Source organism: Monodelphis domestica, chromosome 5 (genome assembly GCF_027887165.1).
Source record: "Monodelphis domestica isolate mMonDom1 chromosome 5, mMonDom1.pri, whole genome shotgun sequence".
Taxonomy (NCBI): domain Eukaryota; kingdom Metazoa; phylum Chordata; class Mammalia; order Didelphimorphia; family Didelphidae; genus Monodelphis; species Monodelphis domestica.
In genome coordinates this window covers 300,434,448-300,506,536 of record NC_077231.1, presented here as the reverse complement: position 1 = coordinate 300,506,536, position 72,089 = coordinate 300,434,448, and the positions used below count along the sequence as shown (strand labels likewise).

Genomic DNA, 72,089 nt, shown 5'->3' with positions numbered 1-72,089 from the left:
AAGCAGGATTCAGACTCAGATCTCCCTGACTCCAAGATCAGCACTCTGTTCACCATGCCAAGTTCACAAATACCAACTCCTTAGTCAGTGATTGAAAGGTCCCCACAAACTGGCTCCACCTTCCTCTCCAAATGTTTTCTATTGCTCCCCTCCTGCCCTTTGCATTCTAGCCAAATTGTTCTAATGGATGTTCCCCTGAACCAGACATTGCATCTCCCATTTCCAAGCCTTTCCCCAGATGTCACCCTTGCTTAGTCTATTGTCCTTTTATCTTTCTCCTCTTGATCCTCTGGTTTCCTTCAAGGTTAAGCTCAGGCATCAGCTCCTAAAAGAGTTCTCTCCCCTGTTGTTAGTATACTTTCCCTCCTGAAATGATTTTGTGAGCAGTTAGTGCATGGAGAGCCACCCTGGTGTCAGAAAGACACATCTGAGTCCAAATCCAGCCTCAGATTCTAGTTAGTTCTGTGACCCTAGGAAAGTCACTTAACCCTTTTGGCCTCGGTTTCCTCATTTGCAAAATAAGCTGGAGAAGGAAATGGCCAACCACTCCAGGCTCTTTGCCAAGAAAACCCCACACAAGGTTCTTGCAAAATGGGACACTGAGCAACCAGGACAGCTTTGTATTGGCTTCTCTGTGTCTATAGTCTATCCCCAAGCAGAATGGAAACTCCCTGGAGGCAGGGGTTACTTCATTCTGGTCTCTATGACCCTACTATATAGCACAGCGCCTGGCACAAGGTCAGTGCTCAAATGCTTCATGAGATGAATCAAGGATGCAGGAGGGACTGTCTTAAAAATGACTTGAGGGTCTGAGATGGGCAAATTTGCATGTACTGGAATGTCTTTGGAGTATTTCAAGTTAGCTGTGTTTTGGCAGGTTTCAACCTGGTTTTGACTTGTTAAAATAAATCCACTTATATTTGTTTAGCCATTGGGTGTAATTGCAAATTCCTTGTAAGGGCTGACAGAAGGCATTTCAGTCTCCATGCTGAGTTTTGCCAAACAGAGCCTGTGATGATTAAGGGAGGCAAGGGTGCCAAGGACCCAGGGAGTCTTTCTGAGGTCCCTTTTCTAAATCTGACTCAGGCAGAAAGTCTTCCCTTCTGTTTTCTCCTTGCCACTGCTGTTAGGGGGTGAGCTGGACGGGCTTTATTTGGGGGGGCAGATTCACGTTTTGAGAAGCACTTAGCCCAGTAAGGTCTACCCAGATACTTAATAAAGATTTTTAATGGTGATAACCATGACGCACCCTGGACACAGTCATAATCCACTAACCCTCCCCCTATAACTGCCCAGGGAGGATCATGGGAAACAGATGTTCTATTTTTATACATTATGAGATTTCAAGTTCTTTTCTTCTAGATCCCCTTAGAAGCCAGAATAAGGCAGTGGAATGCAGGTAGATCAGGGTCTCTAGGAGAACTTGAATTCAAATCTTGATTCTGCTACTTGGAACCATCTGTCTTTGGTCAAATGACTTCCCTTTTCTTGGTCCTGGTTTCATCAATTTTAAAATTAAAGTGAAAGGGATTAGGTTAGATGACCTCTAAGGTCTCTTGCAACTCCACATATTTTCTCTATTTCCATAAAGAAATGGGTCCATAAATTATTTGCAGACTAAACCACTAGCATTTGAATTTGGAGAATTTGGTATTCCATATGATTCAACAAGACTTTCTTAAATGCCTACTAAGTACCAAGGCATTCTGCTAGGGTCTGGAGATTCAAAGATGAAAAACAAATGTCCCTATCCTCAAGAAGCTTCCAGTCTATTGACTGACATGTGCATAAATAAGATTCAAGGTATAATGCAACAAGCGCAAGAAATTGGACAAGCAAAATTCGAGAACATATTAGTAAAAAGATGGTTAATGAATGTCTAGAAAAGGAAGCAATAATTCAATTGAATTCAGTTTACCCTAATAGCTAGATGGCATGATAGATAGAGTACCAAACTTGGAGTTAGAATAATTATCTTCCTGAGTTCAAATCCAGCCTCAGACACTTAATAGCTAGGTAACCCTGGACAAGTCACTTAACCCTGTTTGCCCCAATTTCCTCATCTTTAAAATGAGCTGGAGAAGGAAATAATGGCAAACCACTCCAGGATCTTTACCAAGAAAATCCCAAACAAGGTCACGAAGAATAAGACCTAACTGAAAATGACTAAACAACAAACCTCAACAAATATTTATGAAACAGCTACTATATGAAAGGCCCTCTATCAAGCACTGGGGATACAGACAAAATTAAATAGTCCTTTCCCTCAAGGAGCTTCCTTTGACTAATCATGTTTTGTTTTCCTTTTTAAACCCATACCTTCTGCCTTGGAATCAATACTGTGTATTGATTCCAAGGCAGAAGAGTGGTAAGGGCTGGGCAATGGGGTTGAAGTGACTTGCCCAGGGTCACAGCTGGGAAGTGTCTAAGGTCAGATTTGAACCCAGGACCTCCCATCTCTAGGGCTGACTCTCAATCCACTGAGCTACCCACCTGCCCCCTCACTAATCATGATGATGGCTATTTCATACTAAGTAGTGGAGCAGGAATGCTTCACAAAATGAAATTTTGATGGAAGATGAGTCAGCTTAATTAGATTAATGCGTAACTTAGAAAATATGTCGAAACTAGGACCCATTCCTGTTCAGATAAGTGCAAATTAATTATTAAAAAAAAGCTTAATCAATTCTGTTATATTTTCTTTCTTTGGAGGTTTCAGGCACTAATTTTAATCTGCCTCAATATTAGATTTGAGCCCACCTTAGTGTTAACATAATCTCTAGTGATGCTCTTTCCCTCCTTGAATTTCTAGAGTTTTAAGGAGATTGGTATTTGATGGGTATTCTAGATTGAAGGCATCACCAGCTTTCTTGGCTCCCAGATTTGTATCCTCACCATTATCCTTCTCTAATATCACATCTCCAATCAGTTGCCAAATCTTTCCATTTCTATCTTCCCATCACCTATGACATTTGACCCCTTATCTCCACTCATAATGGAGCTCACAGAGAACAGAGACTATTTTCTTTCTCTACTGTATCCCCAGCACTTAGCATACTGGTTCATATATAATAAGAGCCTAATAAATGCCATACATTCATTGTTCTCAAGGAGTGTACATTCTAATGGGAGAGAAAAATGCAAATAATTCACTTCCTCGTTTCAAGCACAAGGTAGGGAGGAAAGTGGTTTGTGAACTATAAATGGGAGGTGTTGCTGTAATTTTTGTTACTTTAACGGGTGTGTGATCTCACTGATGTGGGTGCTACACAAACACACTTATATATGCATGCCATTTCCTATTCTTTTCCATGCCTTTCCATAGATTCTCCTTAAAAAGATTCACTCAAAGAACAAAGGGTCTTCCTCTGGTTACTTTAATATTTTAGGAATATCAGAACCTCCTTTGGGCTGTTTCCTTGCTGCCCTTCGTTCTCTCTATACCACTGCTCCAACTCTTTTCTAGTTGTGCATGACTTCCATTGCTCCAACTCCTTTCCAGTTGTGTATGACTTCCATTGCTCCAACTCTTTCCAGTTGTGCATGACTTCCATTGCTCCAATTCTTTCCACTTGTGCATGGCTTCCATTGCTCCAACTCCTTTCCAGTTGTGTATGACTTCCATTGCTCCAACTCCTTTCCAGTTGTGTATGACTTCCATTGCTCCAACTCCTTTCCAGTTGTGTATGACTTCCATTGCTCCAACTCCTTTCCAGTTGTGCATGACTCCCATTGCTCCAACTCCTTTCCAGTTGTGTATGACTTCCATTGTTCCAACTCCTTTCCAGTTGTGTATGACTTCCATTGCTCCAACTCTTTCCAGTTGTGCATGACTTCCATTGCTCCAACTCCTTTCCAGTTGTGTATGACTTCCATTGCTCCAACTCCTTTCCAGTTGTGTATGACTTCCATTGCTCCAACTCCTTTCCAGTTGTGTATGACTTCCATTGCTCCAACTCCTTTCCAGTTGTGCATGACTCCCATTGCTCCAACTCCTTTCCAGTTGTGTATGACTTCCATTGTTCCAACTCCTTTCCAGTTGTGTATGACTTCCATTGCTCCAAGTCTTTCCAGTTGTGCATGACTTTCATCGCTCCAACTCTTTTCACTTGTGCATGACTTCCATGTTTTTTAAACCTCTTCCTCATGGGCAAGACATAGTTGATCATGTGTTGCAGCCTCTTTACATCCACAATGTTTCTCCCCATTGCCTTTTGGGTCATCTACAATTCTTCTTCTGAGATTGCAGTACAATCATTATCGTCAATCAGCATTATAGGCAGAACTCTAACTAGGACAGAGCACCAGGGTGTGGAAACTTAGAGGGTACTAACAGCATTCATAGTCCAGTAGCATAGAAATGACTGAACTTAGCACCTAGTTTGCTAGAAAAATTATAGGAGAATAACACCAGATGGTACCCACTCTACCTCAATTCCTGCATTCCCATACAGAAGCCTTGGGGAAAGTCGCACTCTAGAGGGTCATATTCCTTAAGTCTCTGCCTGCCATTCCACTCAAACCAATTTATATTATAACGTTAATTTTACACCATTATTTCTGTTGTTTCTCCTGATTGCCTTGTATGAAGCTTGTATCAGACATAAAAAGGATGTAAGCACCAGCTATAATTATAGGTATATCCATCTTCAAGAAAAAATTAATATAAGAAAATCATTATGTAAAAACCAGAACCATTAAGGATTATCAATTGTATTTTCTAAAAGTGCCTATAGGGGAACAGTTGGGTAGCTCAGTGGACTGAGAACCCAGCCCAGAGATGGGAGGTCCTGGGTTCAAATCTGACCTTCCCACTCTTCTGCCTTAGAGCCAATATCTAGTATTGACTCCACGATAGAAGGTAAGGGTTTAAAAAAAAAATTGGCCATAACATGAAGTGTGGGTGAGCCTAGGTCTAGGATATCCAATTCTGGTGATATGTGTATTCCGGCTTAGCATTCTATGAAAAGGGCCCCACAAGAACATACATGTCACTGAAAATAAGCTATCCCCCATGCCTAGAATTCTCTCCTTCATCTCTTCACTTCCCTGACTTCCTCCATTTTTCAACTAAAATCTTACCTTCTGCAAGAGGTCTTTTCTTATCCTCACTAATTTATCTTGTGTAGACCTTGTTTATGTGCAGTTAGGTGGGGCAGTGGAAAGAGCACTGGATCTGAAATCAGGGAGACCTGAGTTCAAATGCGGCCTCAGACACTTACAAACTTTGTTACCCTGAGTAAATCACTTAACTTTGTTTCAGTTCCTCATCTGTAAATATTTATTCCTAATGTTCTATCACTTTTATTTCTAAATAATACTCTGACCTTATTGTTTGATTTTTTTTAAACCCTTACCTTCAGTCTTGACATCAATTCTGTGTATTGGTTCCAAGGCTGAAGTGTGGTCAGGGCTAGGAAATGGGGGTTAAGTGACTTGCCCAGGGTCACACAGCTGGGAAGTGTCTGAGGCCAGATTTGAACCCAGGGCTTCCTATCTCTGGGCCTGACTCTCAATCCATTGAGCTACCTAGCTGCCCCTATTGTTTGATTTCTAATAGAGCTTGATAATGTTGTATTTTTCAAGTCTTTTTTCCCTCATTCTTTTGTCCTGACAATCCTAGGAAGGCCCCTCACATCTCCTGCCCCAAAATAACTTCCAAAATTGGGATAGTTAAGAAAGACAATATAATATAAGCTGTCTAGTAAATGAGAATTAGTTTAGGACAAATATGTCTGGGGGCAATATGGCAACATCCTCGATTCCCCCATTAAGATGAAAGGGGGAAAGCCAATGTTGGCCAGACTTAACTTGATTCTTTCATCTAAAACATCAAGGATATTGGAATCCTATGACCAGGCATGTAACTTGCTCCATCATCATGAGGGAATCAGGGAGAGGCAGGAAAATTAGTCCACCTTTTCATTAGCTATTCATCAATTAGAGATGTGTTAGGTTGTCTAGTATCTCGACTGGAATAATGAACTTCCAGAATTGTATTTAATGACCCAAGTTCCTGAATGAATTTGTCTTAGGTCAGTAAGAGAGATCGTGGACCAATTAATTTATTGGTTACTGCTAGCCTAATCAAGAAATTGGATTTTTTTTATCTAGAAAGTGATCTCTTGGCATTTTAGCTTATCATAATAGTATACTTTATTCAGGCATTCTTCAATTGATGGGCATTCTATTCTCCAATTTCCAGTTCTTTATCACCATGAAAAGAGTTGCTATAAATACGGTTGTGCACGTAGTTCTTCCCTTTTTCTTTCCTTTGATTTCCTTTGGGGATGGGCTGATTAGGCACACCAGTTATTCCTGTTCCTTAAGCCCAGTACCCCATAGACTAAACTTCTATCCACCCCACACCCTTCAACTCTTTCTCTAGTGGAGATACCTTAAGTCACACAATATCTTGCCCACATTAGTTAGTCAGTAAATGGGCTGCTTTGATTTCAGGGCTGGGGGCAGATGGATGAGCCCTATTTTCTTAGCCCTGGCTTGGTGGACCAGTGGAAGTCAAAGGACATCTGATTTGGGGTTGGTGTGAGAAAGAAGGTTCGAATAGCTGAAATTGTCTGAAGGTAAAATGGGCTCCCTTGGGAGATGGTGAGTTTCCCCTCCCTGCAGGATTTGGCATTTCTGTTCAGATCCAGTTGGCTTTACCAAATTTGGAAGTGACTCTGGTCTAGGAGATTCTGTAATTCTGGCCTGAGACTACAAATGACCCCTTATCAATGGGGCCATCAAAACCAGCAAGAGGCAGCACTAGTAGAGTCTACTGCAGAGTATGTGGAAAGCAGCTACTTCTAAGGACTTTCCTCCATCCTTCCCCCCTCCCAGGACCTCACACCATTATGGCCCCTGAACCTCCGCCTCTGCCTCCAAGGATCATTACCTCAGGGTCACCTTGTCTAACGCTCTCCTATTTCAGAGAAGTAAAGTGACCTGCTGAAGGTCAGCTAATAACGGACTCTCCTGGAAATGGATTCAGTCTCTGATTCCCAATGCAATGCCCTTTCTACTACTCTTCTTACTGTAACCGCCTAGCTTTGGTGAGGAAGGAGATAGAAAGAGTAGGTGGCAGGCAGCTGGTATTTCCTTTTCAGTTGCTTAATCACATTCTTCCCCCTACTTACAGATGGAAAACTAGAGAGAATGAGCAATTTTCCCAGGCTCATATCAGATTCCAGGTTTAAGAGTCCACCTGACTGAGCTCTAATGGGAACAGGGCGAGATGTAGTTCTTAAGTCCAAGGAACTCTTGCGTCCATGTCTTCCTCCCAAGCTAATATTTCTGGTGATAAGCACTTAATGAGGCTCTAGGAATCAGAGGCAGGGCTAACCTTCCCCTGCTGAATTTGCAAGTCCCAGGGATCCAAGGCCAACATCTTCCACCCTCACCTCCCTTCCTTTCCTTCCAGCAGAAGAATAAAGTATCCTCACCAGGTGAAACCTCTTTGGGTCAGAGGCACAAATAGGGAAAGAGGAATGACTCAGGAGTCAGAACTTGGTGACAATTACTAGCTGAGTGACTCTTAGCACCCCCTTAGACCTTAGTTTTCTCATCTATAAAAATGAGGGACTTGGACTAAATCACCTCTAAGATGCCCTTCCCTTTGAATCTAGAACTCACATGTCAGTTTCCTGGGACAAATGAGGGGCCAGACCCCCTTACTCTTGGTGTGACAGAGACTATGAGCACTGAGTACTCTTGGCACACTAAGAGATCTGATTGTGTGAAAGGTCTTCAGCAGTTATTTAGTCCAATCCACTCATTTGACAGATGAGGAAACTGAGGCTGAGGGGGCTGAAGTGACTCGGTGAAGGTTATACAGCTACTATTCATCTTCCCCCTTTCCCAATCTCCCCCCAGTTCTTGTCACCTTCCCCCAACAATCACCCTGCTCAGTTTGTGCTTTTTGTGCCTACCATAGCATCCCTTTCTGCCTTCTTTGAGAATCTCTTCCACACGCTTGCACCAGCAGCGTTTTTCCCCACCAGTGGAGCTCTACAATGGAACTTTAAGGTTTACAGACTCTTTCACTTGTGCTTTTCTCAGTGGATCCTCAACAACCCTGTTAGGTAGACGTTGTTACGATTATGTCCATCCCCCAGCCATCAATCACGACAACAAGGACCCCAACGGAACTCATTATCTTTTTCCCCAAACCCAAACTTCCCTATCATTGCCAAGAGCACCACCAACTTCTTGTCCTGTGGGTGCACCATGTCAGTGTCATCTTTGACTTCTCACTCTTGTCCCCCATCCAATGGGGAGTTTGTCTTCGCAGCATTTCTCCTGTATGTCCCCTTTCGGGAATCACCATGATTTGGGCCTGAATCTGAGATGGTACAGAAGGCTGCATGGGCTATAGTGGTAAGAACTCACAATGTTGGACCTCAAGCCCCCACCTCTTTTTTAAAGCAAAATCTTGTGACAACAGGAGGGGGAGGAAACTGGTCCCTTTTTTCTTTCTTTAGAAAGTGCTTACTGGGGCAGCACTAGAGATGGGAGGTCCTGGGTTCAAATCTGGCCTGATACTTCCTAGCTGTGTGATTCTGGGCATGTCACTTAACTTCAATTGATAGCTCTTACTGCTTTTCTGCCTTGGAACCAATACATAGTATTGATTTAAAAATAGAAGGTAAGGGTGTGTTGTTTGTTTATTTGTTTTTTTTAAGTGCTTACCTTCCCAGAAATATTTTGAGATTAGTACACATTTCCTTGCCCTTCTCCATTGATTTTTCCATTGCCTTCAATGAGGAAGGGGTTAAAAGGACTCTCATTTTTTTTTCTTTCTAGATTGTGGAGATTACTGGCAGCCTCCCAGATCCAAGGACTTACTGGGAAGAATAAAAAAAAAAACCAAGTAGAAATTATTTCCCAATGACGCAAGATTTCTCAAGTTCATTTTTGCTTGGAGTCAATTACTATTAAGTTAAAGCTCAAGGAAGTTGCTGAGGTTCCAGAAAAGACAAGGGTTACTCTTCCCTTAGGGAGTTTATTTTTCCTCCTCACAGAGAGAACAGGTACATACTGTATCATCAGTACATGTTGGGGGAAGGGAGAGGGAAGGAAATCTGGCAGCTTCCTATTTTAACCAATCCTCTTGCTATTAGGCAGTATCTAAAGAAATATAAATGTTGTGTGCAACCTTTAAATTTCAGAACCACAGGCAAAGCCCAATTCACCTAGCCCTAGTTCCAGCTCTGCTAAGGCAGTTAGGCTACTCACCCAAAGTGTCACTAGACCAAGGATAGAAGAAGCCAATTCTTCTGACTCTCAACCCAGGATTCTTTTCTCTTATCAACATAGAAAAAAGGGGCTACATTCTTCAGCTTATTTTAAAATGCCTCATTGAACACCTCTGGGCTACCTGGGGATGGTGTATACTTTCCTTCCCTGGAGACCTTTAAGCAAAGTCTGAATAATCCCTTCTCTGGGATGTTTAAGAGGATTCTTGCCTTCCCACTGGAAGAACCTGTGGCTTTTCTCTAATGGACTTTCCTCCTCATATCTTGGTAGACCTCAAGGTGAATAACTGTCTTAACAATGTAGTACAGCAGGGAGGACCATCACCTCAGAGGCAGGAAGACACAAAGATTTGACACACCTGAGTCTAGAACTAAGGTAAATGCAGAACCCGAAATGGAAAGGGACCTTCGATAGCTGCACGATAGTCAACTGAATTGGGGGATATAAATGTGGGCTGAAGGCTGGCAAGAGAATGATGAACTTTTCTAAAATGGCTTCCCTTTGGCTAAGAGAAAGAAAGAGTGGTCAGACTTAGAATCAGGGTCAAGGAAGTAGACTCTTATCACTTATGATTGCACGAAGTTCATTAATATGTCTCTCACTCACCACCAGATTCCTGTTTTGTTTTGTTGTGGGTTGTTGTTTTTTTTAGGACACGGCTGAGTGCCCTCATCTAGAACTTCTTTGTATATGGTGGTTTACCACTATGGTTACCTTCTCCATTCCTCTGCGAGATCCTCAAAGGCAGAATTTGTTTTTGCCTCCCTTTGGATTCCAAGAGCCTAGTATGGCACCTGGCATATCCTAGGAGCTGAATGTTTGTTGACTGACCTTGACTATCTTGGTTCCCTTGTCCCTGCCCAGTCAGAAAATCAGGGACTTCTTCTCAATGTTCCTTTAGGTTTAGGTCTTCAGTTACTGCCTGTGACAACAGATCCCAGCAAGGAACACTAAACATGCAACTGGGATAGAAATAAACAGCAAGTCAGTGATGGTAACCATAACACAAATGCCCAAATGAATAGTTTCATTCCTTTTCCTCTAAAATTGGGTATCAGTCTCCTCCAAGTTCATGGTCCAGCTGTTGTGGCTGTCTGATTGTTTCTCACTCATATCTGATTCTTTGTGACCCCATTTTGGGGTTTTCTTGGCAGAGACACTGGATTGGTTTGTCATTTCTTTCTCCAGCTCATTTTACAGATAAGGAAACTGAAGCAAGCAAGGTTAAGTGGCTTGCTTAGAGTCCCACAGCTATAAGTATCTGAGGCTGTATTTGAACTCATGAAGATGAGTCTCCCATGGTCTAGGTGCAGCCGGTATGAGGCACAGGAGCTTCATACATGCAGACCTTGTATCTGTCTGTTAGTCCCTTGCTGAAACTAGAATAAGAGACTTGAAACCTTTCATCCAGACACCTCTGCTTGAAAGCTATTCCTTCTGTGTTGGCTTAACTAGCTCCGAGTTTCCACGGTCTCCATAGTGTCCACATTTCTCTCTCCCACCTTGGCAGAAAGAGAATTTCTTCCTTTCCTATTCATGTCAGTGAGGGAAAGACCAACACAAAACCTTTTAAGCCCCTGACAAGAAACCTTCTTCATAATTATTTGATTATTCCTACCTTCCCCATCTTCTCTCTCTCTCTGTCTCTCTCTCTCTCTCTGTCTCTCTCTGTCTCTCTCTCTGTCTCTCTCTGTCTCTCTGTCTCTCTGTCTCTCTCTCTCTCTCTCTCTCTCTCTGTCTGTCTTTCTCTCTCTGTGTCTCTCTCTGTCTCTCTGTCTCTGTCTCTCTCTGTCTCTCTCTTTCCCCCATCTTGTTGCCCCAGGGATACCACAACTAGATTTCTGCTCCATCTGAAAGGATTCTTCTACATAGTATGTATTTATGTAAATAAATATGACACAATCATATTCATAGCTTTCTTTGTAGTGGCAAAGACCTGGAAATTAAGGGGGTGCCCATTGGTTGGAGAATGACTGAACAAATTATGGAACAGGAACAAAATTAATATTATTGCGCTGTAAGCAATAAAGAAAGGGACAGTTCCAAATGAACCTGGGAAGACTTATATGAACTGATGCCTGAGTTCTCTGAACCAGAAGAGCAATTTATACAATAACAACCACACTGCAAAGACAAACTATGAAAGATTTAAGCACATTGAGCAAGGTGTCAACATGGAATCTAGAAACCCCAAACTTGAAGCCTAGAAAGATCAAATGAAACCCAAGTTTTAGGACTAGCTTGTAGATTGGAGACCCCAAAACTTGTCCTTGTTCCCTATTCCTATGAGAATCCACCCTGAAGGGAATCTCAGGCTAGCAGTTTCAGACTGAGTAATGGACCCTGGGGTAAATGACAAGCCCCCTCAAGTGGGGCTAAGTAGATGCTAAGGACCCTCTTGGTCTTGGGTAGTCTTCCCCATAGTATCAGAGACCCTTTCCTGAGGAGATCCACACCTGGATGGAGACCATCCTTTAGTATCCATTGTAGGCAACCCCTTCCCTTAGACCCCAGCCTCTAGCTGTGATTCCTTTCCCAAGCTTGATTGTATCCTGTCAGTATAGTTGTAACACTCCCATTTTCTTTGTAGCTATGGTGATGTCAATCATGTTCCCCTGCCCCTGGATCTCCCCAGATGGTATAGAGGTTCCCCGAATTCTTTTGCTCCTTGGAGTTGTCATCTAGCCTGGTGACCCTCCCAGGGATGATATCCCCAGAGTCCCAGGGTGTAGACCCTGTAAAAGTTGTGGCGCCACACTCTGAATAAAGAGCCAAATATTAGACTTATCCCTTTCCTGATTAAACACTTGGTTTTTTTAATTACTTTGGCAGTCCTGTGTTATTTCCAAGTTAACAAAGGCAATAGCCAGCCATAATTTAAGAGCACCAGTGAAGAAGCAGACTAGCCACCTCTGGACTCAGGGTGCAGAATAAAGCAGATGTTTATTAGAAAAGAACAGTGTAGAAATTTGTTTTGCTGTACCATACATGTTTGCAACATGGATTGGTTTTCTTTTTTCCCTCAGGATGAGGGGAGGTGGGAAAGAAAAGAAGATTTGTATTGATTGAAAAGAACTTCATTTAATTGTTTATGAAAGAAGTGGACTGTTATTAAGCCCTACACCATCAATACCCAAACCTTTCTCTCAAATGGGTCTTCATTCACTTCAATTAACCGAACGAACAGAACGTTCTTTGTGGATAGCTGAGCAAAACCAATGGTTTTGAGAAAAGAACATTCTCTTTTTTGAAGTATGACCTATCCAAGGACAAAAGAAGACTTAGGAGCATTCAACAAATCCACAAAAGAGAAAGTAAATAGAAATTTGTTGATGGGGAAGTGAATAAATGAGATAGGTATCAATGGGTTTCTCCATGAATCATAGATGATATGTGTCTACTTCCTTGACCCTTTTCTTATTCTGACTTCTCTCATAATTCAAGTCATTTTAGAAAGGTTCATTGTTCTCTCTCTACCTGTTTTCTCTCTTCAGCCTACATTTATAACCATCCAGTTGGATTCCCAGTTATTAAGGTAGGTAAGACTCTCCCACTATGGTGAGGCTCTCTAATTAAGTTCTGGATTGAAGGCTTATCTGGTGAGTCCTACCTATGTTCCATCCTCTGGCTTAGGACTTAGGCAAGAATCACTTGGGATAAATGACTGCTGAGGGGTTGGGGAAAGAATGTATGAAATGAGGTCAGGCCAGGCCATATTCAATGATTCAGATGGCAATAGGTGGTACAGCTGTTTGGGATAAAAGCAAACACTTTTCCTTCCCTGCCCTCAGGAAATTACTTTCTCTAAAATCAACACAAAGTCCCAGCTGGAGAATGAAGTAATTTGATTATCTTTTATAACCCACAAAACCTAGAGCTATGACTCCCAGGCAGTCCTAGAGTTTGAGTGAAGCTCACGTGATGGGTCACAGGACAAATGTCCACTCATCATTTTGTTCTCTGGAGCTTGGGACACATTAACCCATAGAAACACAAGAAAAGGTGTTTGTTTCCAAAATGAACTCCCTTTGTACTATTCTTACCACTGGAAATATTACAAATTCATGGCAATTCCTCCACCTTTCCCCTCATCCCTTCTTCTGGCCTAGTGTAGGGGCATGTCCCTCCTTGTTTGCTCAACACTGACCCCTCCAAATCCTTCAGATATTCAGGTTCAAGGATAAGGGGGAAAAGAGAGTTCTGGGGAATTCAGAGAATAAGAGAAGGAGATGTAGGATCTTAAACCTTGAGCTAAAAGGAACCTTAGAAGTCATCCAATCCAATTGCCTTCTTCTAGGGATGGAATATTCCTGGGGTAGAGATGAAGCTTAGATGTTGGGATGGAGAAAGGAAGATGAGTACTCTAATGATGTGGAAGGTAGAAGCACAGAAGTTTGAGAGCTCCTACAGCAACCATTCTGACTTAGCTAGTGCTCCCCATCATCTCCCCATCTGAAATTACTTTGTATTTATGTTTAAAATATTTGTGTTTATTTCTTTGTATTCCTGTTGTTATCTCCCTCTATCTCCCCCCCCCACCCTTCATCCCTCAATAAAATATAAGGTCCTTGAGGTCAGGGGCCTTTTCATTCTTGTTTTTGTAAACTAATTCTGTTGTACAATGTCTGTCACATAATAGTGTTTAATAAATGCTTGTTGAATGAATGAATCAACAAATACTTGAAAGAATGGTTGAGTGAATGACTGTCTGATGTTGGAGCATGAAGTTCTTGAGAAGAAATAACTAGAAGTGTTGGGTTGGAGCAAGAATAGAAGAGGTAGGTTCCAAAATTATCTCTGCCATTTTGATATTGAGTCATTTCAGTTATGTCTGACTCTTCCAGACTCTATTGTTTTCCTGGCAAAGATCTTGGAGTGGTTTCCTATCTCCTTCTCCGGTTCACTTTACAGATGAGGAAACTTAGGCCAACAGGACTAAGTGACTTGCCCAAGATCACACATCTAGTAAATGTCTGAGGCTGGACTTGAACTCAGGTCTTCCTGACTCCAGCACTCTATCAACTGTGCTTCCTAGAAGACCACTTATCATATAACCTTGGGTAAGTCTTTTCCTCTCTCTGGGCCTCAGTTTTCTCCTTTGTAAAACGAAGGAGTTGGTTTTGGTGAACTCTAAGACTCTAACCAGCTCTAACTCCCATGACTTATGGAACTGAAGTCAAAGTGGGTCTCTAGAAGCTGTGGCTGGACAGGCTGTGAGGACCGCAAGGACATTGTCTTTTTCAGGCTACAGTATCAGCATGTTTTGAATGAGCTCCTGAAGCAACAGTGGCCATGCCTCCATCTGAAAGGGATGAGGATGAGGGAGAGGAGAGTGTGTGTCTTGAGGAAGAGAGGTTGTAGTGGAAGAGCTGGCTCATACAATGAAATCTGCTTCAGATAGAATCCCCAAGAAGCAGAGGTGGTTTTCTCCTCACAAGTGACTTTCAAGCTATAGTCACAGCCTTTAGATTACAACACCTTAACCTAATAATGGTCCGAGAAGTCCAGGTCTCTCCTTTGACACACCTGTGCCTTCTAAACACAGTAGCATTGTGCACATCCAGACTTAATAAGGGAAGAGGCATGCCCAGATTGATTTGGGGAATGGAGGACATGATCCCTTGCACTGAGGATACCCTCCAGGGATGAAATCATAAAACCGAACAAAACAAAAATAGGAGGAAAATGGACAAAAAGCAAAGAGGGACATTAAGGGAATGAAGCGATGGAAAAATCACAACTTGTAATGCCTAAAATTTTTATAAGATCTTTGGATCTGGAAGAGACCTCAGAGCCCATCTAGTCCAATATATTTAATTTACACATGTGGAGCCTAAAACTAGGAGGGACAAAGCAGCCCAAATCACACAGCACAGGTAGGAAGTAGAAAAACTTGGATTCACACCCATGTCTAAAGCCAATGCTTTCCCCACCATACACAGCATGTCCCTAAGAGCTAATAGCAATCTCGTATGCCATTTCATAATGGCTTGTCCTAACATTTTGAAAATAAAACACACCGCTGGATAAATGCCTCGTTGTCCTGGATAGTACACTAATCTGAATCATCACCTTTTCTATATTAAAGCTGCAGCTGTTGGTTTTGTCATTTCACAGGTTGGATGGGACATCAATGTCTCCTCGTGGCCACAGTGACGACAGCTTGTCATTGAATCACCTAATCTCTCTCCTACCAACAATGACTTTGGGACCCAAAAGACAGAGTGTGGTGACCAGCCAGAGCCCTGGGACAACTCTCAGCAAAATCATGAAGCAGATGAGAAGTCTCAGCTACTCGATTCCATGACCTTTTCCCTTTTTGCATTCTTCTTTCATCTCCTGGCAATTCCCATCTAAGCCTGCTCTCAGATCGTAGTTCTACAGAATCCTTCATTCCCATAAAGGGTAAGTGGTGGAAAAAACTTCCCAGGACAATTTGCAGTTTTACATCTATCTATCTATCTATCTATCTATCTATCTATCTATCTATCTATCTATCTATCTATAACCAATATTAAAGGTTAAAACTCAAGAGATAACCTAGCAACTACTTTGCAACTTAGTCGTAGAGAATTGCCGGAGCACTAACAGAGTAAAGGTCTTACCCAGCATCACACAGCTAATATGTATCAGAGACTGGACGTGGACCCAATTTTTCTTCACTTTATACCCAACCACAATGTCAAGCAGCTTCTGATAATTGGACAGTACTTTAGGGTTTGTAAATCAGTTTATGTAAATTATTTTATGTGTGCCTCACTACAACCCTATGGGACTGGCATTATTATGACTACTTTACAAATGAGGGCACTGAGGCTTGGAGAGTTTTCAATGATTGGCCCATAGTAATAGTTAATAAGTGTCAAAACTAGGATTTGAATTCAAATGACTACTTTGATTCCAAGTACTCGACTTTAAGATTTGACTCCAAGACAATGAAACCCAAGTGGTGGAATTCCCAGAATTAGACAATAGATTGAAAAAAGATATTTTGGGGCATGGAGTCCATCAGTAGTCCTGAAATCACACCGGTAGGTAGTTGCATTCTCAGCAAATGGATAAGATCCTCTCCTCTCTGGAAGTCATGACTTCATCTGAAAATCATTAATGAGACATTGATAAAAAAGAGTTGGAGAGGGCAAAAAGTCCTGGGTATATTTTTATAAAAGCAATTACTGTGTGATTCATCCAGGTATAATGACATTTCCTGAGCAAGCATTATTTGCTTCATCTTTTCCCACTAATGTTAGTAATATCCCCATTTCTACTATGCTACAGAAAGACTCCATGTCCCCTCCTAGAATCGAACTAGCCTGGGATGAGCAAAGCTTGGCGCCAAGCTACCATTAGAAAGGGATGATGACCTTCCTCTTGGAAGAAATAAAAGACACACTTCCTCTCTGGAACTACCATTGCCAGGTATCCTTGTTAGGATGTGAATATAGCCACCCAACCTAGTCACTCCTCTCCTGGGTCTACCTTTCCTTCTAAGTCTCAATGGGATAAAAGCCATATTTCCACCTTTCTCCTGTTTTTTGTTGTACCCATCATCAGATTGTCACCACTGGGGGCTCCCCTCTTTCTCAAACCACATATGAAAAAACAATTCTAATTATAGTTCTATCCCCTCCAACTTGGGAATAGATTCTCCAGCTTTTTTTAAACCTGAGAAGAGACTCTGAATTGAGTCACAGGATGTTTTATTCTTCCATAGCTATAACATTCTTCAACGCATGCTGAGAATCAAAATTCTGGCATTGGGAAGTGTTGGGAGCTCTAACGTGGAAAGCCAATGCTGATTCAAACCTGTGCTCTTTCTCGAAGAGGCTACAAGACAAAAAGTTTGATTTTATTTCAAAGCTTATTAGCATTTTTTTTCTCATGGAGTGATTTTTTTTTTAAACCTTGCTAATTAGTCTCGGAGAAGATGAGATACAAGCTGAATTTTTCCATGCATGTCTAATCTTGAGGAGTTGCTACAAAGCACACAGGTGCTGGGGTGTTATACCCATTCCATGTTCTGTACTCAGCCATGTGGTTTGGATAGGCATGAGTCCTGAGGAGCCTGGCCTTTGATAAAGGGGAGCTAGATATTTCACAATCCTTGGTGAGTCAAACTTTAACTCCAATTCATCATAGATAATTTTACTTTTAGCTTCAATTTCAGCTTATAGCTAAGAGGTCTTCTCAAAAGGCGTGTAAATAAATCTTCACTCTTCTATATAAATCAAGTATGGGATATGTAATTTATTCCTGAACACAAAAGAAATGCTAAACATAAAATACTCATAACATGCATTAACAGAATAATTTAAATAGGATTCAATAATTAAACTTATAACTTCTGTTACAATCTGCTAGGCGACTAATAACAGTTTGCAGGATTACTAATTAGGCGCTTTACATCTCACTTGGGCCCTTCACTATCCAAACAACTCCCAGTATATGTACGTGATTAAAATGGAGACTTGGGCCAAACCTCTCATCAGTAGCCATCCTCTCCAAGCATTCAGGAGCCGTGTTCAGAGATTCCTCCTCTGCTATCATTCAGCTCCAATCAAATGGAAACTCCAGCCCCTTTGAATTCCTGAGGTCACTTTCAAACTTAGACATGTCCATCTTGGGATGGGCCACTCTTTTACTTGAGGTCAGAGAAGAATAAACACAAAAGAAGTAAGTAGCTAGCCAAAGTGCATGCCTAAGCTTACCTGGGCAAGACATTTTCTATAGGTGTTACTTGCTTAAACCATATGAAAGCTAAGAGTGGGGTAGAATGGGGGAAACCAACTCTTTTTTCCATTCCTCTCTCAAGAGGTAGTTAAAAATAGTCCTATTATGATCTGCAATCAGAAAAAGAGAGTCAAGAGAATGGTTGATCCCTTGAATAAGCTACTGAGTTATCATCTATCCTAACTTCACAGTCAATAAGGGGCCTCTTGGTCATGTAAAATTATGAACTCTTTAGTCCACATTTGGCCAAAGCTTCCACATGATCATCCAGGAGCAGAAACGGAAACTGAGCATATGCTTGCTATAAGATGACCCATAGGAGCCAGTCCAACTTCTTTCCCCATAGATGAATCCCCTGTGGTCTTAGAGGACTTCCTACCAAGTTCAGTGATGATAGATGTAGAGCTGGAATGGTCCTGAGAGTTCATTTACACCTCTCCCACCTTTTGGGGGGTTCTGATCTATTATTTCATTGGTGCCGAGATTACCTGGTTGCAAAAACTCCCTCTCTTAATACAGATCAACAGCTTTACTGCAGAATTATAGTCTTGGGACATTGCCTGGGAAACAGAAATCAGTAATACATAGTCAGGTACACTTGTCAGGAGCAGAACTTGAACCTGGAACATCCCACCATCTAGGTTAGCTCTCTAGACCTGATAACTCTTTCTCTCACTTGACAGATGGAAAACACAAGGTAAAAAAACATACCTATAGAGTAGAGTCTATTTCATTCTCTGTATTTGTATATCCAATGACTATCACAGTATCGGTCTCACTGTAGGGGTTTAATATATGCTTATTGAATGAATGAATGAATGATCATTAGCAGTAGAACTGGGATCCAGACTCAAGTCCTCTGACTCCAAATCCTATGCTTTCCTCTACTTCACCCAATAGCTTCTGCAAAGTATAGGACATAATAATTTTATTTCTTTTTTTCAGAGCTTTGTCCCAAACTCTGTCTTGGTTTGTGACAGATGGAATGTCTTGTTCAAGAAATAACAATAAGTTCAGTGTCACTGGATCAAAGATGACTTGGGGAGGTGGGGGAGATATAAGCTGTAAAAAGACAGAAAAGGTTGGGGCGGTTAGGAAGGTTAAGAAGGGCTTCGAATACCAACCAGAGGACTTTGCAGAGGATAGGGCTGCTGAGAAAGTGTGTCTGTGCCTGCTGTATAGGAGAGTGAGCCCCCAGAGTTTCATTTGCAGAGAAAAAGCAATGTAGTAAACCTCTGATGCATCTATGATGAACTGATACATCTATGTACCATTTTGCCTCCAATTTTATTAATAGATTATTTTTACAGATAAATGCAATTATGAATTAGTTACTCAACAACACACTTAATGAAATTCGTGAAGGAAGCTACTTAACCACCCTCGATGATTACATTGTGTGCACTGCATCTTTGAATAAGATTCAATTTCTAATTCACACCCTTGAATAATGTTCAGAAATATTCCTCTTATTTCCTCAGCCAGGAAAAATTAATTCATCCCATTTGTTTACCATTTCTCTGCATCAGCCTCAAGTCAATCTACCTGTCCTTATTACCAACCAGAAGCCCCTTGGGGAAATATTCCAAAATAAACCCCTTTACTATTCTTGCTTACTCTTTATAAAAATATTATACTATTATTTTTGGCAACTGAGCATTGCAATTCCTTCTGCCATTTCAAGCAATGACCTGTTGGCAATGGCTCCTTCTGTACTTGGCATCTTACCAGAAGGGTCCAATGCTTTGGTCAAAAAAATTTCCATCCATGAAATCAGAAAATAGCCAATGATTACTGCTCCCCAAAACAGAGGTACCTATGGGGGAGAGAAGGTGAAAGGATAGGTGATGGTTTCATCTTCAGTAGAAACAAGGAAGTTAGGAGGAGGGATGAGGTTAAGGGGAAAATACTGAATTCTAATTGGGACCTGTTGAGTTTGAGATATCCATTGGCCATCCATAGGGAGATTCCCTTTAGGCAGTTTGTGATGTGAAACTGGAATTCCAGAGGAGGCGTTGCCTGTAAATGTGGAAATCAACCAGATAGAGATAAAGAACCTTTAGGAGATGATGAGTTCATTGAGATAAAAGAGAAGAGAGCTAAAAAGAAGTTTATATATTTGGTCAGAACATGGGTGATCACACAGCAAAAGCTACTGAGATCAAGTAATCAGATGGTTAAAAAGAGAAACAAAAGAGAGCAAGATCATCAAAACCAGGGAGAGGATGTGGTCAACAGTGGCATGTGCTGCTTAAACACCAAGGACAAGAACCCCGAATAGGCTATTGTCGTGTCCAAAGGACAACAGAATTTCAAAATTATCCAATGAATATTGCTTATTATATTCAAGTCACGGTACTAGGTCCTAAAAATATCAAAGACAAAAATGAAACAAAAGGACAAGAAGGCAATTCTACTCCTTTACTGCTATCTTCTTTATCAAAGAGAATGATTCACAAACTGTAAAAAAAAATATGACAAAGTTAAAGAGAATTTTGTGTAGAAACAGGAAGAGAACATCTAGAGAGAGAGAACAATATATAAGTATAGATACAGATGTAGCTAGGCAAGGCATGAGTATGTGGAGGGGGAGAGACAGAGAGAGACAGAGGGAGAGAAAGAGACAGAGGGGGGAGAGAGACAGAGACAGAGACAGAGAGAGACAGAGACAGAGAGACAGAGACAGAGAGACAGAGACAGAGAGACAGAGACAGAGACAGAGAGACAGAGACAGAGAGAGAGAGAGAGAGAGAGAGAGAGAGAGAGAGAGAGAGAGAGAGAGAGATCCTATATATATAGATATAAAGCTTTTTCCTCCTAAATGGGCTTCATTGAAAAACATTATTATTTATTGATTTTCTTCAGCTGTTTAAAACTAAATCTTTTTAAACTAAATGTCAAGCTTCTCAGATCAATGCTTGACCTCAATCAAATGCTCTTTTTGCCCCCTTTTCATTGTGAATTTAATGATCGACAAACACAAACACAAACCTTTCAATATACAAAGAATCAAGAAAAAAGTATTATATCTGACATACTATTAGAGATGGTTCATTTTCTAAAGTGTGTCAAATTCAGGTAATCACATAGAGCATATTAGTCACATATGTTTACATATGACACATTAATGTTTAAGATAATATTTAATAATTTAATGTATTAAGTTTAATCATAAGAGCATTTTAATGTACACAAATCATTTCACAAATATTTTCTCATTTGATCCTTACAACCATCCTGGGAGCTGGTGTTGCTGTTCAGTAATTTCAGTCTTGTCAGCCTCTTTGTGAGCCTATTTGGAGTTTTCATGGCAAAGATACTGGAGTGATTTGCTATTTCCTCCTTCAGCTTATTTTACAGATGAGGAAACTAAAGCAAACTGGGTTAAGTGACTTGCCCAGGGTCACACAACTAGCATCAGAGGTCAATTTGAACTCATGTCTGCTTCTATCCATCCACAGTTTTATGCCTCCATTAACTGGATGAACAGGAAACTTACCATGAAAAGGCCTTTTTCTCCAATTAGTATTGCCAAAGACTGGAAGCGCTAGATATACAGGGGATAGAGCATCAGACTTGGAGTTCCAAAGACCTAAGGTCAATAACTGTCCTAGATACTTATGTGATCCTGGATAAGTGTCAACATGAAATCTGGAAACCCCAAACTTGTGGCCTAGTGGAATCTGGTGAACCCCAGATTTCAGAACTAGCTTGTAGGTTGGAGACCCCAAAGTTTGTACTTGTTCCCTGTTCCCATGGGAATCCACCCTGAAGGGCATCCCAGGCTAACAGTTTCAGACTGAGTGGCAGATGCTCAGGTGAATTGACAATCCTAGTTAGGTGGGACTAAGTATATGCTAAGGACCCCCTTTGTTTTAGGGAGTCTCCCTATTGTATCAGAGATCCTTTCCCAAGAAGATCCACACCTGGGCAGGAACCCATTGGAAGCTGCCCCTTCTCTTACGCACCAGCCTCTAGCTATGATTCCTTTCCCAAGCTTGATTGTATCCTGTCAGAGTAGTTTGAACACTCCCATTTTTCTTGTAGCTATAGTGATGTCAATCATCTTTCCCTGCCCCTGGTTTTCCCCCAAAGGGTATAGAGGTTCCCCCAAATTCTTTTGTTCCTTGGAGTCATCCAAGGATGACTCGTTGTGGCACTCCCAGGGATACATCCCCAGAGTCCAGGGTTTATACCCTGAAAAAGTTGTGGCTTCAGACTCTTGAGTAAAGAATTAAATACTATCCTGATTAAAGACCTGTTTTTTCTGGCTATTTAATAGTTCTGTGTTATTCCCAAGTTAACAAATGGCGAGCCAGCTAGGATTTGAACCTAGAATCTTCTGATCTTAGTCTTAGATGCATTATCTGTTGTGCCATTGGCAAACAAGAAATTGTGTAATTATCTGTCTGGGGTATTTTTGAGGAGATTCCTACAGAGGCTGGGAATTGGTCGTCATTCTTTATTCTTCCATCAACTAAATTTTCTCTTAAGGGTCAAAAGAAAAGTTTACTCACTTTTTCCTATCAGTTCCTGCCCTCTCCACCCTCCTCTTCCCCACCCTCCCCTTCACAGCTCTGTGTACTTCTGGATTCTATGTGGGTGAGAAGGTCCTAAATACCATGGGAAAGGCCATCTGTGAGATGCTTCGCCTGAATGGCTGCAGGGTTGAACATAAAAAGACCTGTTTCTCTAATGAATATTGCAAAAGTCAAGAAATATTTAAGCTAGGTAGGCCAAATGCAAAGCCCTCAGTATTTCCCCTATGAGTCTCTTTATTCAGAAGCATTATTGACCAGAGAGTAGGTTTCCTTGTTTTCATGTTTGTACTGATATGTGACCTCAAGAAATGCTTCCTGGAAAAATCCCGACTTTTTGAATTTATGGATGGGCAGGTAGTTCATAAGTCAAAGAGGACTTGTCCTAGTCACTCCAGCCAGGGAATTCTGGGACTTGTTTTTGTTTTAACCCTGGACTGAAAAGCCTACTCAGGTTTGGGGAGTTTGGGGTTTTTTCTTTTTTTTTTTTTTGCCTCTGGAAAACTCCTTTGGGACCATCTGCCATGTCTTTGCCCTGATCAAAAGCTAAACTTTTAATTCAATTTGAATTGGATGAATTTGAGGGACCTCAACACTGAGGATGATAGTCTTCTTCTATTAATAAAAGCCTCCTTGTTGGGCTCAGCCGGTGCAGCTTCTCTTTACTCTGAAATTGGCTGAACCTCTGGGGTCTTCTGTGCTAGACCCATGCCCAGTTCTGGAAACTGAGTCATTCTCTAGTTCTCAGTTAATTCATGTATAAAATGAGGACCTTGGACTTACTATCTTTTTTTTTAATTTAATTTTATTGGTTAATTTAGAATATTTTTCCCTGGTTACATGATTTATATTCTTTCTCTCCCCTCTTCCCACTCCCCTCCCATAGCCAACATGCAATTCCACTGGGTTTTACATGTATCATTGATCAAGACCTATTTCCATATTATTAATAATTGCACCAGGGTGATCATTTAGAGTCTATATCCCTAGTCATATCCCCATCGACCCTTGTGATCAAGCAGTTGTTTTTCTTCTGTGTTTCCGCTCCCACAGTTCTTCCTCTGGATGTGGAGAGCATCTTTCTCCTAAGTCCCTCAGAATTGTCCTGGATCATTGCATTGCTGCTAGTAGAGAAGTTGGACTTACTATCTGACCCATAAGGCCCCTTTAAGTTCTACATGTATGATACTAACACTTAATATTTCTGAGCCTCAATTTTCCCATATATAAAATGAGACATTTGGACTAGATGACTTTTAAGTCCCCTCATTCTAAATCTATGATCCAATTATTTAGCTAGCATCTTATCCAAGATCAGAGTATTGGGAGATTGTGTCCTCTCTATTTTTTTTCCAACTTAATAGTTTGTTTGTTTGTCCTTATTAGATGCCTCATAGGAGTTACAAATAGGAAAGACTTTAGGGTCCCCTCACCCCCTGGCCCACCTTGCTCATTTTATAGATGAGGAAACTGAGTCACAAAACTTTAAGGCAATGAAGGTGTTAGAGTATCTCAAAATGGATAAGGCCTTCCCCACTGTTGGCCCCTAGCACCAATTTTATTTAATAATGAAATTATTTATATATGTTACATATATAAACATAATTTAATAAACTTTGACAAATTATTTACTATGTGCCAAGCTCTAGTTATACTAAGACAAAAAAAAAAGTCCTGCCTTTAAGAAGCTTATGATTTACTGGGGAGTAATCAGGCTACCATTTCCATGACCAACCATGGCCACCAGTCACTCACTGACGTCAGAGAACCAGTTATAGGAGGGTTCAAATTTTGGTCCTGATCCAGAGGTGAATCAGGAGAAGAGAGGAAGGGCCCTGGGCCCTAATTTCTTTAAAGTAACTAGGCCTCTCCTGGGCAAATTAATCAATTTAAAAACCTTTCACTGGCCAGCCACCATGTATGAAATGAAACAGAGCTCAAAGTTCACAGGATGAATGAATGGGACAAAAGTACAAGATGGTTGATAAGGCTGTGATGCCCAAGGCTCTGAGGACAGAGCCACGCAAGGTCCACGGGGCATTGTGAGTGGTGGAAACAATTATGTGGTAAGGAAAATAGTGATACCCACAGCTAGAAAAGACCTCAGAAACCATGAAGTCCAACCTCATCAAGGAGAAGGGAAGAGCATTGGCTAGAAGGTTTCAGCTGAGTTGCTCAAAGTCAGAGTCAATTAGAAAAGTAAATAATATACTGAGCTTTAAGTGAGGAAGACCTTGGCTAGTCATCCCCAGCTAAGTCCTTCTCTCTGAACCTCAATTTTCTCCTCTGTAAAATGGGAATTATAGTTTCAGGGCTGGAAGGGACCCTAAAGATCATGGAGTCCCACCCTCACATTTTAGAAAAAGAGAGATGACAAGAGAAATAACTTGTCTCACCCAAGGACCTAGTCAGTGCTAAACTGAGGTTCTCTGATTCCAAATCCAACACTCTTTACATGTAGGACCCACCTCGTAGAGTTATTAGGAGGCTCAAAAATGAGATAATGTATATAAAATGTTTTATAAGCCTTACTTAAGTACCAGGGATAATTATCCTTATTATGAAGGAGTATAGTGGAAAGGGGGCCAGCTTTGGAGCCATGAAGTCCAGCCTCTGACACATATTAGTTGTGTAAATCTGGAGAAATTATTTAACTTCTCAGTGCTCCACTGGCAGAGTTGTTGATTTGCATCAATGGAGGGAATTTACACACTGGGAGTTTCCTGCTTTAAAAAAATCACAGGTCCAGCCCACGTGCATGTATTTTGGTTGCAGGTATGTATGTGTATATTATATATATTTTTGGTTATATGTTATATGTATATTATAAATGTATATATACACATATACATATATATAAATCAACAGTGATATAGAGTAGACAATATACATGTATATGGAGAGACAGAGGCAGAGAAGAAAATTGTGATTAACTTCTGACTCCTGACCTCTCCCTGTGTGTGATACGACCCTGCTTCCTTATCCCTCAGGAACTTATAATCAAATTAGACTACAGGAAAAAGAGAAAGAAGTCAACTATTAGGTTAAGAGGGAGTCCATTTGCTCAAGGTTAGTAGATGGAACTAGTTAAGCTGAATCAGGGAGACATTTTTTTTTAAACCCTCACCTTCCGTCTTGGAGTCAATACTGTGTATTAGTGCTAAGGCAGAAGAGTGGTGAGGGCTAGGCAATGGGGTTTAAGTGACTTGCCCAGGGTCATACACTAGGAAGTATCTGAGGTTAGACTTGAACCCAGGACCTCTCAATCCACTGAGTCTCAGAGAGACATTTTGGAAAGAAAGAGCTGAATTGAAGTAGATTGTCAAGTGGGAAGAAGACAGATGAAGTCCATTTAGAAAGGTTTTAAGAAGAAAGGGATGACAAGAAATTGGGAGCCACAAGCCAAATAGTATTCCCTTTTTTAATGGGATTACTAAGCTAAGAAATCATAGGAATGTTGTTAACACAAATAATGCATTTGATAAAAGCTTTCACGTGCTTACAGAAAATATAGAAAGAGCTGGGGCTAGAAGTGGGTACAATCAGAAGACTTCAGAACTGGTAGAATGGCTGAAACCAGACAGTAGTCAGTAATGGGGCTCCCAAGGAGTTCCCCAGAGATCTGTGCTTGACCCTGTGCTAGTTAACATTTTATCAGTAACTTGGATAAAGGCAAAGAAGGCATCCTTCCCAAATTTGGAGATGATACAAGGCTAGGAGGGTTAGCTAACACTGAATGACAAAGTCTAGGTTCAAAAAGACACACACGTCTCACCATTCTAGGAAATTGAGCTGAATTGAATCAAATGAAATTTAATGGGGATAAATGTCGAGTCTTGAACTCAGGTTCAAAAGATTGACTTCACAAGGAGAAGAAGAGGGAGATTTGGTAAAACTGAAGTTTGTCTGAATAAAAGATCTTGGGATTTCAGGGAACTGCAAATTCAACATAAACCAACAGTGACATAGAGGAGACAAACCAATGAATGTAATTTGGGGGTTCATTAAAAGAGGTCGGGTGTCTAGGAATGAGAACTGATTATTCTTCTAAACTCTACCCTGGCCACAAACCCCATTTGAAACGTGGTGTTCAGTGGTGGGTTTTGTTTTGTTTTTTTTAAGAAGGAAGTTGGTAAGTTGGAGAGCTTCCAGGGGAGCAGCCACCATAGTGAAATATTTCCTGAAACATGAAGATCAGTTGAAGAAACTGAGGCAGCTCACTTTGAAGAAGAGAAGGCTCATGGGGGCAGGAGAACTACCTTCAAGGGCTCAAAAGGTTATCAGGGGGAAGAAAGTTTTGACTAGTTTAGCTTGGCCTCAGAAGGCAAAGCTGAAGGAAATGGGCTGAAGGGGCTTTGATGTCCCTATCCCAAAGCAGAATGGACTGCCTCATGGGACAAAGGTTCCCCATCTCTAGCTGTCTTCAAGCAAAGGTTGGATTTCCCCTTGTGAGATCTGTTATGGTGGGGATTCTTCTCCAGGTTGGGTTGAACCAGAAAACATCTGGGGGCCCTTTCAATTTCGTCTGATACTCCCAGAACCACAGAAAGAGCATAGAAAAGGACAATAGTGACCACTGAATCCAACCCATTCATGAAAGAAAATCCTTACTGGTATACTGGACAAAAGGTCATCCAGTCTCTCATTGGAGATCCCCAAGCCAGAGAAACTCATCATCTCTCAAAGGAGCCCATTCTACTTTAAAGAAAAAAAAATCCTTATCCTCCATCTTAGAATCAATACTGTATACTGGTTTCAAGACAGAAGAGCAGTCAGGACTAGGCAATGGGGGTTAAGTGACTTGCCCAGGGTCACACAGCTAGGAAGTGTCTGAGGCCACATTGGTACCCAGGACCTCCGATCTCTGGACCTGGCTCTCAGTCCACTAAGCCATTTAGCTGCCCCCAGACTTCTCTAATTATTGGACATCTCTAATTATTACATTTTCTGGATATCAACCCTAAATTTCCTTTCTGCAACTTGCACCATTTGCTCCTGGTTCTTCCCTGTGGGGCTGTATCTAACAAATAGACTTCCTCTTCCAGGCGATAAGCTTATTTGAATATTTGAAAACAGCTTTTATGCTCTCATGATTCTTTTCTTCTTCCGGCTAAGTTGCCCCAGTCCTTTCAGCTGATCTTTATATGATGACTTTACTAACCTGTTTCATGTCTTTGGACACTTTGCAGCTTATCGGTGTCCTTCCTAAACTCTCCTGCCTACGACTGAACAGGACGCTCCAGGGAAGACCTAACAAGGACGGAGGACGAGTGCTGAGACTTTCCCAATAAGTCATCTAATGGCCCTTCCCCTTTACTTACAAAAGAGAGGTACGCTGGAGGTCTTCAATCCTAGGATGAAGCCTCCAAGGCCAAGAGACCCTGACTCAGAACTTCAAAGCATTTTCTACTGATCACAGAATTCATCTCAACCATCTCCTATAAGGGAAATATAGCCGCCACTCTTCAGGGAAGCAGTCCGATGGGAGGGTTCAAAGGAAAGAAAATTCTTCAGGCCCCCCTAAACCAGTCAGGCCTGGGGGGTGGCCGAATAGTCTCTCCTCCATCTTGGTCAGAGGGGAGTCCTGACGCCCGGAGGACCACCTTAGTAATGGCCTTTCTCCTCACACACAAAGGCGAGGGCAATATTTGCTCATGGAGACTCGGGCTCCTGAACTCCTGTGTACATTGTCATTAATTTTTATCAGCCTTCGCGGCCATGGACAATGGATAAATCATCGCCCTTTGTTTTGGGCCGACCATAAGGAAATTCGGTTGGGAGCCCCATCTCAGAGCAATTAGGCTAAGAAAACAGGAAATGAGGGAGAGTTGGTGGGACTCCTGATCCCATTACAGCTACGGCTGGGTTTGCCGAAGAAAGCCAGAGGAGGTTAATGTCTAACTGAGGCCCGATTTATTATCGGAGCGCCCAAACCCTTTCCAAGCCTGGGAGGCGGACTAATGAATTTATTAGGGAGACGAATGCTTATTATCTACTATTCCAAGCTGTTTGCTATGGGATAGCCTGAGTTTTATGCCCTGGAACAGGCTGGAACGTCCTCAGGTACAATGGCAGCTGTTTCCCAAGCCAGGAGGGAGGCAGGCAGGCTGAAGACCTTCTCCTGGGCAAGGGTGGAAGGGTCTCAGTCCTCCGCATCTTCTTTCTGTGGCTTCTCAACAGGAGTGGAGCTTCAGCCCATTCTTCCCACCCCTTCTAAGATCATAGTCTCATAGATTTAAAGCTGGAAGAAGCCTCCAAGGACATCTAGCCCAACTCACCCTTTTCTAGATGAGGCCCAGAAAGGGGAAGTTATTTCCCCAAGATCACACAGGTAGGAATCATAAATGATGGATCTAGAAAGGACATTTGAGGCCATCTCAGCTGCTTCACTTTACAGATGAGAAAATTGAAGCCAAGAGAGATGAAGGGACTTGCCCAAGGTCATACAGGTCCTAAATAACCAAGATCATTTCTACTGACCTTGCTCAGACCTTTCCTTAAGTCGGGGCCATCCATCTAATTTGAGTGCTTATCTTTGAGCAATCTCTTTCTCCTTTTTCCTCTTTATAAACCCATAGACAAACACTGGATACTAGGCTTTGAGTCTCACTCAAAGGGGAGAAGCTACATGGGACAGACCATGCTCATAGTCAAGAAAGACCACCTTTGATATTTGCTCTGTCACTTAGCAAGGCATTGGGTGAAGAGGGGTGCAGCTGGGTATCTCAGTGGGTTTCTGAGCCTGGCTCTCAATCCCCTGAACCACCCAGGTAACCCCAAATATATATATATATATATATATGTATATATATATATATATATATATATATATTTAGTGAGTTATTTGTTTTTATTCAAATTTTTATTTAATTGGTTTAGAATATTTTTCCATGGTTACAATATTCATGTTCTTTCCCTCCCTCTCAGCCCCCTCACACAATTCCACTGGGTTTTACATGTATCATTGATCAAGACCTATTTCCATATTATTAATAATTGCACCAGGGTGATCGTTTAGAATCTACATCCCCAATCATGTCCCCATCGCACCATGTGATCAAGCAGTTGTTTTTCTTCTGTGTTTCTACTCCCACAGTTCTTTCTCTGGGTGTGGATAGCTTCTTTCTCATAGGTCCCTCAGAATTATCCTGGATTATTACATTGCTGCTAGTAGTCCATTAAACGAATAGTATCTTCTTAACACCAAAAAACAAAGAGAAAAAACCCAGCCCAAGTCATTAACACACACACACACACACACACACACACACACACACACACACACACACAATCTAAAAACATGTGTAAAAATCTAGAAAAGACCCTCCCCCACCTCAGAGAAGTTGAGAAAAATACTCTTGACAGATTGGAAAACCATGTCTGTCCATTTAGGGAAAAAAGAGATAGTCTTGGATTATTGTGTATCATAGCCTCTGAGACTTCTTCACATGAGAAAAAAATGAGAAACCGCTTGTTTAGGACACTGGGTGTGAAGGGGGTTGGTTATTTGAAGGCCCTTTCTATGCTCAGGAAATCATTCTGGAAGCAATCTGATTTGGTTGGAAATCGAGGAAAGCACAAGGCGGTCCAGATGGGTTTAATATCCTTAGGTTCCATTTTGGGGCTATTTCTCTCAGATGCTAACCTAGCCTTTTTGCCAGTCAGATATCGGCAAATGCAATCTAGGGGCTGAGATTGGGCAATGTGTCTAGACAGTGCCAAGACAAACAGAAAATGGACAAATTGGTCCAACCAGTTATTTGACTTCACCTTAGACAAAACACCTGGTTAGCTGATTTTTTTTTCATTTTTCATCCAGCTGTGGCTCCATCTGGTTACAGGCCACGGGTTAGTCAAACTCAATAATAATAAATTTGTGACTTTTGTAAACAGAATAGAGTAGTAATAAGCATCAGAGACCCAGAATTAAATTATCAATTTAGAGTATACTTTCTCTTGGACAGGGTTCCTGTGCCATTAACCTTTTTGGATGAAATATTGTCCTGAAGTTAAAGAACTCAGAGTCTCTTAAGTAGACTCCAAACTCCCGAGCTATGTGATTTTGTTAGGGGTAAACAGAAATATGAAGCATGCTATTCCTCAAGGCACTGACCACTGAATATGTCAGACTCCAGTATTTGTGCATAACCTAAAGTGTTTAGGGAGGGTGTTTAGGGAGGACTAACACCTCTGAAGTGAAGGCTTGCTAAGCCCTTTCCAAGGCTGCTCATCTACCTTTGGTGTCCACCTGCCACCCAACTCTCACCCGTGGCTCCAAGAAGTGGCCTCACTCAATGAATGGGATTAACCAGATTAAGGATAACCAAAAGGTCTCAAAGGTGAGTTAGGGGCATGTTTACCTCCAGCATGTTAAGACATCCTCCAGTGGAAGGGGTGAATGAGAACAATTTGTTCCAATGGCCATGAAGTCAGCTGAAGTAGATACTATGGAGTGCTTAAGGCTTGGTCAACCATCAAAGGTGCCAAAGTCATCTATTGCATCCCAGGCCATTGCCAATTGTCATGACATTTCACATGCCACTGGACTTTGATGACTCTGGAAGAGATAATGAGGCCAACAATTTTCTGTAACTCTGCCTAGCTTAAATCCAATTCATGCACAAGTCAAGACATCATCTGGTGATGTCATGGGTCCTCTTCAAAAAGAAAAGATGAACAATAACAACAGCAACTTGAAAAGTAATCTGTTTTCAAACAAGTCCTTCAAATGATTAATATCTGGAGGAATTTATTTTAATAGGTCTAGACATCTTAATAATGTTTGGGAATTTAAATTCCTTCTCAGTGATTATTCTGAGACCACAGTTTGTTCACTCACTCAGGTAATCTTCTTTATGCTTAGTGTTGAATCACAAGCATAGAATTTTAAGAATTAGTAGTGATTTTATCCATGATCTAGCACCACTCATTCAGGTTACAGATGAGGAAAGGAAGACCTAGGATGGTTCAAGCCCAATATCTCCTACATAGTAAATTACAGAATCAGAACATAGATCTCGACTCTTCCTTCAAAGCTCTCTTCACTAGACCACATGTGTGCTTGGTTTTCCCCAGGCTTATTTTGTTTCCTACCTTCCATCTTCCAGACATTGGTTCTGTTGGTTCAGTTATGTGGTAAGAGAGATAAAAGCTCTTAATTTTTTACTTAATTTTTTTTGAAAAATTTATTTAGTCAATATAGAAAACTGACTTCTGTTCAAGCATATTGAGGGTCTTGGGAGAAGAAGGCATGAAAGAATATTAGACTGAGTCAAATCCTACTTCAACTACATGATACTTCTGTGGCTTTGGAGAATCATTTAACTTTTCTAGACCTCAGTTCCCTCATCTCTCTGAGTCAACTTATTATCTATTCTAGGAGATTGTCTTGGCAGAGACATAGGAACTCTAAAAGTAGAATGAGCCACACAGTTGTTAGGAGAGGTCATGCTATCTGTTGCTGCCCTTTTTTTTTATTAGGAGAAGTAAGATATCCAAAAATGGCTGTTCTATAAAAATTTAGGGCATCTATAAAACTTATTTTTTCATCTGTTCAGGGAAAGAAGACATCCATACGTGGAAAGATCATTAACACCAAGCTGGAAACAACAGATGGGATGAGAATGACAAGTGATAGATATAATATCAGGAATAGACTACTTTCAGAAAGAGACTCTGTGGAGGATATGGGACCTGAACTGGATCCTGAAGGATGAGAAGGATTTCAGGAGACAGAGACAGGTGAGGAGAGCATTTCTGGCAGGGAAAAAAACTATTGAAGGGGGAGAAAGGTTGAGGTGTTGTTCAGGGAACCAATTTGATCAGAGTGGAAGGTCTGGAAGGAGGCGGCATAGATCATAAAACTTATAAAGGTAGCTAGGTAGTACAATGGATAGAGTCAAGATCTGATTTCAGACTGTTTACTGCCTTAGAGTGTGTGTGTGTGGGGGGGGAAGATAGTGAGGAAATCTGAAACACAAAATGTCAGAAAACAATTGTCAAAATTAGTTTCTATGTGTAATTGAAAGAAATGAAATTTAATTTTTGAAAATGTGATTTCATCCAGAAGAAAACATATGATTTCTCACTTGTTTATATGGGTATATGATTTGGGGTTTTGGCTTTAAAAGATTACTTTGTTACAAAAATGAATAGTGAAATTGCTAGTCAACTCCAGGAGTGGGGAAATGTGAATCTTAAAATTTCTCAGACTCTACCTTGGAACATTTGGTTAAGACTATTCCCCATTTTAAACAATGGAGGTACTTAGTCAGGAATGTATGTGAGCACTTTACATTACTCCACCCATACTTAGGCATATTTTAAGGGAAGATAAAGTTGTAAACTCCTGATAGAACAATGAGAAAAAGTCCCCAACCCATACTTATGGTGAGGCAAAAGCTCTTAAGCTAAGGTCTATTTTTAGATCTAATACAGAAGGTGCTAAGTACCTATGAAAGTCAAACTAATCACTAAAAGGTCAAGCAACTTACAAGGAGCAAGCTTAGCAAAGAGGTGAGAAGTACTCAGAAGATATAATCTACCCAGAGAAGATGAGAACTAAAAACCAAGAATGGGCTGTCCTAGGAAAAGCGTCTACTGTGATTGGTAGACGTAAAAATTTTGGGGAGGTGACACAAGAGAAATTTCTCTTTAAAAGGAGCTGTCTGAACCAGTTCAAGAGAATTCAATTTTTTTCAGCTTTGGTAGCTGAATTGGAGGTCAGGAGTCAGAGAAGGCTGCTGGGTCTCTGAACACTAGAGTTTTGCTTGGAAAGATCTTGTGGTAAGTGATTAAAGACTGATTAGTCTCCCTTAAAGCTCAGGCCTAGGCCACTTTTCCTACTATTTCCTCTTACTCTATCTCTTTCCCTTTCCTTAATTCCTTCATTTATATTAATCAAAATCTCCATAAAACCCAGCTGACTTAGGTATTTCATATTTGGGAATTTTTCCCATGGCGACCACTTATTTTTTATATAAAATCAAGCCGCTAAAAATTATCTTTACAGTTTGGGCAATTCACAGTCTTGAAAACCATATTTTCATGGTCACAGAAGGAAGAGGGAGGGAGAAAACATGAATCATGTAACTATGGAAAAAATAAAATTAAAAATAAAATTATTTTTTCAAAAAATGTGATTTCAAGCTTTGTCTCATTCACTATCTGTGTGACCCATGGCAAGTCACTTAACTACCATCTGTATCAGTTTCCTCAACTGCAAAATGAGGATAATTATTACACCAACTTAAAGGGTTATTATGTGAATGAAAAAAAGATATTTGTAAAAATGCTTGGAACTGTATCTGGCACATAGGAAGAGCTTAATAAATGTTTGTTCTCTTCTCCTCTCCTTCCTCTTCTCACTGAAAAGACAAGTTGGGACTGCATTCTGGATGGCTTTGAATGCTGAGCTACAAATCATAGTGTTGCTACAAAGATACCATTAAAGGTTAAAGAAAAGTTTATACTAAAACAAGGTTTGTTTTGGAAAAATATGGGAGTAGTTACAGTAAGGTAATGTCAAGCTTGACTTGTAGAGAAGTATAACAAAATGAATAGTAAAATGGATAATGGGTTTAGAGCTCCAGTTCCTTCCTCTTGCAGAGGAGAAAACTGAGGTCCAATGAAATTAAGTTATTTGCTTAAGGTGGTAAGTGGCAAGTCTAGGATTTGAAACTAGGATCCCCCAGCTTAAGTTCGGCACTTTTAACATGAAACTATAACCCTGAATTGTTCATACTGCAATAGGATAGGGCATAGTACAAACATGGAAGTGCTGGTCAGGCCACATTCTGTGAAAGTGAAACCTTGAGAACATGAAGAGCTTGACATGCAGTGAGGGTCTGAGATTTGAACTCAGATCTTCTTGACTCAGTGCTTTTCTTTCTTTCTCTCTTTCTCTTTTCCTTCCTTCCTTCCTTCCTTCCTTCCTTCCTTCCTTCCTTCCTTCCTTCCTTCCTTCCTTCCTTCCTTCCTTCCTTCCTTTCTTTCTTTCTTTCTTCCTTCCTTCCTTTCTTTCTTCCTCCCTTCCTTCCTTCCTTTCTTTCTTCCTCCCTTCCTTCCTTCCTTCCTTCCTTTCTTTCTTCCTTTCTTTCTTTCTTTCTTTCTTCCTTCCTTTCTTTCTTTCTTTCTTTCTTTCTTTCTTTCTTTCTTTCTTTCTTTCTTTCTTTCTTTCTTTCTTTCTTTCTTTCTTTCTTTCTTTCTTTCTTTCTTTCTTTCTTTCTTTCTTTCTTTCTTTCTTTCTTTCTTTCTTTCTTTCTTTCTTTCTTTCTTTCTTTCTTTCTTTCTTTCTTTCTCTCTCTCTCTCTCTCTCTTTCTTTCTTTCTCTTTCTTTCTTTCTTTCTTTCTTTCTTTCTTTCTTTCTTTCTTTCTTTCTTTCTTTCTTTCTTTCTTTCTTTCTTTCTTTCCTTTCTTTCCTTTATCTTCTGCTTTAGAACTGATACCAAATATAAGTTCCAACACAGAAGAGTTTATGTGATTTGCCTAGGGTCACACAGCTAGGAACTGTCTGAGGTCAGATTTGAACCCAGACCTCCCATCTCCAGGCCTGGCTCTATCCTCTGATGTACCTGATTGCCCCTCAGTGCTTTTCTTGAAATGTCAAGGAGTCATGGCAAATTCCAAGGAGGGAGACTGGTTATTTCTTGCCTCTAAGAGTATACTTGACTTCTGCTCTTTGAACTCAGTTCTATTTATAAAGAATCTAACTATTTAAAGTCCCTGCTGTATTTTGAAGAAGAGAAAGAACTCTGAAGAAATACAGTTTGCCATATATGTCAAAGCTATACTCAGTGCTAGCCAACATACTAAAATGAAGGGACAGCTAAGAAATGGATTAATCGGGTTCTAGTCACAATTAAATTGCCAAATTTAATTGTATGTTTGCTCTACGATGCTATCGCTTCACTGTAGACAAATGGGGACTAACAATGAGATACAACAACAAGAGTTTGGGAAATATAGGAATCCTAGGTCTTGAGTTCAAATCCTGGTTTACTGAGAGTACCTCAACAACCTTTTATCCTCACTAGAGTTTGATTTCCTCATCTGCAAAAGAACAGATTTTGACTAGCCATGTAAGGTCTCTTTCAGCTTGATATGTGTGATTTCCCTGAGTTCTAATACAGCTTCAACCATTTTCTAGCTGTGCAACTCTGGCCAAGTCAATTTCACCTCTGTTTGCCTCTATTTCTTCATCTGTTAAATAGGGATAACGAAAAGACTTACCTCTTACAGTTATCATGTGCTAAAATGAGGTGAGCTTTGCAAAGTGCTTTGCAAACCTAAAAACACTATATAATTGCTAACTAGTATTTTTAATGTATTATTTACTTATTTAAAATTTTTTTAATTTTTTTATTTATTTTTATAAAACCCTTACCTTCTGTCTTGGAGTCAATACTGTGTATTGGCTCCAAGTTAGAAGAGTGGTAAGGGCTAGGCAATGGGGGTCAAGTGACTTGCCCAGGGTCACACAGCTGGGAAGTATCTGAGGCCAGATTTGAACCTGGGACCTCCCGTCTCTAGGCCTGGCTCTCAATCCACTGAGCTACCCAGCTGCCCCTTAAATTTATTTTTAAAACAAATTTTAGTTCCAAATTCTCTCCCTCTCTGTCGCCCTTTCCTCACCCATTGAGAAGGTAAGCAATATGATATCAACTATATGTGTGAAATCAGTAACACATTTTCATATTAGCCGTGTTACCAAAGAAATGAAAAAATTATACTTCAGTCTTCACTCCGAGTTCATCAGGTCTCTCTCTGGAGGCGGAGGGTATTTTGCATCATGGGTACATCAGAAATGTCTTGAATCATTGCACTGATCGGAGTTAGATATTATTATTTTAACTTGAGAATTTTCTGAATCATGGGTCCATGTCGTGTCTAGCCAGGCTTAGTCAACCCCCTACCCACACTGAAATGTCTTTAGAAGTTAACAAAATATTATTCTTCCCAGTAGAAGTGTGTCAGCTGGAGCTTCCTCATTCAAGTGCCAATCATCCCTTTTCCCGTGGATGTCTCTAGCTGTAGCACACTCGCTGCTGGCGAGGAATATGGGACCTTTAAACAATCCCACGTTCATTTCCAATATGTCAAATACCTCTTTTCTGAAAGGATGTGGACAAAAATCACACTGGAAAAGGAGTCACGGATGAGTCACGAGACTGAACAGTAGAAGGAGCGCCCACCCAGAAGGCATTATGAATCCATTCAAATATCAAACTGTCTTTGGTGTTTTCCTGGGCTTCCATAAAGCCCATTTCTCTGCAGAAAGGGAGCACAAGTTTTTCATTCTTCCCCTTCCCAGCTGGGTAAGACAACAACATAGGACCCATCGTTGAAATCTGAAGGGTCTAAATCCTATGGGGACCCCCATGTTGGAGTTAAAAATGAAGAATAATGGGAAAATGTAGTCACGAAGATAAACCTTTCAAGTTCGTATTGGCCCATCACACAAATGTGTAGGGAAGTAGATCTGTGGCTTTCTTGGTTTTACTCAGGTTCTTGTTCGAACTGGAGATTCTTTAACCCATGCTTCAGTTGAGAAGGACTATGGAGATTCCCTTTCTCTTTTAGAATCTGCTTTCTGTTCCTCCTCCTGGATACCTAGAAACAAGTATGTTCTAGGAGATAGGTGGGAGATCTATGCAAATATCCCCTATTCCTGCATTGTTTCAGACAATCTCAGCAGACTTCTAGAAGGTGTAGTCCAAAGAGAATTCTTTCCAGTGATCATGGTTTTCTTACATCAAGTTTTGCTGGGAGAAGATACAGGCATCATTGCTACCACCTTCCATAGCCATATAAATCTGGTTACCCCAAGAGTCCTTCCCTGGGTTTCAGGCCATACCATGAAATCATTTACTATTATCTCTTCTTCACTCTCTCTCTTTTTGTGGGTTCATGTGAAGACCCTTGTTCTCCTTGGTTCCCTGGATGTGGAAAGCTCTTCCTTAGGTGGCCTGCAAAGATGTGTCCTCTGGATGTTTTAGGCTGTCTTGTACCAGCATGGTAATCGCCACCTCTGCACTCCTGAACTTCTTGCTAAACGTTCAAATTCACCGGTGACCCGTTCTTTCTCTGCTCTTATTGGTGCCTCTGAAATAAATTCCCTAGCTCCCATTCAGGCCAGCTTTGTCTTCTCTTTGCCCATTGCCCAGTGAGGGTGGAAGAGAAGGAACACTGACAGTTCTCAAATTGAGACACCAAAGCCTGCATCCTGATTGTAATACAAGCCTACTGTGTGACCAAGTTGATTCATTTCTTCATCTGTAAAATAGGAATAATACTGCTTGTACAACTTACACCCCTACCCCCCCCCCCAGCCCCACAGCCTCTTAGATGCTAGGCATTGGTAAACATTCAGGAATTACCCTCATCTAGATTTTAGTATTCTCGAATTTGGGTCCTGGAATCTCTGCAAACAGTGTTCTGGATCCATGAGGGCTAAAGTTTTGGCATCTTCCTTTGTGAATCTTCTTCTCTACTATATTTACAGACAGGGCTCCTGGCTTCCTGTCCAGGACCTCCACCTTCTTTTGGACTTCCCATCAAGTTCCTATTTCTAGCCATAGGGTATCTATGGCTCTGAACTCACTGGCAAACCAAGAAAATAAATGGCATAGGATAGAACATTGGACTAGGAATCAGGAAGACCTGAGTTCAAATCCTGACTCAGTCACTTACTAGTTGTGTATATTAGCCTCAGTTTCCTCAGCTGTAAAATGAAGATATTAAAGTGCTTACCTCACTGGTTATTGGCAAATCAGATGAGATAATAGCACACAAAATAATCTGAAGATCTTAAAGTACTATAAAAACTCTAATTGCTATCTGCTCTTGTAGTACATGAAGGAAGGATAAACAGGTAACTGCCACCACCCACTTATCTAGGTTTTCATTACTAGGGGCTCTCCTCTCCCACAGAGTGGATTTTTAGAGATCTCTAAATCTTTTTTAGAATTTAGAATTTAGAAAATTTTAGACTTCTCAGCTAATTCAGCCTGCCCCTCTACTACCTTTCCAGGCTTCTTATGTTTGATTCACCACTGTATACTCTTCAATCCAATGACGCTGGCTCCTTTGCTCTTCCTCAAACAAGACACTCTATCTCCAGACTGGCTATTTTTATATGAGCAGTTAGTTCCTTATGCCTCAGATTTCTGTCTTCACTTCAGCTTCCTGGATTCCCGACTTCATTCAAATCACAAATCCTATCTGATACAAGAAGTCTCCTCCTTGATTTATCTAGATTGTTTGACCGTGTGTGTGTGTGTGTGTGTGTGTGTGTGTGTGTGTGTGTGTGTGTGTGTGTGTTTTGTCTCCCCTTGTGAGAAATCTTCAAGGGCAGGGGCTATCTTTTGCCTGTTTGTCCTAATGTTATTCAATCATTTTTGGTCCTGTCCAACTCTTTGCAAACCCTATTTGGAATTTTCTTGGCTAACCATTTCCTTCTTCAGATCATTTGACAGATGAGGAAACTGAGGCCAATCGAGTGAAGTTACAGAGCTATTGTATCTGAGGCTAGATTTCAAGTCAGGAAGATGAGTCTTCCAGACTCCTGGAACTCTATCAACTGGACCACCAAGATAGGCCCAAGGCATGCTGACCTGTCTCTGAAGTCTCTATTGATCAAGGCATTGATTAGAGTTCTTATGTCTTTCAATTCTATTTTTCTTTACATCTCACCATGTAGCTTATCTTCTTACTGATTCACATCCATTCATACAAGTCCCCTCCATGGTTCTCTGAATTCTTCATATACATCATTTCTTATGACACAATAATATTCCATTCCACTCACGTTCTTCAATCTAATGAGTCAATTCCCATCAATGAGTATCCTTTAGGGTCTCTGTTTTTCAGATATTTTCCAGCTGGGTCTATTTGCCTATTTCTAGTTTTGTTTCTCTTTTGTTCAGAAATTCCTTAGCTGTCTCTCATCATTCATTTTATTTTGGGCTTCCAACCAGTTTTAGCACTCACATTTTAACATGTGGTCCAACAACTAGTTTAGTTTCGTTTTCTTCTCTAGGCAATTTTCATTACTTTCAAAATGGATTTTCTTCTTTGGTCCATAAGTGTTGGAAACATACATTAAAATCAGTCTGTCCTTATGACACAGCAGTTTCATGGGACAACCCAGCATTTTCCATCACCATAGTAATTTTACATCATTCTTGGAAGGTGTTGTGTATTAGGGAAACTGAGTCACCACCAAGATGACATGCTTTGATGTATCAGAAAGAGTTGGTGACAAAATCAGAATCCAGGATTCCTAGGACCTAATGACTAGACTGAATTTTCTTTTGTTTTGTTTTGGGGGTTTTTTTTGGTGGGATTTTTTTTTGTTTTCTAAATGTGATCTTTCTAGTCCAGGCTATTTTTAAAAAGTCCTGTTCAAAATATTTAGATCTGTGGTTACACAAGGCTGCTGTTGGTGGGTTGTTGCTTTTTTTTTTCTTCAGTTCAGGCCAAGTATAACAGGAAGAATTGTGAGCCAACCATAACAATGAGGATGTATATTATAGCTGACTGTACTTCTAGGGGCAGTGTGGTGCAGTGGAAGGAATGAAGGACTTCCAGTCAGCATAGACTTGGATTTAAATCCCATCTGTGATCCTTACTAGATATATGAGTGCTAGAACATCTCTCCTTTTCTCTAAGACTTAGTTTCCTCATTTGTAAAAGGGATGCTATTGTAAGTATCAAATAAGAGCAATGGTTTACATATGGAAAGGGTTCTTGGAAGTCTTCTAATCTACCACTCCCCTTTTTTATGGAAGAGAAAGACGAGTCCCGGAGAGGTCAAATGATTTGCTCATGGTTATATGACAACTATAATATGTATACATAATACAATAAATAATGGAAATGAATGCTATTTCCAGACAATATATAAATACATATATAAGTGTATTTGCACACACACATTTATTATTGCATGACAGGGTATTGGGAGAACTGAAAGTACCTTCTGACTCCTGGCCCCATTACTCTTTCCATGATACTATCTTGCCTCCTGACCCCTGTCTTTGGGAACTTACAATCAAATCAAGCTGCAAGAAAATAAAGCAACCCATTTGGTTAAGAGTAGGCCAGTCCAGGTAGGTTTAGTGAACCCATTTACTCCGGGTCGATAAATGTGATGGGTTAGGCTGTGAACCATATCATGGAGACATTTTGTACAGAAAGAGCTGAGTAACTGGAGAACTGTATTGTCAAGAGGCAAGAAATCAGGTGAAGTCAAACGAGAAAGGTTTGAAGAAAGTCACAGAATAAGGTTTAGCCAAGGGAGGACCTGAAGCCACTTCAAGTGGGCAGAAATCCACAGTGTAAGGACTCTGAGTAGGAATAAGATATCCAAGGTCAATTTCTTTTGGCTTCCTGGGGACCATAAGCCAAAGACTTTTCCCTCACACCAGATTCTATGCTTGGTTTCCACAGAGAAAACTGAGCATTTCTCATAATATTTATAAAGTTCTTGGGAAAAGTTTCTCGGGTGATCTTTGACTGTGCCAACCCTTCTTACCCTCTTTAAAAAAAAAAAGACTTTAATTGATGCCTTAGCTGTTTATACCACAATCATTTCCTGATAAATATCTCTTCCTCCCTGCCCTGCCAATCACTCATGCCCTATTCTGTAACAAAGAAAGATGATTAAGCAAAACTTGCTGACAAAAATGACCCCAAAGGGTTAAAGTTCCAGAGCTGGAAGGCAACTCCAAGACCCATTCCTCTGAGCTCTTTGTTTTACAGATGAGAAAACTGAGATGCAGAGAGGTTAGGTCAGTCAGTAAATTTTTATTAAGAGCCTGTTATGTTCCAGGCTCTGTGCTAACTGCTCAGGATACAAAGGACAGTTAAAAAAAAAAGGGTCTCAAAAAGCTCACAGTTTAATGAAGAAGACAACACACAACCACTATGTGCAATCTCTAAGCAGGACAGAAATGGAAAGAGTTGACATAGGCAGGGAGGACTTGAATACAGAAGGTGGGATTTTAACTGGAACTTGAAGGAAGAAGCCAGGAGACAAAGATGAAGAGGAAGCATGCCAGGCAATGGGGGACAGACAGTCAGTGAAAATGCCTAGAGATGAGAGATAGAGGCCATGGTGTGCCAGGAACAGCAAGGAGGCCAGTGTTGCTGGATCATGGAGTACATGGGGAGGATGTAATGTAAAAATTTAAGAAGCCTGAAAAGGCAGGCAGAAGACAAGTTGTGACAGTCTTTGAACACCAAACTGGCCATGTATAAAGCCAGTTCCTCTTGTTTTTTCTTTTAAAACATTTTTATTTTTTTCAGATGACACGATGATACAATTTTAAATAATCATCTTCTGACATTTTGCAATCTGTCTTCTCTCCTTCTCTACGGCCCCTACCACTTCCCCAAGTTATCAGGTAATATAATGTGGGTTGTGCATGTGTTGACATACAATACATATCTCCATATTCATCATGCTGTAATAGAAGACCCACGTCATTTAGACTCAAGAAAAATTCATGGAGGAAATAAAATAAAGGATGATACGCTACAACCTGCATTCAGACGCCATCACTTCCTTGTAGGCAATAGTTCCTCCTTTCAAAGGTCTTACATTCTATGGTAGATAATAATCTCTTGGTTCTGCTTACTTCATTCCGAGTCAGTTCTACCAACCCTTTGAAGAGCACAGACTTCCCTCAGGGGAACACAAGGAAAACCCCTAATTGCCCCCCTGAGTAAACTTAAGCCATAGAATATCGTCTCCTTTGGAGGGATCCATATATGTGAAATGAATTAAGTAGGTGAGTAGGTCTTGAAGAATTGAGGAGGGATTAGATCACTTAGAAAATATTGACTCTGACTTGCTCATTTTATAGATGAAGGATTTGTGTGCAAAGTGAGACTTGCCCATGATCACTGAAGGACGCAAGGAATAAAGTCAGGATCGGAATGCAGATCCAATATTCTTTGAACCGTATTGTGCTCCCTCAGCATACAAGTCATCCAGAGCTGAGATCAGAACTCTGGTAGGCAAAATATTAGAGAAACAAACTTCTTGTGAAGTGGTATGCCTTCATGTTTGGTGGAGCCAGCAATTATGAAAGAAGGAAGGTAAAGGAAGTCTAGGGCAGGTAGCTGCTATCAGGAAATAGAGCACCTGGCCTGGAGTCAGGAAGACTCCTCTTCCACAGTTCAAGTTTGATCAGAGACAATTAGTGTGACCCTGCATCAGTTACTTAACCCTGTTTGTCTCAGCTTCCTCATCTGTAAAATGAGCTGGAGAAGTAAATGGGCAATTGCTCCAGTATCTTTGCCAAGAAAACCCCAAAATGGGTCATGAAGAGTCAAACACAACTGAAACAAGTGAGCAACAAGAAAAGAACGGAGGAAATATAATCCCCAACTGTCCCTGTGGAGCAGGAGAGGTCTGCCATGTCCTAACTTCTTTCTCTCAACCTAACCCAATAAAAAGAGAGGACTATATTCTCAGAGAATATGTCTATGGATCCAGAAGAGGCGGACCTTCCTCCTCTAATCCCCCTTCCACTTCCACTCTCTTCTTTCTTTGCTCTTACCCAGGACAGGATGGGAAAAGATTTTGCAGCCAGCATACTCAATGGGGAGCTTTCTAGATGAGCTGAATCCATGATGACAACCAGCTGTCTTCCTTCTAAAAAGAAATCTCAGTTTGTGTTTTAAGGTTCTGTTTATTGGGAGAATTATAAAATCATTCCTAATACGAAGTGTAGCTTAATTACCACCACTGCCACTACTTCCACCGGAATTAGAGGATTCTAACTAATTTACAGTAGTTTGTGAAATGGAAGACTCCTTCAAAGCCATCCCCTTTGCCCCCCTGGGTCACAAGCAAAGACATGCCTGCAGCCAATGGGAACAAAACTCACTTATAAAAAGAGGATCAAGCTTACAAACTACTCTAGGCAGTGGAGAATTAGGAAAAGAAGAAACAATGATTTTTTTCCCCCAGTCCTAATAGAAGAGGAAGAGAAAGTGAGGCTGATGGGGAATATCTTCTACAATGGGATTCTATGTTCAGGGAGCATTGACAGAGTTTGAAACTTGCCTCCTGTCCAATCAATGCTTCCACTACCTCCAGCAGGGGAAGTTTCTGGCCAGTCTGAAGGTTGGACCCCATTGAGCTATCCCCTCTAATGGAACTTTAGCAACGACTCCACAATTCCATTGTGACCTCACCTGAGATAGAGAATAATGAGAGCACAATGCCTCTCTGAAGAGTAGCTCCATGATTTTGTTCCATCCAGTCCCAAATCCCATAGATCTTTTCTGCTACCTTTCTTTGGCTAAGAAGACAGAGAAAACTTCATCTCCCAAAGGACTTAGCTATCATTCAAAGTACTTTCCCTCTCGGGGTTAAAGAGCTGAGTCCATTTAATTGGGGGTATAGGAAGAGGAAGTGTTACAGTTCGATCTCAGAAAGTTTTCTGAGTTGTCTCTGAGGTGCTCCCCAAATCCTAATGAGATTACAATTGCAGTTGGGTTGAGATGTTTCTCTAATCTAATGACAGAGGTTCTTGTTAATGGAACCCAGACGGAAACTGCTACCCCGCCCCCAACAGGGAAATGTCATTTTCCAGTTATGAAATTGGCCAAAAGGGGAAGATTATTGGTCCTTGAGGTATAAATAAAACCTGTTTCCTTGCTGTTCTGGGCACATTTCCTCACTGCTTGAAACTCCAGTTTTGACTGATGTTTCTCTTAAGCCCCAACTGATGTCTTTGTATTGCCGCCACTGTTCAGGCTGGGAAAGGATGAAAGTAAGACAAAACTGAGCCTGTTTTAGAGATTTGGACTCTAGTGTGGCTTTCGGAGCAGAGGGAACATCTGTATGTCTTCTCGAGAGCAGGAACTGTACTCAAGCTATGTCATTTCCTCCAAACACTCCCTCTGTCTGCCCTGCATGGTTTTTCCATTACCAAGCCGGATTGAAGGTATCCTGCAGCTGCACTCCTGCAGTTGTCATCACGGATGAAGGAGGAAATTGGAGAATAAAGGAGCACATGGGGAAGGGCCTTTGGAATCCAAGTTTCATGGTCATTTGGGCCTTGGATACCTATGGTAGAAAAGATGAAAAGGGACTTGGTGTTGTAAATCTTGAAATTTCTCAGACTTGTGAATGTTAAAAATTTCCACATTGAGGAATCCTCCATTGGAACAAATTCCCTACTGGAAACATTCCCCATTTTGATGTGAGAACTCACCAGTATCAGAAATGGGAGGACCTCTACTCCACCCGTACTTAAGACTGCTTTAGGGGAGAAAACTCCTTGCTAAACAATGAAAGTACTTGGACCCATGCTTATAATAAGGCAATGAGTTCTTTGAGCCATGCCTGTTTTTTAGAATTGATACAATGAGATGCTAGGTACCTAAAAGGGTCGGACAAGTTTTCTCTTAATGAGATTAGTTGACTCAGCTGTGTTTTCACTGGTTCAGATTTACTGAGGAGATTAATCGACACAGCAGCATTTTTTCTGGTTCAGACTTACTGAGGAGATTAGTCGACTTAGCAGGAATTCAGATGGGCAGTCCTTTGGAAAACGTCTACAGTGATTGGTAGATGTAAGGACTTATGGGAGGTGACATAGGAGAAAAACCCCTATATAAGAAAAAGCAGAATCTCTTGAGAAAAAAGATCCTTTTGGAGGATCTCTGATGAGGATCACTTAGGAAGAATCTCTTGAGAGAGGCTCTGGAGAAGGGAAGCTCTTGGAGGACAATCCCTAAGGAGGCCTCGCTGGAGCTCCTCTGAGGGGACTCTGTCCCTCTGGAGGCTCTGGAGAGAGGCCCTTTGGAAAAGTCTCTGGCTGGAAGGCTCTTTAAGGAGGACTCTGGCTGGAACTCTCTCTGGTGAAGTCAGCTGAGATGGAAGCTGGCCTGGTGTCACTAGAATCCTTGCTTAGACAGACCTTGTGGTGAGTGTTAAAAGACTGACTGACTGATCTCTCTCTCTTAAGACTCAGGTCAAGGCCATGTTGGCTTAAGGCCCTTCATACTTATTTCCTTTTTCTCTCTTTCTCTCTTTTCTTTAATTCCACATTTGTATTAATTAAAATCTCTATAAAACCCAGTTGACTTGGGTATTTGAATAATTGGTAATATTTCCCTGGCGACCACCTTATATTTGATTTAAAAACCAAGACACTGTAGTGAAACATATTTTCTGCGGTCAAATTTACTCACCCTCTCTTATATCTATCACAATTTATATCTTCCACCATTTTTTACTCACTACAGTTTACAACATCACTCTTTTAACTGTTACAGTTTAAGGCCTTCAACCATTTTAAATCTAACAGTGTCATGACCCAAGATGGGGTAGGATTTCAAACTGAAGGAATTACAGGAGCCTAGATTTAGCACTGGAAGAGACCTTAGTCATCATCTAATCTAATCCAAACCCCTTGTTTTATAGATGAAGAAAATGGAGTGGGAGTGGTAAGGATCACACAGGTGGTGATAGAGCCGATATTCAAACCCAGACCCTTGGCTTCAAATTCTCAGTTCTTTACATGACAGCCTGTCTATCTCATGATGTTCTGATGACGCTCTAAGAAAATATTGGGCATGAAAGCTGCATTGGCAGATTTCAGTTTCATGTCAAGAAGAAATTCCAATACTCCCAAAGTGGAATGGGTGGGCATGAGAGGGCTGGGATCCTCCTTGCTGGAAGTCTTCAAGCCAAGGCTAAAGAATCATGTCAGGTTGGTGGTAGTGAGAATTCTATTGGAGAGATGGGTTGGACTACATGGCTCCAAGGCGTCCTTTTGAATTCTGATATTCTGTGAGATGGTTTAGAAAACTCCAAAGTATTATAAATATTATTATTATGAACTAGATTATGAAAAAATGTGAGATCTCTCTCTTCCTTGGAAGAGTCTCATCAATTCATTTCAACCAAAAAAACACCGAGTAAATTCATCTCATGTACAAAGCACAGTGCTAGACCCTAGTAAAACAGAGGCAAAAATAAAAGACATTCTCCCCTCCAAGGGCTAAAATTCTGCTGGGGAAGATGGATGCAATGTGGACTCCAATTAAATAAGTTTCTACAAAGTGCTACCAAATTACTTCAGGATGAAGAGAACTGGAGATAGGGGGAGGGGAATCAGGAAAAAAGCAAAGTCCCCCTTGGAGAGAGGTAGAACCTCTGCTGTGCTTTGGAGGAAGGCAGTTTCAAAAAATCAAGAGGCAACCAGAGACTTCCGGTCAAAATGGCAGCTTAGAGAAAGCTAAAGTTCAGATCTAGCCCTTCCCTACCAAACTCAAACTATATGCTCCCAGGGCACCAAAATTCAAAACGATCAACAGCATAGACGCCGGGAATCCTCCTCCTGGACCTGGATCAAAAGGTAGGGCCCCCCCTCAAAAGCCAGAACCTGAGATCACTCGGACCTAAGGGGTAGGCAGAAGGAAGGTCCCAGGACCCATTCCCCCCAACCCAGAGCACTGAGTCCAAGTCAGCAGAGGGAACCTCAGAGCCTCAGGGCCGGCTATTCTGAAGGCTGCTTCCTGAAAACAACCTGACCCAGTCGCGGGGGGGGGGGGGGGGGGGGGGGCACCCAACACAGACAGCAGGGAAACGGAGAGAGATGGGGGGAGCTTGTAACCCCCTGGTTGGATCCTTCCATCCCAGTCTCACAGAAGGTCCCTGCCTCAGGGCATACTCAGTTCAACACAGGGAAAGCTAACCCTATCAGGAGCCCTTGGAGCTCCAGGAAGCCACAGCCCCTCCCCCCTCAGAGTGCTGGCTCTCCTGGCCAGCTAAGACACAGAAACAAACACCCCACGGAAAGGGTCGAGCCAGGCTCAGAGTGTGGAAGTAAGGCAACGGAGAAGCATTGGGAGGGAACCAAGGAGGGCAGTAACACAGAAACACCAGCAATTCCTGGCTTCCCTGGGAAGACAGAACAACAACTGCATAGAACTGACAATCTGCCTGGGGCTAAAACCTCTGAACACCAGACAGACATAAGAAAAGCTGGTCCTCCCCACTCAGATAGATATGGCAAACTCCACGGAAGCACAAAAGCCCCAAAATTCCAAGAAAAACAAGAAGGGGGCGACTTTGGACACATTTTATGGAGCAAAAATTCAAAATACAGAGGAGATAGAAGAGGAAACACAAGCAAGTGCTCCAAAACCTTCCAAAGGAAACAGAAACTCTCCACAAACCCATGAAGAATTTGAATTGGAAATGATCAAAAAGATGGAAGCCTTCTGGGAGGAAAAGTGGGAAATAATGCAGAAGAAATTCACGCATCTACAAAACCAGTTTGACCAAAGTGAAAAGGAAAACCAGGCTTTAAAAGTCAGAATCAGGCAACTCGAAGACAACGAGCAAGAATTAATAAAGCAAAGCCAAAAGACCAAGAAATTAGAAGAGAACATAAAATATCTCACTGACAAGGTCACAGACTTGGAAAATAGAGGAAGAAGAGATAATTTAAGAATAATTGGACTTCCAGAAAAGCCAGAAATAAACAGAAAACTCAACATTGTAATAAAAGATATAATCAAAGAAAATTGCCCAGAGATCCTAGAACAAGGGGGCAATACAGCCACTGACAGAGCTCACAGAACACGCTCTACACTAAATCCCCAAAAGACAACTCCCAGGAATGTAATTGCCAAATTCCAAAGCTTTCAAACAAAAGAAAAAATCCTACAAGAAGCCAGAAAAAGACAATTTAGAAATAAAGGAATGCCAATCAGGGTCAAACAAGACCTTGCAAGTTCCACTCTGAATGATCGTAAGGCATGGAACATGATTTTCAGAAAGGCAAGAGAGCTGGGTCTTCAACCAAGAATCAGCTATCCAGCAAAACTGACTATATACTTCCAGGGGAAAGTGTGGGCATTCAACAAAATAGAAGATTTCCAACTTTTTGCGAAGAAAAGACCAGAGCTCTGTGGAAAGTTCGATATCGAAAAACAAAGAGCATGGAATACCTGAAAAGGTAAATATTAAGGAAAGGGGAAAGGAGAAAAATGTTATCTTTTTCTTTTACTCAAACTCTCTTCGATAAGGACTACATTTATATCAATCTATGTATACTAACATGTGGGTGAAATGTAATGTGTAAATAGGGGAAAAAGAAAGGCCAAATAGAATAATCTTTCTCACACAAAGATTCACACGGGAAGGGGAGGAGAAGAAAACTCCTATAAGAAGGAGAGGGAGAGAGTTTTTACTTAAACCTTAGTTTCAGGGAAATCAACTCTGAGAGGGAAGAACATCCAGATCCATTGGGATCGTGAATTCTATCTTACCCAACAAGGGAAGGGAGAAGGGAAAACCAAGGGGGGGTAGTGGGGAGGAAACACAAAAAAGGGAGGGAAGAAGAGGGGGAAGGGGGAGGGAAGAAAAAGGGAGGGACTAGAAAGGGAAACATATCAAGGGAGGGGACAAGGGGGGCTGATTTAAAGTAAATCACTGGACTAAAAGGTAGAGCCGAAGAAGAAAGGTTAGAATTAGGGAAGGATATCAAAATGCCAGGGAATCCACAAGTGACAGTCATAACTTTGAATGTGAATGGGATGAACTCACCCATAAAACGTAGACAAATAGCAGAATGGATTAGAATCCAAAACCCTACCATATGTTGTCTTCAAGAAACACACATAAGGCGGGTAGACACCCACAAGGTCAGAATTAAAGGATGGAGTAAGACCTTCTGGGCCTCAACTGACAGAAAGAGGGCAGGAGTGGTAATCATGATATCTGATAAAGCCAAAGCAAAAATAGACCTGATTAAAAGGGATAGGGAAGGTAATTATATTTTGTTAAAAGGACTTTAGATAATGAGGAAATATCACTAATCAACATGTATGCACCAAATAATATAGCACGCAAATTTCTAATGGAGAAACTAGGAGAATTGAAGGAAGAAATAGACAGTAAAACCATATTAGTGGGAGACTTAAACCAACCATTATCAAATTTAGATAAATCAAATCACAAAATAAAAAAGAAAGAGGTAAAAGAAGTGAATGAAATCTTAGAAAAATTAGAATTAATAGACATATGGAGAAAAATAAATAGGGATAAAAAGGAATACACCTTCTTCTCAGCACCACATGGCACATTCACAAAGATTGACCATACATTAGGTCACAGAAATATGGCACACAAATGCAGAAAAGCAGAAATAATAAATGCAGCCTTTTCAGATCACAAGGCAATAAAAATAATGATCAGTAATGGGTACATGGAAAACCAAATCAAAAACTAATTGGAAATTAAACAATATGATACTCCAAAATCGTTTAGTTAGAGAAGAAATCATAGAAACAATTAAGAATTTCATCGAGGAAAATGACAATGGCGAGACATCCTTTCAAACCTTTTGGGATGCAGCCAAAGCGGTAATCAGAGGTAAATTCACATCCCTGAGTGCATATATTAACAAACAAGGGAGAATAGAGATCAATGAATTGGAAATGTAAATGAAAAAACTCGAAAGTGATCAAATTAAAACCCCCCAGCAGAAAACCAAACTAGAAATCCTAAAAATTAAGGGAGAAATTAATAAAATCGAAAGTGATAGAACTATTGATTTAATAAATAAGACAAGAAGCTGGTACTTTGAAAAAACAAACAAAATAGACAAAGTACTGGTCAATCTAATTAAAAAAAGGAAGGAAGAAAAGCAAATTAACAGCATCAAAGATGAAAAGGGGGACATCACCTCCGATGAAGAGAAAATTAAGGCAATCATTAAAAATTACTTTGCCCAATTATATGGCAATAAATACACCAATTTAGGTGATATGGGTGAATATATACAAAAATACAAACTGCCAGACTAACAGAAGAAGAAATAGAATTCTTAAATAATCCCATATCAGAAAATGAAATCCAACAAGCCATCAAAGAACTTCCTAAGAAAAAATCCCCAGGGCCTGATGGATTCACAAGTGAATTCTATCAAACATTCAGAGAACAGTTAATCCCAACACTATACAAACTATTTGACATAATAAGCAAAGAGGGAGTTCTACCAAACTCCTTTTATGACACAAACATGGTACTGATTCCAAAACCAGGCAGGTCAAAAACAGAGAAAGAAAACTATAGACCAATCTCCCTAATGAATATAGATGCAAAAATCTTAAATAGGATACTAGCAAAAAGACTCCAGCAAGTGATCAGAAGGGTCATCCACCATGATCAAGTAGGATTTATACCAGGGATGCAGGGCTGGTTCAATATTAGGAAAACTATCCACATAATCAACCATATCAACAAGCAAACCAACAAAAATCACATGATTAGTTCAATAGATGCAGAAAAGGCCTTTGATAAAATACAACACCCATTCCTATTATAAACACTAGAAAGCATAGGAATAGAAGGGTCATTCCTAAAAATAATAAACAGTATATATCTAAAACCATCAGCTAATATCATCTGCAATGGGGATAAACTAGACGCATTCCCAATAAGATCAGGAGTGAAACAAGGATGCCCATTATCACCTCTACTATTTGACATTGTACTAGAAACACTAGCAGTAGCAATTAGAGAAGAAAAAGAAATTGAAGGCATTAAAATAGGCAAGGAGGAGACCAAATTATCGCTCTTTGCAGGTGACATGATGGTCTACTTAAAGAATCCTAGAGATTCAACCAAAAAGCTAATTGAAATAATCAACAACTTTAGCAAAGTTGCAGGATACAAAATAAACCCACATAAGTCATCAGCATTTCTATATATCTCCAACACAGCTCAGCAGCAAAAACTAGAAAGAGAAATCCCATTCAAAATCATCTTAGACAAAATAAAATACCTAGGAATCTACCTCCCGAGACTAACACAGGAACTATATGAACATAACTACAAAACACTCTCCACACAACTAAAACTAGACTTGAGCAATTGGAAAAACATTAACTGCTCATGGATAGGACAAGCCAATATAATAAAAATGACCATCCTACCCAAACTTATTTATCTATTTAGTGCCATACCCATTGAACTCCCAAAATATTTCTTTACTGATTTAGAAAAAAACATAACAAAGTTCATTTGGAATAACAAAAGATCAAGGATATCCAGGGAAATAATGAAAAAAAAAACACAAATGATGGGGGCCTTGCAGTCCCAGACCTTAAACTATATTACAAAGCAGCAGTCATCAAAATAATTTGGTACTGGCTAAGAGACAGAAAGGAAGATCAGTGGAATAGACTCGGGGCAAGCGACCTCAGCAAGACAGTATATGATAAACCCAAAGATCCCAGCTTTTGGGACAAAAATCCACTATTCGATAAAAACTGCTGGGAAAATTGGAAGACAGTGTGGGAGAGATTAGGAATTGTTCAACACCTCACACCCTACACCAAGATAAATTCAAAATGGGTGAATGACTTAAACATAAAGAAGGAAACCATAAGTAAATTGGGTAAACACAGAATAGTATACATGTCAGACCTTTGGGAGGGGAAAGACTTTAAAACCAAGCAAGACATAAAAAGAATCACAAAATGTAAAATAAATAATTTTGACTACATCAATTTAAAAAGCTTTTGTACAAACAAAACCAATGTAACTAAAATCAGAAGTGAAACAACAAATTGGGAAAAAATCTTCATAGAAACCTCTGACAAAGGTTTAATTACTCAAATTTATAAAGAGCTAAATCAATTGTTCAAAAAAATCAAGCCATTCTCCAATAGATAAATGGGCAAGGGACATGGATAGGCAGTTCTCAGATAAAGAAATCAAAACTATTAATAAGCACATGAAGAAGTGTTCTAAATCTCTTATAATCAGAGAGATGCAAATTAAAACAACTCTGCGGTATCACCTCACACCTAGCATATTGGCTAACATGACAGTTATGGAAAGTAATGAATGCTGGAGAGGATGTGGCAAAGCAGGGATATTAATTCATTGCTGGTGGAGTTGTGAATTGATCCAACCATTCTGGAGGGCAATTTGGAACTATGCCCAAAGGGTGATAAAAGACTGTCTTCCCTTTGATCCAGCCATAGCACTGCTGGGTCTGTACCCCAAAGAGATAATAAGGAAAAAGACTTGTACAAGAATATTCATAGCTGCGCTCTTTGTGGTGGCCAAAAATTGGAAAACGAGGGGATGCCCTTCAATTGGGGAATGGCTGAACAAATTGTGGTATATGTTGGTGATGGAGTACTATTGTACTAAAAGGAATAATAAAGTGGAGGAATTCCTTGGAGACTGGAATGACCTCCAGGAAGTGATGTAGAGCGAGAGGAGCAGAACCAGGAGAACATTGTACACAGAGACTAATACACTGTGGTATAATCGGACGTAATGGACTTCTTCATTAGTGGTGGTGTAATGTCCCTGAACAATTTGCAGGGATCTAGGAGAAAAAAAACACCATTCATAAGCAGAGGATAAACTGTGGGAGTAGAAACACTGAGGAAAAGCAACTGCCTGAATACAGCGGTTCAATGAGGGGACATGACAGAGGAGAGACTCTAAAGGAACACTCTAATGCAAATATCAACAACATGGCAATGGGTTCGAATGAAGAACACATGTGATACCCAGTGGAATCACACGTCGGCTGTGGGGGGTGGGGGGAGGAAAAGAAAATGATCTTTGTCTTTAATGAATAATGTTTGGAAATGATCAAATAAAATATTATAAAATTAAAAAAAAAAAAGAGGCAACCAGGCACAAGAAAAGCAGGAGATGGAGAGAGAGATTCGGAGAACAGTCGATTGGCCAGTTTGACTGGAATGGAGAGTGCAGGAAAGGCAGAAATGGGACCAATATGTCCCTGTTCCACTTGGATGATTTAGGCATGAGGTCTGCCTGAAGGCAAAGAGGCCCTCGCCTCCAGCGATTTATGTGCTCCAGCTCTTGAGTGACTCAAATCATAGGACCAGCGAACGTTTCCAATCTAGAAAGCCACATCCAGGTCCCCTTAGACAGTGCAGTGCATAAACATCCAATCAGTCAAAGGGAGAGAGCAGGTACCCCAGAGCAGGACATGGTGGGTCTGTCTGGATGCACAACACAGCTGTAGTCTGGGGGAAGAAGGTGGTGTTAGAGGTGAAGCTTCCACCTTCACAAAGCTGAGTAGATCCAGACTAGAGTTGAGCATGACCAGAGAGAAGGGGCCATAGCATTGGAGGGGAACAGGACCGACTGCCTAACAACCCTAGAAGGGGAAGTTACAAAAAATGACACTTTACTATTACTACCACCACCACCACTATTTCTACTATTCTCTTCCTACTACTATTACTATTTTTACTACTACTACCACTACTACTACTACTACTACCACTACTACTACTACTACTACTACTACTACTACTACTACTACCACTACTACTACCGCTACTACTACTACCACCACCACCACTATTTCTACTATTCTCCTCCTCCTACTATTACTATTTTTACTACTACTACCGCTACTACTACTGCTACTACTACTACCACCACCACCACTATTTCTACTATTCTGCTACTACTACTACTACTACTACTACTACTATTACTATTATTACTACTACTACTGCTGCTACTACTACTACCAGCAGCAGCACCACCACTACTACTAGTATTGTTATTACTGCCACTAATAGCACTACCACCACTACTACTACTACTACCACTACCACCACCACTACTACTAGTATTGTTATTACTGCCACTAAAACCACCACTACCACTATACTACCACTACTACCACTAATACCACCCCCACTACTACTACTACTACTATCACTACTACTACCACCACTACTACTATTACTACCACCAATACCACTAACACTAATACTATCACTAATATCATTACTTCTACTACCACTACCACTGCCACCAATACCACCACTGCTACTACTACTACAACTAAGACTACCACCACCACCACTACTAGTGGTAATACTATTACTACTACTCCTAACTACTACTAAATAACATTTTATATAGCAAAGCTTAGAAAGCACTCTATATGTTATCTTGTTTAATCGTCACACCATCTCTGAAGGTAGATGCTATTATTATCATCCCCATTTTATAGATAGGAAAACAGAGGCAGAGAAATGTTAGATGACTTACCCAGCATCACATAGCTAGTAAAGCAGGATTTGAACTAAGGTTTTACTGACTCTTAAGTCTGCTACTCTATCCACTTAGCTGAAGTCCCTACCTTCAAGAAGCTTACATTTTCTGAGAGAGACAAAACACATACAAAGCAGATTCAAAGAAACTTTAGAAGGGTAGACACTGATAATTGTGGGGGGAGAAAGAAGAACAGTCAGCCGAGAAAGACATCATGCAGAAAGTGGAAGGATGTTGATTTGAGTCTTGAAAGAAACCAGGGAGTTGAAGATAGAGTATATTCCAGGTGTGGAAGAACAGCCTGTGAGGAGCTCATCCAGGAGACAGATATGATGCTTCTGCCCAATTCTTTAAAAAAACATTAAATGTCAACTATGAACACAAGACTGTTCTAGGCTTGGGAAAGAAACAGGACTCGATTCACCACCATCTCTGACATCAAAAAGCTAACAATCTAGTTCAAAAGCTAAGTGATACACAGCTATCTAGGTAGTCCCATTGGAAAATCCCACCTTCTACAGGAAGCCTTTCCTGATTCATTCCCCTTAATCTTAGTGCCTTCCTTCTTAGCTTATCTCCAGTTTATCCTGTCTCTATCATCAGTGTATATGGATATTGGAATGTTGTCTCCCTGATTAGACTGTGAGCCCCTTGAGGGCAGGGACTGTGTTTTTGCCTCTCTTTGAATCCCAGGACTTGGCACAGTGCCCAGCACCTTACAGGAGCTCAATAAATGCTTGCTAACCGGATGACTGATTAATAAAGGTCTAGAAGAGGCACAAAGTGTTTTGAGAGTTCTGAAGAGGAAAAGATCAGAGAGTGCCTGGGGCATCTGGGACCTCTCCAAATTGCCAAGCCAGCCCCTGTCTATGAAATGACAGGCATAGAACAGACTGGACGTTTATCTCCAGCCCTTATCTCCCTCTGCTCTTGGACTGGGGGTTTCTGAAGGGCAGAGATTCCATCAGAATGAGCAAACACACTGTGAAGCTCCCCTCCATCCCCACTCTGGCCCCTGAACATTCCACCCAGGGATTCCTCTGGATCACTCAGGTCTGGGCTTATTTATAGTTCTCCTAATCTCAGGCAGAGAGGGAGCTCTTTGGCAGAGCTTCAGACACCACAGCTGATAAGGTCCGAAACAAAGGGCAGGGGAGATTTTGCAGTGGGGCCTCTGTTCAGGAAGCAGGAAGGCAAGATGTCAAGGTGAAAAGAGGGCAGAATCTGGAGGAATTCACAGACCTGAGGTTTAATCCCTGTCTCGGACACATATCACTGTGTAACCCTGGGGCAAGTCAACTTCTCCGGGCCTCAGTTTCCAATTTCATAAAATGAGAGTATTAGAATAGATGGTTTCCATCGCAGGCGATCTGGAGCCTGGTGGTCCTCTGAGGTCCTTTATACCTCTAGGGTGGTGATCCCAGGAACCTTATACTGCAGAGACACTATAAATGACCTCCATCACAATTAGTATAGACTGTCTAAAGTTCTACACCTTCCCTCCTCCATTCCTCTGGATGAAAAGCATTCAATCCAATTTAACACATTGATTAAGTCCCCAATCCTGTGTGCCTAAGTAATGCTTTACTAATTAGCTAGCTATGGTAGCCCCTTTCATGGACTGAAGGCCTGTTGGATGGCGCTTGTCCTGCTTGACCTCAGAGGGTAGAATTGGGAACAATGGATGGAAAGTGCCAAAGAAATGGGTTTAAATCCAGTGAAAGAGAGGAAAACCTTCCTACCACTTAGAGCTATGCAAGACTAGAATAGGTTGCCTCTGGGAGTCATGAGTCTCCTCTCACCAGAGGCCTTGAGGCATAGGCTGGCACGGATGTGGTTGAAGGGTTTCCTGTTTATATGTGAGTTAGACTAAATGGTTTCTGAGGTCCCTTCAAACTCTGGACGAGATCCAAGGACTTAAGAAAGTCTTGCCATCCTGAGTGATGGTGCTAACTTGGAAATTTGGGTTCAATAAAGTCTTCTTGTTGCCAGAGCACTAATGACACCCCAGGGTTTTGTCTTGAATTGGATTTAAGGGAGGCAGAATTGCTGTCGTCGGTCAGCCTCCCTCTCTCTTCCAGACTCACTGAAGTCCAGTGGCAAGACAGAAGTCAGGATGACCGGTGATGGCCCAGGCTCCTACAGCTTGGCTAATGGAGGAGGAAAGGAGGCTGGGATAACATAAAACAGGATCCCTGACAAAAGCCATTTGTACTACTGATCTCGGGGAGGCAGATCAAAGTAACCGAGAATCGTCTAAGGGTTCAGTCACCCAGTTCTGGTCCCCTCCCAGCTCAACTTCACTGCTTACGAGGCACCTAACATTAGGTCTGGCCCATGGCAAGCATTTAACGAATATTTGAGGAATTGAATTAAGTTGGTCCCAACCACCAGGGCAGGGCAGGGGGGAATTATCTGCTGAGTAGCTGAATCAATAGTTTGAGATTTGTTATTCAAAACTACTCTGTTCCAAGGTGATCCAGCCTAGCTATAAATAAGGCAAACTCATGAATTGCCTCTTTCTGTCCTTATCTTACTAATGTACTTTATGTAAAATTAATTTATCTTACTTATCAGAAAAGGGCTATGATATCGTGCCAGAGTACACCTGGGAAGTACGCTCGTCACCCACATTTAAGGGTCACAGTCCATGTACTTATCTAACAATTATTTCAGCCTCTCACCCTCATCCTCGTTACCCATGTGACTGAGGCCAATTCCATGTCTGTTTTCAGGGAGGCAAGAAAAAAGCAGGCCCCCTGACTCTCTGGATACCTGCCTCTGGAAGGTCTGGAAAATGTGGGCTCCTAAAACTGGCTACGTTTGCTTTGAGGCTCAACTACTTAATGTTTTTCCTTTGAGAGACGTGCACCATTTCCTTTCTAGGTTAATGAGCGAAGGGGAAGTCTGACATTCAGTCCATCTTTCTTCACATCCCAAAGAGACTGCAGCTTTGTCCATCCAGTACCCTGAAAGTGGCCTCATTACGGCTGACCTGACATTTTCATCCAGCGATGATGAGCCACACAGTAGTCTGAGTTGGTCATTAGGAGGCATGAATCACCAGATTGTCTGTACTCTGGTCTAGTTATTTTGGCCATAGAGGTACAACCCAAAATTTACTGGACTCCAAGCTTGGAGATAATTCAGCCTTGCAGACAATCATTCTCCTGAGGCGAGGAAGAGCTGATGGTGGACAACTGAAAAAGAAAAAAGAAATTCATTTCTTACTCACATCCTCTGGGGAGGAGGGCCCAGGCTCAAGACCGCCCCAAATCTTTCACCACTTATACCAGTATTAGTTACTCGCCACCTTGCTGAATGGAGGAAAGGTGGTGTTCAAATGATGTCATGTTTGGCAGGACGCATTTTCTTTTGTGCCTTTATGGTTTATGGGAGTGCTGCTGAGGGAGACAAGAGGTCCAACAACCTAGATAGAGCAGCTTAAGAAATCCTAGCAGCTTTTGTCAGAATCTCTTTCATTTCACCGATGACTCACCCCAATTCAATTCCTTTGCCTTCTTTGGGGTTCTGTGAGCCTGGCATTCCCACAGAACAAATGAGAAGGCCTTCAAGTACAGATTTCTCTATTCAAAGCCTAGAAGGTGTGCCACCTTGGACCAGGGCCAATGTCCCTCCCTCTTCTTTCTCTTTCTCTCTTCCGGTCAACTCCAACAGCTTTGCAAATCATCAGTCACCTGCTTTGGCTGAGTATCAGTCTATCCAGAGCCATGAAAAGGATGGGGAGATCGGACCCTTGTCCCAGGGTGCTGAAATGTAAAAGACATGGAAATTTTAAATAATGATGCCTCAAAGTTGGAACTATTTAAAAATTAGTTACACTTTGACAATACTTCCTCTCATTCTAGAATGCAAAACTAGTTAGCAAGAATAACTAGTTAAACTATTAAATAATCAGATAGCACTGTTAACCTACTGCCACCCTACTGCACAGCCGACTGTCTCTCAACAGTGGTCTCAAGGTGTTCTTTCATTATGTCCGTGCCCATCTCTCTTACACCAGATTTGAAGAAATATTTAGTAGTGCTCATCCCAAGCTCCTAAAAATGCTAGTTATGGCTGTAACTAGCAAAGGAAGACTAGAAAGTATGCAGAGTTTTGTTTCTATTTTTCAAATTAGCCATCTGTTTCTCTTCTAGAGGAAAATCGAGTGTATAACAGTTTGGCCAATTATATATACAGTCATGAAATTTTAAAACTTAGAGATCATCTTATTTGTAAAGTATTATCTTGTTGTTGTTGTTTTAACCTACTGCCATTCCTGAGAGAGGCAAGGCACCCTAGCTGAAACAGCAAGGCATCCTTAGGATGAGGCAGGAGGCAGTATGTTCTAAGTAAGTCCAACCACTACTGTCCCATTGACCACCATCTTTTCTCAAATCATGATGGAGGCAGCCCAGCAACTTGAACCCCTGAGCCTTTCAAATAGCAATGCTTCCAGCCCAGAGTCAAATGGTTCAATATCAGAAAAACAGCTGTGATTTTATTAGTGGGAATGCCATTAAACAAAAGGCATGACTGTTTGCTTTGCTGCTCCCCCTAAGGACCATGGGACCTTTCCATCTGGCTTGCCACTGAATTCTCCCCCATGCGAAAGTGAGTGCGCCCTGGGACTGCCCGACTGTTCTATTTGTATGCACAGCACTTAGCATGGTGCCTTGTACATAGTAAGAATTTAATAAATGCTTTATTCATTATAATTTTAGAGTCCTTGCTGGAATTTTCTTTCGGTCTTCAATGAAATCCAGGATCTCTGACATTCCAGCTATGATTGTGGTAACCAGCAGCTGTTTTCTGTTTCAGCATGAATATTTAGGTAACGTGAATTCAGTGATATCTGGAGCAGAGATCTCTGAAGCCGGTATGCATTCAGGGAAAAGGAGGAAACATCAGTTAGAAGTTTCAGACAAGCTGGGGGCAGCTGCAGGTACTTCACTGATTCACCCCTGCCCCAGCTTTCCTACCGATCCCTGAACTGCCCACACAGTCCTAGGCAGACACAGCAAGTGACGCTAGTCCAGGGAGGATCCCTTTGACCCACACACACTCAATCACCACCCTCGCCAGTGCCCATGCCTTAACAAGAAAGAGAATTTGCTCAGAAGGAAACGAGCCTGGGACCTCTGGCTTCGGCTAGCTTTCATGAGAGACCCTTCCAGTTATAAGCTCCCTGCCTGGCCTCTTACTGCTTCCAATACAGTCAGATGACTGACTGCCCACAAAGCCTACCTTTGAATAGCCTGAGGTTAATTACATGATAATTATGATATGTTCCAGTATATAATACATCATGTTTTAATGTGACTGCTCTTTCCTCAGACCCAGGAATCCAATTACTCACATGCTAGAATTTATAAATCAGAATAAAAACGCAGAGTATCTATCATAGGATTTAAAGCTAGAAGGAAATTCAGGATTATCAAATCCAAACTATTCATTTTACAAAAACCTGAGGATTTGGGCTTAGATGCTGTTTCTTTCACTTGCCCCCTTGTTACCTGGGGCAACACTTACCTCTTTCAGGGTCTCTTTCCTCATCTGGAAAATGAAGAAGTCAGACTACTATACTCATAACTTGAATTTACATATGCATACAAGGTAGTAGTCTCGGAAACCGAGGATGACGATTGTCTTTGTGCATTTTCATCTATGGTGTATAGATGAGTGTGCACAAAGACACTTGTGCATGAAGGAGATTTAAGTGGAAGAGTCGATGTGCAGAGACAGTCCCACTCTCTCGGCGTTGGAAGCCTGGGTCCAGTGGCACGAAAAGTTGTTACACCTGGAGACTTCCTCAGCTGCATTGGATGGCCATGTTGTCTTTTGTGCTCCAACATGCCCTAAGCACTCCACAGTGCTTTGCTGCGTCGCCCTCTCAGCCGTTGAACCTTCTTATTGGTTTCTTCCACCTGTTCCGCCGAAGCAGTCTTCACATGCTGGGTGAGCAAAGCCCTGGTTCACCAGGGGTCGACGACCTGATGGCTACTCTCACAAGGTTTATCCGGCCTGTCAAAGCCGTTGCCCAGGGTGTGGCCACTGCCATATGCTAGCAGCTACTGGGAGCCACAAGTGAGAGGTGGGTGTCAGGTGGGGGTCAGTGGCTGGAGAGCTGCCCTAAGAGGGCATGACAAGCCCTCCATACCAGAGATACTACCCCTCCCTGAACACCCCATACACCCCATACATAAATACATATATATATATATAGTTCTAGCATTTTTCAGTCGCATCTGACTTTGTGATTAATTTTGGAGTTTTCTTGGCAAAGATACTGGACTGGTTTACCATTTCCTTCTTCCAGCTCATTTTACAGATGAGGAAATTAAGGCAAACAGGGTAAAGTGACTTACCTGGGATTACATAGCTAGTAAGTGGATGTGGTCAGATTTGAACCTAGGGAGACGAGTCTTCCTGACTCCAGGCCACTGTATCAACTGTACCACCTAGCTGTACCGTGTGATATATGTATATGTTATGCATATATGTAATATATTATGTATATACCAAAGTAAGCAGATAGACAGACAGTTGGACAGACAGAGAGAGACAGACAGACAGACAGATGGATGATGGATGGACAGACAGAGAAATAGATAGATAGATGGATAGATAGATGGATGGATGGATGGATAGATAGATAGATAGATAGATGGATGGATGGATGGATGGATGGATCAATTGATACATAGGTAGGTAAGTAGGTAGATAAAGTAGTAGCCTGCCTTTCAGACTGACTAGTTAAACCCATTCTTTTAGGGTTTCAAGGGGACATAGTGGATATAGAGTTAGATTTGGAGTCAGGAAGCCTTGGGTTCTCATTCCACCTTAGACAATTACTAGTTGTGCGACCCCAGGCACATCACTTAATTGCTCTCAACCTCAGTTTCCCTATCTGTAAAATGAGGATAATGAATTTAAAAATGAAAAAAAAAAACCATAATTCTGAAAAGATGTCATTGGGCTTCACCGGACTACACAATGGGTTTCTTATTCAAAAAACATTACACACCCCTATAAAATGTTAACTCTTTGAAAATAAAAGCACCCACCTCCAAGGGTTCTTGTGAGAATTGGGTGTAAGGGCATGATTGTTCTCTGGGTACCATTCCCCCTCTACTGAGAACCCAACTAAGCATTTCCCAACCAAGTACTTACTGTCACAGAAAATGCTTGATTCCAGCCGAATATAAGCTCCCGGAAGAGAGAGAAGATTTCTCTTTTTTTTCTTTGCATCCCCAGCTCCTAACCCATTGCCAGTATGTATTAGATGCTTAATAAATGCTTGTTAACCTGAATTGAATCACCCACCAGTTAGTGGTTTCTGGAGACAGGGTAGATGCACTAGCATTTTGTAAACTAGCCTTTTGCAGGACAACTCCTCTTTAATTATGCTACAAATAAATTGCATTTAATTACATGAATTCACATAATGAGTAACACTGGACTTCCCTAGGTTGTGCAACTTTAAATCCTCACCCTTCCTTCCTCCAGCCCAAGGCCTGGATTTTTCCCCTACTGCCTAAAGCTAAACAACATCAGAGGGACCCTGAGAATTCAATCTCTTAAATGACAACGAAAAAGGTAGAAGTTTTCAAAAAGTTGTGTTGTAGAGAGCCACCTAAATGGAGCTTCCTTAAGTGGATTCACCACCATAATTTTGCCCCTCAAGGGCAAGAGTCTACAAGTATCTCACTGTCTACACTGGGGAAAGACATATTTGTGTGGATGCCACATTTTAGAAAGGACATTGAACACTTGGAAAGTATCCAAAGGAAAGTCATAAAGACCAGGAAGTGCTTGCAGGTCACACCATATGAGCATCAGTTGAAGGAACTGGAGGACTTGGGAAACTCTCACCTCATGTCCCTCATTGTTCATATTCCTCCTCCCAGCCCCCTTCCCTGAAATTTAGTTTGTACTTCCTTTAGGTATGTTTTGTATTAACTTATTTTTGTACGGTGTTGCTCCCTCTAGTAGAGAGGGTAGTTCATGGAGGGTCCAATGATAGATTGTAGGAGGTTCATAAATTTGGATGGAGGAAAAATTACATCTTTATTTTCATTCATCTCTCACTAAAATTTATTTTGGGACAGCTAGGTGGCTCAGTAGATAAGAGCTCTAAGCCTGGAGTCAGAAAGACCTGAGTTCAAATTTGACCTTAAACACTTACTAGCTATGTGACCCTGAACAAATCATCTAACTCTGTTTGCCTTAGTTTCCTCATCTGTCAAATGAGCTGGAGAAGGAAATGGCAAAAGCTCCAGCACCTCTGCCAAGAAAATCCCAAATGAGTCACAAAGAGTCGGACATAACCGCAACAACTGAACAACAAAAATTTCCCATTTCCTTCTGTTATGAATTTAAAAAAAACAACAACAAAACATGATTCTGAAAAGAGGTTCATGGGCTTTACCAGACTACCCAATGGGTTTGTTATTCAAAAACCATCATGAACCCCTCTAGAATGTTAACTCTTTGCGGACAAGAATATTTTCATCTTTTTCTTTTTTCTCTGTAGTACCCAAAGGAATACTTGGTGTCTAGGAAACACTTCATAAGTGTTAACTGAATTGGTTTGGGAATATGATGTCGTTCTGAAACTGGAAATCAAGTTTTCCTGACTCCATGCCTAGAACTCCATCCATTGCGCCATTTTCCCATGGTTGAGCATAGGGCTTATTTTGAGTTCAAGTACCCAACACGTCCTAAGGTTGGTTGAAGAATTCTTTTACAGCATTTAGAACAGGCCCTCGGCATTAAGTCCTTGTTCTGCTTTAGCTGAGTTCATTTGGAAAAGCTAGCTTTAAAACCAGACTCCATAGCCACTGCAGAGAATGGGGTCTATTGTGTGAAGGGACCTCTCTGAAAATGTGCGAGGATCCAGAAGCTTACTCTTTGGGCTTGAATTTCTTCTGGCATTATAACAGAAACAGGCTGGGCTGCACACGCCTCTCTGGAACTGTTTATTAAACTAAGCTTTAAGGGAAATGAAACCAAAGAACTCTTCCTGGCCCTGCAGAAACCCTTTTTCCCCTCCCGCTATACAAATTTAATGTCTCTGTGTTGACAACTAAAGGCCAGAGATTAAACTCAAGGAAGATTCCTACCACATTTTAAGGTTATGTTGAGAGTTTTAATTCGGTGAGATTATCAAAGCCGGAAATGGCTCGAGTAATCCTTCATCAGGATTTATAACCCACATTTCCTCCAAAGACAGTATCAGAAGGCGACAGGGGCAAGGCCTGTTCTCACCCACACTGGTAAGGGGATGGACTTACAGTCCAATAACAAAGTGGAAGTTAAAACTTCCCGTTGGGTTTTTTCTTGAAGAAACAATGGTTTTGGGTTCCCTCATCAAGCAGGCAGCACAATAGCAGCCATAGAATGTCCAAGGGGAGAGTGTGGCTTTCTCCTCCTCCTTCGAAGCCCCCTCCACAGTTCCGGGGCCAGAAGGACTTGTCAGAAGGAAGTATTATTCACTGAGTTTAGGTTCCCAGACATGAAGCACCCACTGAAGGAATGGTTTTAATTTTTCTTTAATGAGAGCTTATTTCTCCCCTTTTCAACTCTGGGTGTGTCGGTGTGCTCAGTCAAAACCAAAGAGTCAAAATTTCCCCTTTGAACAAGTCTTGTGGTTTTCATATGGCCCTTTCTGGTAAGCCTTGGACAACCTTCTCTGAGATTTTTTGGTTCTAATAAGATCATAGGTTTAGAGCAAAAAGGAGTCGAGGAGCCACTGAGTCCAACACTTCATTTTACAAATGAAGAAATGGAGGCATAGATGGGTTAAGTAACTCACCCAAGACCATACAGGTAACAAGTGACCCTGTTGGGATTTGAACCCTGGTCTTCCAGGTCTAAATGTAGAAATGATATGGAGTAAAGTGAGAAGAACCTGAAGGACAATTCAGAAAACAACTCATTTTTTCTCATTACCTTCTGTCTTAGAATCAATTCTAAGTATCAGTTCCAAAGCAGAAGAGCAGTATGGGCTAGGCAATTGGAGTTAAGTAACCTGCCCAGGGTCACACAGCTAGGAAGTGTCTATGTCCAGGACTGGCTCTCTATTCACTGAACCAACTAGCTGGTCTTCATAACTCTTAAAAACTGAAGAACTCTAATCAACTCAATGACTACATCGAATTCCCAAGGACCAGTGATAGCATGCTACCCACTTCTTGGCAGAGGGAAGAGTCTCAGGGTACAGACTAAGACATCTGCTTTTCCTGCAGGGGGATGAAAGAATTTGTTGTGCTTAACTATGCATATTTGTTACAAAGCCTTAGTTTTCTTTTCTTTTTTTTCTGGGGGAGGGAGAGGAGACAGCTTTTTGTTAAATAAAAAATAAAATAAAAATAGTGTTCTTTACGTGTCCCAGAGGAAAGCAAAGGCAGAAAACTAACAAAATTTATTTCATGGAATTGGGATTTTCTTGAGGTATGAAGGGCATAGCCAAGGGATCTGTGATGTCATCAGGGTAGAAAACTCCCAGTGCTGGAACTCTTTCTATCAATGCAGGTGGCAACCTGTCTATGATCATAGGTTTCTAGCTATAGTCCTTCAAGGCCATCTAGTCCAACCCCCTCATTTTACAGGTGAGGAAATTGAGGACCAGGGGGATAAAAATGGGTTGGACCAGATGGCTGCCCAGTTCCCTTCTAGCTTTTACGTTCTGTGAAGTGGGGGCACCTAGGTGGCTCAAAGGATTGAGAATCAAGCCTATCAACAGGAAGTCCAGGATTAAAGTCTGACCTCAGAAACTTCCTAGCTGTGTGGCCTTGAGCAAGTCACTTAACTCCCCTTGCCTTGGAAATAATACATAGTATTGATTATAAGACTTCAGAAAGTAAAAGGTTTTGCTTTGTTTTCTAAATTCTGTGAAGTGATTTAGCTAATCTCATCCAACAAGTAATAGGTAGAAAAAGGACTTAATTCAGGTTCTCTGATCATTGTTCTTTTCATTCTATCTTACGTCTAAGTTAAGGAAATAAATCCTGGTTATTACAAAATGTCAGAGGTGGCATTTGAACACAGGTATTGCTGATTCTATATTGAGCACTCTGTCCTCTTTGCCTCATTGTTTCTGTGAATATCTAAAAAAAAAAAAATCGATCAATTAAAAACTCCCCAAACCAGCAGAACTGATTTCCTTCTTATCTTTTTTATTCTTATTTTCTTTCTTTGTTCTCATCTTTTCCCCCCTCTCATGGTATTCAGATTTAGACTGAAAAGGCACCTTTGAAATCATCTATTCTAATCTTCCTCCTATTTGACAGAAGAGAAACTGAGACTTAAAAAGATAAATAATTTGCTTCAACTCTTCCAGGAATTTTTCCTTCTTTGCTTGTAGTTCTGACCTCTATCTATTCATTCAATTCCCCTTCTCTCTCTCTTCAAGGAGAGGCTGAAAGAATAGCATTACATCAAGGTAGTAGATAGGATTTCATCAGACACCAAAATAAAAGCTGTGTGATGGCCTCTGTTCTCCCTTTGGCAGAGATGTCTATAGGATATGGATTTCAGCTGAGAATTTGACATCTCTCATACTGTTCCTGTGGATAGGACAGAGAGATAAAAGCAAAACAGATTGTGGAAATAGTTGTATGATAAAGTCACAGGACAATCATGAATTGGTTGGAATTAACTTTGAAAAAAGGAGACTTGCAGAGTCCCCCTAGGATCTAACTCCACCTCTGTGCTATTGAGCATTTATTTTTGTTGTTGTTGTTATTGTTCAGTTGTGTTCAGTTCTTTGTGACTCTATTTGGGGTTTTCTTGGCAGTGATCCTGGAATGGTTTACCATTTCCTTTTCTAGGTCATTTTACATATGAGGAAACTGAGGCAAACAATGTTAAGTGATTAGCCCAAGATCACATAGCTAGTAAGTGTCTAAGACCTGATTGAATTCAAGGGGAAGAGTCTTCCTGACTCTAGGCCAGACTTTTTTTTATCCATTGTACCACCTATATACCCACAACATTTTTATCAATGGCTTAAGTGAAAGAATAGATAAGATTTCAAGATAGGAGAGATAGCTAACCGACTGGATGACAGAGTCAGTATCTAAAATAAATTTTCAAGGGAAACATTTAAATTTAAAAAACAACAATGGGTAAATGAAAGTATATATTGATAGGAGCTATTGAGAATAGCACTCATAAAGATAAATGTAGTTTTATACTATATATGATAGAGGAAAACAAGGCCAGGTGATGGTTGGTATAATGAAAATTATTTAAGAATTTAAACAGGCCACAAACTCAATGAGTCAAGAGTATGATGTTATAATTAAAAATTAATATATCTACCCAGTTATTAATTTTCATAAGGTTTATTAACAGAATAGGTAGATCAGCATAGATTTAAATCTCATTCTTACTCTAAGTTCTTAGACCATGTGTAGCCTAGCCTCCATTAACCTTTCTATCCCTTTTTACCTGCCTTCTCTTTCTCTCCCACCGGCCCCAGGTGAGCTCTGCCCCTTCCTTTTATTAACGTTCAGGACATTCACAGACGCAAACCCTGGCACAACTATGGTATCTAAAAAATGATGACAGATAGGTCAGAAACCCAGGAGGGGGAGGGGATAAGATCCCTTGACACAGATATGATAGCTAAGTGTATGTATAGCTAGTACACTCTGGCTCTCTCTCAGAACCCTTAAGGGTTCAAGAATACCCTGATTAGGCATTCTCTTACTTGGTACTATCAGCTTGAGCTCTACCAGCTGAGATCCCCTTCACAGATGCCCATGATGCCAATCCCATGTGCCACTGATTAGCTTTTTTGTTTTGTTCAATTGTTTCAGTTGTGTCCAACTCTTTGAGACTCCATTTGGGGTTTTCTTGGCAAAGATAAAGGTTTGCCATTTCCTTCTCCAGCTCATTTTACAGGTGAGGAAATTGAGGCCAACAGAGGGATATGACTTGCCCAGGATCACAAAGCTAGTAAGTATCTGAGGCCAGATTTGAATTCAAGAAGATGTGTTCCTGACTCCAGGCTTGGCACTCTACCTATTGTGCCATCTAATTGCCCTTAATTACAAAATTAATTCATTTCAAAAAGATACTTACTTTAAATATATAACAAGAAATAAATGTCCCATCCCTCCACCCCCTACTTTTGTCTCATACTCTCCCCTACACCTCTTTCTCTGGGAAGAGTAAGTTCACTTTTAGCAGAATTCCTACATAGCATCAGTCCCACCAAGTTTACAACCTGATGAAGCATAATTACTGAATGAGTCTGTCTTAGTTACCCTAAGGTACCCAGGGTCCTGAAGGTCATTTCCTAGAGTAGTTATGAGGAACCTATGGCACGGGTGCCAAAGATGGTACACAGAGTGCTCTCTGTGGGTACCTGGCCGTCCACCCCACCCCCCAGAGTTTGTTACTAGAAAGGAAGAGGGATTCAGGCAGAGCTGCTCCCTTCCTCCTCTCCAAGGTGCCTGATGACATTTTTTCATATCTCCCACCCCTTTACCCAGAAGCTCAGAGTGGGTAAGGTGGGTGGCTCATAGGTGGCAGAGCTTAGAAAAGTGGAGCACTCAAGTCACTCCCTCCTCCCTCTCTACACCCTCTGAGGACATTCCTCACTTCAAGTGCCCCTTCGTCCAACAGTCCAATAGAAGAGCTTTCTCCTTCCCCTGAGTATGTGTGTGTGGGGAGGAGGGTTCAGGGCATGCCTGTCACTGGGGGGGGGGGGGGGGGGGGAGGGAGCATAGCAATCTTTCTCTAAAAGTTTCACCATTACTGCCCTAGAGACTATCTAGGCTCTCTGAAGCCCTGATGCTGTGGTAGCTTCAAATTTGGATTCTGGAAGGCCACAATGTCAAAGACCCCACTTGTCTTTTTTGAGAACTCACAAGACAGGAGGCACCACTCCCTTCACCTGGAACAGAAAAGAAAATCTACAAAGACAGAGGAAGGAGGCACTTTCCCAAGGCCTCAGAGGGGAGAGAGCGTCCCTTTATACCATTGTCTGTCCCCAGGCTCTGTAAGCCAAAGGATCCAAAAGGTCCTTTACCTCCCCGCTCCCAGATGAGAGTAGGCTGAAGCTTGTGGCCTTTTGGGAAGTCTCTTTCAGTTCTGGCTATGTGGCCTTCAAAAAACAGCTCCTCCTAAGCACACAAGCAGTCAGAGACTCTTGGTTGCTCGTTTCACAGATTCTCCAAGCACTTCCAGGCCAAGTGTACTCTCCTGGAAGGAAGCTCCTCAGCTCCTCCACTTGGGGAAATGCCATTCCTGGAATTCATGCATATAAGCCAGACGTCCATTCCATATTGAGCATCTTTTGGCGATGTTAAAGCACTGGATAACTGTGAGCTGAAAAGGGGAGAGGGTAGCCTAAGAGGGACGAGGAAGAGAAAGGAGGACTGGAAAACAAGGAAGGGAGGGAGGGAGAGTTGAGATATAGATTTGACTCAGTGGCCTCCGAGGCCCTTTCCAATGCTGAGATTCTGTGATTTTGCCATTCATTTGAGGTTGGGAGAAAAAAAAAATAGACTTCAGGCATTCGGATACATAATCTTGATAAGCTGTCACCTTATTCATGCAAACTCCTTACTGATGCAGAACACAACTTGTGTATGACTTAACATAAGGAGTTACTGAGGCCAAAAACATCACCCTGCAGCCAATCTGGTTATGAGCCTCTCTGAATTCACCTTTGATATCACTTATGTTATCCGTGTGTACGCTCATACTCTAAGCTCTTCCCGCCTATAGGACCAGCTTGTTCTCCCCTAATATAGCCTTCCAGAGCACCATGATGAGACCCAGTGGAAAGACTATTGGCTTTGGAGTTCAAGGCCACAAATGTAAATTCTGGCTTGACCAGTGGCTGCTTCTATGAGTTAAGCCTTCTGGGATTATCTTTTAAACTGGGGCTTCTAAGGCTCATGCTAGCTCTGACTCCACGATAACATGATTTTAATGGAAGTAACATTAGATACTAGTGCTCAGAACTGGGTCTGGCTCTGAGCACTCATCAATGCCACTTTCCTCCCACTCAGCTGCATCTCTCAGGTTTTAATTTGCTTTCTTTTGACATCTCTCCCCTCCACTGCCCTGCTTTCGATATCCAGGCTGCTCTTAATGTGAACATTAGCCTTATTTTACCTAAATAAAAACATTCAGATGTTGACCATATAGAAATTGTATCCCTTCCATCTCCACCTTGCTGCCCCTGAGAAGAAAACATCCCTGCTCTGTTCTCCTTCCTCATATTTCTTAGTTGTTGGCCCATTTTTCTTGGCCTGCCTGGAAAGTGATGTAACTCGGCAGCTTCTGGGGAACGTCATTTTAGTAGCTCTTATGTGGTCACTGCAAGGACAGCCCAACCTTTGTACTGGGGACACATAGGGTGTGAAAGACTAAACTCAAATTTAAAGGGGGAGAATCTCACTTTTGTCAACCCAACCAGAAACCTATTAACTGAAATCTACAGAATGCTGGCACCTTTGGTAAATACATCAGGAGAAGTTATATTAATAGAGGAAAAGAATCCAAGAATAGAGCAGTATGGCAGAAACACTTCTGGATTTGGCTTACAAGGCCTGGCATCAAATCCTACATCTGCTATTTAACTATTTACTGACTTGGTGACTTTGATTAAGCTACTCTTCCCCTTTGGGTCTTGGTTTCTTTATCTGTAGAATAAGAGTGGCACCATAGGTGATGATTTCTGAGGTCCTTTTTAGTTTAAGATATCCAATTCAAGATCTATGATCCCATAACCAATAACTATTGGATCCTCTCCAAGTTAGTGGTAGCACTGTATCTTCATTTCTTACAGTAATATCCCAGTCTTATAGTCCTTGTTTTAGGGCTCTTTTCACACTAGAATTCATGCAGTGGTCAATAATCAATTTCCCCCTTATCCCCAGTGGCCCTCCTCGACTGCAGCTCTCTGCTATCCTACCCATGGTTCCTCACAGTATCCTTTTGTGGCATCAACTCACTGTCTACTCCTCATAGACATTGCCTTGTTGCCATTAAGAGATCCACCACTCAGACTGAGTCTTAGGACTCATCACCGAAGGTAATGGCTCAAAGAGCAAAATTTATATAGGACATTTCACCTTAATGGGTCCTAAGCAGGAGGAAGGTCTTCAAAGAGTGGCCCATCCTCCAATCTTCAGAGAATCACATCTATGAAATGGAAATACCATCCAATATAACCCACTGGGGGGTGGGATAGGGTGAGGTGAGAGTGGCATCCAGATATATATGATGTCAATAGAATAGGGATATCCTATGATGGAAACTCCCTCTATCAATGCAATTCAATTACTCCTCTAAAATATAGATAAGGTATAGTCTGCGTGAGTTGCTTGGTGACACTTAAAGGTCAAGTGATTTGCTCCTGGTTGCTCAGCTCATGCTCATAAGAGGTTAAACTAGAATCCAAGGCTAGATGCTCCACGGTCAGCTCTCTGATCAGTCAACCATTCTGCTCTTCATGTTGTCTTTTAGGGATGACAAACATGGTAAACACTGAATGGTCCCAGTAAGACCTGAAGTCCTTTTTTGGGTAGTGGTCCTTTTTTTTGAAAATCAAAATAATTATTCTTCTCTAGTCATAAGAGATAGAGTCATAGAGATGGGAAAGGCCTTAAAGGCCATTTAATTCAATCCTCTCATTTTTCAAACAAGGAAACTGAGACCCCTAAAAGAATTTACCCAAGACCATGTGGGGAATAAGTGGCTTTTTGAAAGCCTATCCTAAGGCTCCAGAGCCAACTCCTTTGTACCACAAGTGCCTCCCCATTTTCCTTTCAGAGTTCAATGACAATGGCTCAGCACCTACATCTGCCAGTTATTTCTGTTTCCTGGGATGTAGTTCAACTGGGCCAGGTGAGCTGAACTCATTCAAGGCAGCCAAAAGCTATTTTCCTATCTACGTACTGATCTTGGGCACTGACTCCTCCTTAGTCATTTTTTGTTCTGTCCCTTTCCAATTGAAACATCCTTCTTCTGGGCAAAGAAAACAGAAATAAAACAACAGTTGACTTGTTCCACCGATATTTGTTATTATGATTTCATCCACCCCCAAAAGCAGTCTTCTCTCTTCTGGAACCCTCCTCCTTCTCTCAATAAAGATTAAAGAAAAAAACAAAGCCTTCAACATTTCTAGAACATAAGTCCCTCACCTGACAAATACCCATGAACCCTCAAGAAACACCTGACTCTAGAGTTGAAGAAAAAAAAAGTAAGATTGCTTTCTTTTCAGTGCCTCCTTTCAATCAATCAACTCATTTTTTACTAAGTGCCTACTGTGTACCAGATTCTTTATTTCCTTTTATACTCACTCAATCCTCTACGAAGTAATACAGGACTCCCCACTACCATCATAATTTAACACTTTCCAAATCTAATCCAACAGCTCATCCATCAAGAGTGGGCCTCTGGGAGTCAGTCAAGTGGCTTGGTGAATA

The 72,089-nt window shown here is 41.2% G+C and overlaps 1 long non-coding RNA gene across 2 annotated transcripts; it reads right to left on the bottom strand.

Annotated features, from left to right (window-relative positions):
* Positions 1-16,015: 16,015 nt before the first annotated feature.
* On the bottom strand, positions 16,016-43,185 carry LOC107650203 (uncharacterized). 2 transcript variants are annotated; one of them, XR_008912498.1, is made up of 4 exons: positions 43,094-43,185; positions 18,477-18,548; positions 17,738-17,899; positions 16,016-16,352 (listed from the first exon to the last, which is right to left on the bottom strand). It is a non-coding gene; the product is annotated as an uncharacterized LOC107650203 (long non-coding RNA). The 2 variants fall into 2 exon arrangements; XR_008912497.1 differs by lacking the exon at positions 16,016-16,352 and adding an exon at positions 16,522-17,085.
* Between the last annotated feature and the right edge of the window lie 28,904 nt (positions 43,186-72,089).